This window comes from Hemitrygon akajei, chromosome 16 (assembly GCF_048418815.1).
Source record: "Hemitrygon akajei chromosome 16, sHemAka1.3, whole genome shotgun sequence".
NCBI classification, from domain to species: domain Eukaryota; kingdom Metazoa; phylum Chordata; class Chondrichthyes; order Myliobatiformes; family Dasyatidae; genus Hemitrygon; species Hemitrygon akajei.
In genome coordinates, this window is record NC_133139.1 from 31,750,875 (window position 1) to 31,822,963 (window position 72,089).

Below are 72,089 nucleotides of genomic sequence, written 5' to 3' on the forward strand. Positions count from 1 at the left end.
GACATGAAATGTTTGGATTTTTAGTGACTTAATATGAACTGTTTGGATTTTTAGTGACTGGACATGAAATGTTTGGACTTGTAGTGACTGGACATGAACAGTTTAGACTTGCAGTGACTGGACATCAACTGTTTGGATCTGTAGTGACTGGACATGAAATGTTTGGATTTGAAGTGACTGGACATAATCTGTTTGGATTTGTAGTGACTGGACATGAACTGTTTGGACTTGCAATGACTGGACATGAACTGACTGGGCTTGTCGTGACTAGACATGAACTGTTTGAGCTTGCAGTGACTGGACATGAACTGTTTGTACTTGTAGTGACTGGACATGAAATGTTTGGATTTGTAGTGACTGGACATGAAATGTTTGGACTTGTAGTGACTGGACATGAACTGTTTGGATTTTTAGTGACTGGACATCAAATGTTTGGACTTGTAGTGACTGGAACTGATCTGTTTGAACTTGTGGTGACTGGACATGAAATGTTTCGACTTGTAGTGACTGGACATGAACTGTTTGGACTTGTACTGACTGGACATGAACTGTTAGAGATTGTAGTGACTGGACATGAGCTGTTTGGCTTTTTAGTGACTGGAAATGAAATGTTTGGACTTGTCGTGACTGGACATGAAATGTTTGTAGAGACTGGACATGAACTGTTTGGACTTGCACTGACTGGGCATGAACTTTTTGGACTTGTAGTGACTGGGCATGAACTGTTTGGACTTGTAGTGACTGGACATGAACTGTTTCTACTTGCAGTGTCTGGACATGAACTGTTTGGACTTGCAATGACTGGACATGAACTGACTGGGCATGTCGTGACTGGACATGAACTGTTTGAGCTTGCAGTGACTGGACATGAAATGTTTTGAGTTCTACTGACTGGACATGAACTGTTTGAGCTTGTAGTGACTGGGCATGAAATGTTTTGTTTTGTACTGACTGGACATGAACTGTTTGAGCTTGTAGTGACTGGACATGAACTCACTGGACTTGTGGTTGACTGGACATGAACTGTTTGGATTTGTAGTGGCAGGACATGCACTGTTTGGATTTGTAGTGAATGGACATGAACTGTTTGAGCTTGTAGTGACTGTACATGAATTGTTTCAGCTTGTAGTGACGGGACATGAACTGTTTGGACCTGCAGTGTCTGGACATGAACTGTTTGGACTTACAATGACTGGACATGTACTGACTGGGCATGTCGTGACTGGACATGAACTGTTTGAGCTTGCAGTGACTGGACATGAACTGTTTCTACTTGTAGTGACTGGACATGAAATGTTTGGACTTGTAGTGACTGGACATGAGCTGTTTGGGCTTGTAGTGACTGGACATGAACTGTTTGGATTTTTAGTGACTGGACATGAAATGTTTGGATTTGTACTGACTGGACATGAACTGTTTGAGCATGTAGTGACTGGACATGAACTGTTTGTACTTGTAGTGACTGGACATGAACTGTTTGGTTTTTTAGTGACTGGGCATGAAATGTTTGGACTTGTAGTGACTGGACATTAACTGTTTGGACTTGTAGTGACTGGACATGAACTGTTTGGATTTGTATTGACTGGACATGAACTGTTTGAGCTTGTGGAGACTGGACATGAATTGTTTGAGCTTGTAGTGTCTGGACATGAAAGTTTGGACTTGCAGTGACTGGAAATAAACTGTTTGGGTTTGTAGTGACTGGGCATGAACTGTTTGGATTTTTAGTGACTGGACATCAAATGTTTGGACTTGTAGTGACTGGAACTGATCTGTTTGGACTTGCAGTGACTGGACATGAACTGTTTGTACTTGTGGTGACTTGACATGAACTGTTTGGATTTGTAGTGACTGGACATGAAATGCTTGGACTTGTAGTGACTGGATATGAACTGTTTGGATTTTTAGTGACTGGACATGAAATGTTTGGACTTGTCGTGACTGGGCATGAAATGTTTGGATTTGTACTGACTGGACATGAACTCTTTGAGCTTGTAGTGACTGGACATGAACTCACTGGACTTGTGGTTGACGGGACATGAACTGTTTGAGTTAGTAGTCACTGGACATGAACTGTTTGGATTTGTAGTGAATGGACATGAACTGCTTGAACTTGTAGTGACTGGACATGAACAGTTTGGGCTTGCTGTCCCTGGACCTGAACTGTTTGGATCTTTAGTGACTGGACATGAAATGTTTGGATTTGTACTGACTGGACATGAACTGTTTGAGCATGTAGTGACTGGACATGAACTGTTTGTACTTGTAGTGACTGGACATGAACTGTTTGGTTTTTTAGTGACTGGACATGAAATGTTTGGACTTGTCGTGACTGGACATGAAATGTTTGTAGAGACTGGACATGAACTGTTTGGACTTGCACTGACTGGGCATGAACTTTTTGGACTTGTAGTGACTGGGCATGAACTGTTTGGACTTGTAGTGACTGGACATGAACTGTTTCTACTTGCAGTGTCTGGACATGAACTGTTTGGACTTGCAATGACTGGACATGAACTGACTGGGCATGTCGTGACTGGACATGAACTGTTTGAGCTTGCAGTGACTGGACATGAAATGTTTTGAGTTCTACTGACTGGACATGAACTGTTTGAGCTTGTAGTGACTGGGCATGAAATGTTTTGTTTTGTACTGACTGGACATGAACTGTTTGAGCTTGTAGTGACTGGACATGAACTCACTGGACTTGTGGTTGACTGGACATGAACTGTTTGGATTTGTAGTGGCAGGACATGCACTGTTTGGATTTGTAGTGAATGGACATGAACTGTTTGAGCTTGTAGTGACTGTACATGAATTGTTTCAGCTTGTAGTGACTGGACATGAACTGTTTGGACCTGCAGTGTCTGGACATGAACTGTTTGGACTTACAATGACTGGACATGTACTGACTTTGCATGTCGTGACTGGACATGAACTGTTTGAGCTTGCAGTGACTGGACATGAACTGTTTCTACTTGTAGTGACTGGACATGAAATGTTTGGACTTGTAGTGACTGGACATGAGCTGTTTGGGCTTGTAGTGACTGGACATGAACTGTTTGGATTTTTAGTGACTGGACATGAAATGTTTGGATTTGTACTGACTGGACATGAACTGTTTGAGCATGTAGTGACTGGACATGAACTGTTTGTACTTGTAGTGACTGGACATGAACTGTTTGGTTTTTTAGTGACTGGGCATGAAATGTTTGGACTTGTAGTGACTGGACATTAACTGTTTGGACTTGTAGTGACTGGACATGAACTGTTTGGATTTGTATTGACTGGACATGAACTGTTTGAGCTTGTGGAGACTGGACATGAATTGTTTGAGCTTGTAGTGTCTGGACATGAAAGTTTGGACTTGCAGTGACTGGAAATAAACTGTTTGGGTTTGTAGTGACTGGGCATGAACTGTTTGGATTTTTAGTGACTGGACATCAAATGTTTGGACTTGTAGTGACTGGAACTGATCTGTTTGGACTTGCAGTGACTGGACATGAACTGTTTGTACTTGTGGTGACTTGACATGAACTGTTTGGATTTGTAGTGACTGGACATGAAATGCTTGGACTTGTAGTGACTGGATATGAACTGTTTGGATTTTTAGTGACTGGACATGAAATGTTTGGACTTGTCGTGACTGGGCATGAAATGTTTGGATTTGTACTGACTGGACATGAACTCTTTGAGCTTGTAGTGACTGGACATGAACTCACTGGACTTGTGGTTGACGGGACATGAACTGTTTGAGTTAGTAGTCACTGGACATGAACTGTTTGGATTTGTAGTGAATGGACATGAACTGCTTGAACTTGTAGTGACTGGACATGAACAGTTTGGGCTTGCTGTCCCTGGACCTGAACTGTTTGGATCTTTAGTGACTGGACATGAAATGTTTGGATTTGTACTGACTGGACATGAACTGTTTGAGCATGTAGTGACTGGACATGAACTGTTTGTACTTGTAGTGACTGGACATGAACTGTTTGGTTTTTTAGTGACTGGACATGAAATGTTTGGACTTGTCGTGACTGGACATGAAATGTTTGGATTTCTACTGACTGGACATGAACTGTTTGAGCTTGTAGTGACTGGACATGAACAGTTTGGGCTTGCTGTCCCTGGACCTGAACTGTTTGGATCTTTAGTGACTGGACATGAAATGTTTGGATGTTTAGTGACTGGACAGGAACTGTTTGGATTTTTAGTGACTGGACATGAAATGTTTGGATTTTTAGTGACTGGACATGAACTGTTTGGATTTTTAGTGACTGGATATGAAATGTTTGGACTTGTAGAGACTGGGCATGAACTGTTTGGACTTGTAGTGACTGGACATGAACTGTTTGGAATTGTAGTCACAGGACATGAACTGTTTGAGCTTGTTGAGACTGGACATGAATTGTTTGAGCTTGTAATGTCTGGACATGAATGTTTGGACTTGCAGTGACTGGACATGAACTGGTTGGATCTGTAGTGACTGGACATGAAATGTTTGGACTTGTAGTGACTGGACATGAACAGTTTAGACTTGCAGTGACTGGACATCAACTGTTTGGATCTGTAGTGACTGGACATGAAATGTTTGGATTTGAAGTGACTGGACATGAACTGTTTGGACTTGTACTGACTGGACATGAACTGTTAGAGATTGTAGTGACTGGACATGAGCTGTTTGGCTTTTTAGTGACTGGAAATGAAATGTTTGGACTTGTCGTGACTGGACATGAAATGTTTGTAGAGACTGGACATGAACTGTTTGGACTTCCACTGACTGGGCATGAACTTTTTGGACTTGTAGTGACTGGGCATGAACTGTTTGGACTTGTAGTGACTGGACATGAACTGTTTCTACTTGCAGTGTCTGGACATGAACTGTTTGGACTTGCAATGACTGGACATGAACTGACTGGGCATGTCGTGACTGGACATGAACTGTTTGAGCTTGCAGTAACTGGACATGAAATGTTTTGTTTTGTACTGACTGGACATGAACTGTTTGAGCTTGTAGTGACTGGACATGAACTCACTGGACTTGTGGTTGACTGGACATGAACTGTTTGGATTTGTAGTGGCAGGACATGCACTGTTTCGATTTGTAGTGAATGGACATGAACTGTTTGAGCTTGTAGTGACTGGACATGAATTGTTTCAGCTTGTAGTGACTGGACATGAACTGTTTGGACCTGCAGTGTCTGGACATGAACTGTTTGGACTTACAATGACTGGACATGTACTGACTGGGCATGTCGTGACTGGACATGAACTGTTTGAGCTTGCAGTGACTGGACATGAACTGTTTCTACTTGCAGTGTCTGGACATGAACTGTTTGGACTTGCAATGACTGGACATGAACTGACTGGGCATGTCGTGACTGGACATGAACTGTTTGAGCTTGCAGTAACTGGACATGAAATGTTTTGTTTTGTACTGACTGGACATGAACTGTTTGAGCTTGTAGTGACTGGACATGAACTCACTGGACTTGTGGTTGACTGGACATGAACTGTTTGGATTTGTAGTGGCAGGACATGCACTGTTTCGATTTGTAGTGAATGGACATGAACTGTTTGAGCTTGTAGTGACTGGACATGAATTGTTTCAGCTTGTAGTGACTGGACATGAACTGTTTGGACCTGCAGTGTCTGGACATGAACTGTTTGGACTTACAATGACTGGACATGTACTGACTGGGCATGTCGTGACTGGACATGAACTGTTTGAGCTTGCAGTGACTGGACATGAACTGTTTCTACTTGTAGTGACTGGACATGAAATGTTTGGACTTGTAGTGACTGGACATGAGCTGTTTGGGCTTGTAGTGACTGGACATGAACTGTTTGGATTTTTAGTGACTGGACATGAAATGTTTGGATTTGTACTGACTGGACATGAACTGTTTGAGCATGTAGTGACTGGACATGAACTGTTTGTACTTGTAGTGACTGGACATGAACTGTTTGGTTTTTTAGTGACTGGGCATGAAATGTTTGGACTTGTAGTGACTGGACATTAACTGTTTGGACTTGTAGTGACTGGACATGAACTGTTTGGATTTGTATTGACTGGACATGAACTGTTTGAGCTTGTGGAGACTGGACATGAATTGTTTGAGCTTGTAGTGTCTGGACATGAAAGTTTGGACTTGCAGTGACTGGAAATAAACTGTTTGGGTTTGTAGTGACTGGGCATGAACTGTTTGGATTTTTAGTGACTGGACATCAAATGTTTGGACTTGTAGTGACTGGAACTGATCTGTTTGGACTTGCAGTGACTGGACATGAACTGTTTGTACTTGTGGTGACTTGACATGAACTGTTTGGATTTGTAGTGACTGGACATGAAATGCTTGGACTTGATGTGACTGGATATGAACTGTTTGGATTTTTAGTGACTGGACATGAAATGTTTGGACTTGTCGTGACTGGGCATGAAATGTTTGGATTTGTACTGACTGGACATGAACTCTTTGAGCTTGTAGTGACTGGACATGAACTCACTGGACTTGTGGTTGACGGGACATGAACTGTTTGAGTTAGTAGTCACTGGACATGAACTGTTTGGATTTGTAGTGAATGGACATGAACTGCTTGAACTTGTAGTGACTGGACATGAACAGTTTGGGCTTGCTGTCCCTGGACCTGAACTGTTTGGATCTTTAGTGACTGGACATGAAATGTTTGGATTTGTACTGACTGGACATGAACTGTTTGAGCATGTAGTGACTGGACATGAACTGTTTGTACTTGTAGTGACTGGACATGAACTGTTTGGTTTTTTAGTGACTGGACATGAAATGTTTGGACTTGTCGTGACTGGACATGAAATGTTTGTAGAGACTGGACATGAACTGTTTGGACTTGCACTGACTGGGCATGAACTTTTTGGACTTGTAGTGACTGGGCATGAACTGTTTGGACTTGTAGTGACTGGACATGAACTGTTTCTACTTGCAGTGTCTGGACATGAACTGTTTGGACTTGCAATGACTGGACATGAACTGACTGGGCATGTCGTGACTGGACATGAACTGTTTGAGCTTGCAGTGACTGGACATGAAATGTTTTGAGTTCTACTGACTGGACATGAACTGTTTGAGCTTGTAGTGACTGGGCATGAAATGTTTTGTTTTGTACTGACTGGACATGAACTGTTTGAGCTTGTAGTGACTGGACATGAACTCACTGGACTTGTGGTTGACTGGACATGAACTGTTTGGATTTGTAGTGGCAGGACATGCACTGTTTGGATTTGTAGTGAATGGACATGAACTGTTTGAGCTTGTAGTGACTGTACATGAATTGTTTCAGCTTGTAGTGACTGGACATGAACTGTTTGGACCTGCAGTGTCTGGACATGAACTGTTTGGACTTACAATGACTGGACATGTACTGACTGGGCATGTCGTGACTGGACATGAACTGTTTGAGCTTGCAGTGACTGGACATGAACTGTTTCTACTTGTAGTGACTGGACATGAAATGTTTGGACTTGTAGTGACTGGACATGAGCTGTTTGGGCTTGTAGTGACTGGACATGAACTGTTTGGATTTTTAGTGACTGGACATGAAATGTTTGGATTTGTACTGACTGGACATGAACTGTTTGAGCATGTAGTGACTGGACATGAACTGTTTGTACTTGTAGTGACTGGACATGAACTGTTTGGTTTTTTAGTGACTGGGCATGAAATGTTTGGACTTGTAGTGACTGGACATTAACTGTTTGGACTTGTAGTGACTGGACATGAACTGTTTGGATTTGTATTGACTGGACATGAACTGTTTGAGCTTGTGGAGACTGGACATGAATTGTTTGAGCTTGTAGTGTCTGGACATGAAAGTTTGGACTTGCAGTGACTGGAAATAAACTGTTTGGATTTGTAGTGACTGGACATGAAATGTTTGGACTTGTAGTGACTGGACATGAACTGTTTGGATTTTTAGTGACTGGACATCAAATGTTTGGACTTGTAGTGACTGGAACTGATCTGTTTGAACTTGTGGTGACTGGACATGAAATGTTTCGACTTGTAGTGACTGGACATGAACTGTTTGGACTTGTACTGACTGGACATGAACTGTTAGAGATTGTAGTGACTGGACATGAGCTGTTTGGCTTTTTAGTGACTGGAAATGACATGTTTGGACTTGTCGTGACTGGACATGAAATGTTTGTAGAGACTGGACATGAACTGTTTGGACTTGCACTGACTGGGCATGAACTTTTTGGACTTGTAGTGACTGGGCATGAACTGTTTGGACTTGTAGTGACTGGACATGAACTGTTTCTACTTGCAGTGTCTGGACATGAACTGTTTGGACTTGCAATGACTGGACATGAACTGACTGGGCATGTCGTGACTGGACATGAACTGTTTGAGCTTGCAGTGACTGGACATGAAATGTTTTGAGTTCTACTGACTGGACATGAACTGTTTGAGCTTGTAGTGACTGGGCATGAAATGTTTTGTTTTGTACTGACTGGACATGAACTGTTTGAGCTTGTAGTGACTGGACATGAACTCACTGGACTTGTGGTTGACTGGACATGAACTGTTTGGATTTGTAGTGGCAGGACATGCACTGTTTGGATTTGTAGTGAATGGACATGAACTGTTTGAGCTTGTAGTGACTGTACATGAATTGTTTCAGCTTGTAGTGACGGGACATGAACTGTTTGGACCTGCAGTGTCTGGACATGAACTGTTTGGACTTACAATGACTGGACATGTACTGACTGGGCATGTCGTGACTGGACATGAACTGTTTGAGCTTGCAGTGACTGGACATGAACTGTTTCTACTTGTAGTGACTGGACATGAAATGTTTGGACTTGTAGTGACTGGACATGAGCTGTTTGGGCTTGTAGTGACTGGACATGAACTGTTTGGATTTTTAGTGACTGGACATGAAATGTTTGGATTTGTACTGACTGGACATGAACTGTTTGAGCATGTAGTGACTGGACATGAACTGTTTGTACTTGTAGTGACTGGACATGAACTGTTTGGTTTTTTAGTGACTGGGCATGAAATGTTTGGACTTGTAGTGACTGGACATTAACTGTTTGGACTTGTAGTGACTGGACATGAACTGTTTGGATTTGTATTGACTGGACATGAACTGTTTGAGCTTGTGGAGACTGGACATGAATTGTTTGAGCTTGTAGTGTCTGGACATGAAAGTTTGGACTTGCAGTGACTGGAAATAAACTGTTTGGGTTTGTAGTGACTGGGCATGAACTGTTTGGATTTTTAGTGACTGGACATCAAATGTTTGGACTTGTAGTGACTGGAACTGATCTGTTTGGACTTGCAGTGACTGGACATGAACTGTTTGTACTTGTGGTGACTTGACATGAACTGTTTGGATTTGTAGTGACTGGACATGAAATGCTTGGACTTGTAGTGACTGGATATGAACTGTTTGGATTTTTAGTGACTGGACATGAAATGTTTGGACTTGTCGTGACTGGGCATGAAATGTTTGGATTTGTACTGACTGGACATGAACTCTTTGAGCTTGTAGTGACTGGACATGAACTCACTGGACTTGTGGTTGACGGGACATGAACTGTTTGAGTTAGTAGTCACTGGACATGAACTGTTTGGATTTGTAGTGAATGGACATGAACTGCTTGAACTTGTAGTGACTGGACATGAACAGTTTGGGCTTGCTGTCCCTGGACCTGAACTGTTTGGATCTTTAGTGACTGGACATGAAATGTTTGGATTTGTACTGACTGGACATGAACTGTTTGAGCATGTAGTGACTGGACATGAACTGTTTGTACTTGTAGTGACTGGACATGAACTGTTTGGTTTTTTAGTGACTGGACATGAAATGTTTGGACTTGTCGTGACTGGACATGAAATGTTTGTAGAGACTGGACATGAACTGTTTGGACTTGCACTGACTGGGCATGAACTTTTTGGACTTGTAGTGACTGGGCATGAACTGTTTGGACTTGTAGTGACTGGACATGAACTGTTTCTACTTGCAGTGTCTGGACATGAACTGTTTGGACTTGCAATGACTGGACATGAACTGACTGGGCATGTCGTGACTGGACATGAACTGTTTGAGCTTGCAGTGACTGGACATGAAATGTTTTGAGTTCTACTGACTGGACATGAACTGTTTGAGCTTGTAGTGACTGGGCATGAAATGTTTTGTTTTGTACTGACTGGACATGAACTGTTTGAGCTTGTAGTGACTGGACATGAACTCACTGGACTTGTGGTTGACTGGACATGAACTGTTTGGATTTGTAGTGGCAGGACATGCACTGTTTGGATTTGTAGTGAATGGACATGAACTGTTTGAGCTTGTAGTGACTGTACATGAATTGTTTCAGCTTGTAGTGACTGGACATGAACTGTTTGGACCTGCAGTGTCTGGACATGAACTGTTTGGACTTACAATGACTGGACATGTACTGACTGGGCATGTCGTGACTGGACATGAACTGTTTGAGCTTGCAGTGACTGGACATGAACTGTTTCTACTTGTAGTGACTGGACATGAAATGTTTGGACTTGTAGTGACTGGACATGAGCTGTTTGGGCTTGTAGTGACTGGACATGAACTGTTTGGATTTTTAGTGACTGGACATGAAATGTTTGGATTTGTACTGACTGGACATGAACTGTTTGAGCATGTAGTGACTGGACATGAACTGTTTGTACTTGTAGTGACTGGACATGAACTGTTTGGTTTTTTAGTGACTGGGCATGAAATGTTTGGACTTGTAGTGACTGGACATTAACTGTTTGGACTTGTAGTGACTGGACATGAACTGTTTGGATTTGTATTGACTGGACATGAACTGTTTGAGCTTGTGGAGACTGGACATGAATTGTTTGAGCTTGTAGTGTCTGGACATGAAAGTTTGGACTTGCAGTGACTGGAAATAAACTGTTTGGGTTTGTAGTGACTGGGCATGAACTGTTTGGATTTTTAGTGACTGGACATCAAATGTTTGGACTTGTAGTGACTGGAACTGATCTGTTTGGACTTGCAGTGACTGGACATGAACTGTTTGTACTTGTGGTGACTTGACATGAACTGTTTGGATTTGTAGTGACTGGACATGAAATGCTTGGACTTGTAGTGACTGGATATGAACTGTTTGGATTTTTAGTGACTGGACATGAAATGTTTGGACTTGTCGTGACTGGGCATGAAATGTTTGGATTTGTACTGACTGGACATGAACTCTTTGAGCTTGTAGTGACTGGACATGAACTCACTGGACTTGTGGTTGACGGGACATGAACTGTTTGAGTTAGTAGTCACTGGACATGAACTGTTTGGATTTGTAGTGAATGGACATGAACTGCTTGAACTTGTAGTGACTGGACATGAACAGTTTGGGCTTGCTGTCCCTGGACCTGAACTGTTTGGATCTTTAGTGACTGGACATGAAATGTTTGGATTTGTACTGACTGGACATGAACTGTTTGAGCATGTAGTGACTGGACATGAACTGTTTGTACTTGTAGTGACTGGACATGAACTGTTTGGTTTTTTAGTGACTGGACATGAAATGTTTGGACTTGTCGTGACTGGACATGAAATGTTTGGATTTCTACTGACTGGACATGAACTGTTTGAGCTTGTAGTGACTGGACATGAACAGTTTGGGCTTGCTGTCCCTGGACCTGAACTGTTTGGATCTTTAGTGACTGGACATGAAATGTTTGGATGTTTAGTGACTGGACAGGAACTGTTTGGATTTTTAGTGACTGGACATGAAATGTTTGGATTTTTAGTGACTGGACATGAACTGTTTGGATTTTTAGTGACTGGATATGAAATGTTTGGACTTGTAGAGACTGGGCATGAACTGTTTGGACTTGTAGTGACTGGACATGAACTGTTTGGAATTGTAGTCACAGGACATGAACTGTTTGAGCTTGTTGAGACTGGACATGAATTGTTTGAGCTTGTAGTGTCTGGACATGAATGTTTGGACTTGCAGTGACTGGACATGAACTGGTTGGATCTGTAGTGACTGGACATGAAATGTTTGGACTTGTAGTGACTGGACATGAACAGTTTAGACTTGCAGTGACTGGACATCAACTGTTTGGATCTGTAGTGACTGGACATGAAATGTTTGGATTTGAAGTGACTGGACATGAACTGTTTGGACTTGTACTGACTGGACATGAACTGTTAGAGATTGTAGTGACTGGACATGAGCTGTTTGGCTTTTTAGTGACTGGAAATGAAATGTTTGGACTTGTCGTGACTGGACATGAAATGTTTGTAGAGACTGGACATGAACTGTTTGGACTTCCACTGACTGGGCATGAACTTTTTGGACTTGTAGTGACTGGGCATGAACTGTTTGGACTTGTAGTGACTGGACATGAACTGTTTCTACTTGCAGTGTCTGGACATGAACTGTTTGGACTTGCAATGACTGGACATGAACTGACTGGGCATGTCGTGACTGGACATGAACTGTTTGAGCTTGCAGTAACTGGACATGAAATGTTTTGTTTTGTACTGACTGGACATGAACTGTTTGAGCTTGTAGTGACTGGACATGAACTCACTGGACTTGTGGTTGACTGGACATGAACTGTTTGGATTTGTAGTGACTGGACATGAACAGTTTAGACTTGCAGTGACTGGACATGAACTGTTTGGTTTTTTAGTGACTGGGCATGAAATGTTTGGACTTGTAGTGACTGGACATTAACTGTTTGGACTTGTAGTGACTGGACATGAACTGTTTGGATTTGTATTGACTGGACATGAACTGTTTGAGCTTGTGGAGACTGGACATGAATTGTTTGAGCTTGTAGTGTCTGGACATGAAAGTTTGGACTTGCAGTGACTGGAAATAAACTGTTTGGGTTTGTAGTGACTGGGCATGAACTGTTTGGATTTTTAGTGACTGGACATCAAATGTTTGGACTTGTAGTGACTGGAACTGATCTGTTTGGACTTGCAGTGACTGGACATGAACTGTTTGTACTTGTGGTGACTTGACATGAACTGTTTGGATTTGTAGTGACTGGACATGAAATGCTTGGACTTGTAGTGACTGGATATGAACTGTTTGGATTTTTAGTGACTGGACATGAAATGTTTGGACTTGTCGTGACTGGGCATGAAATGTTTGGATTTGTACTGACTGGACATGAACTCTTTGAGCTTGTAGTGACTGGACATGAACTCACTGGACTTGTGGTTGACGGGACATGAACTGTTTGAGTTAGTAGTCACTGGACATGAACTGTTTGGATTTGTAGTGAATGGACATGAACTGCTTGAACTTGTAGTGACTGGACATGAACAGTTTGGGCTTGCTGTCCCTGGACCTGAACTGTTTGGATCTTTAGTGACTGGACATGAAATGTTTGGATTTGTACTGACTGGACATGAACTGTTTGAGCATGTAGTGACTGGACATGAACTGTTTGTACTTGTAGTGACTGGACATGAACTGTTTGGTTTTTTAGTGACTGGACATGAAATGTTTGGACTTGTCGTGACTGGACATGAAATGTTTGGATTTCTACTGACTGGACATGAACTGTTTGAGCTTGTAGTGACTGGACATGAACAGTTTGGGCTTGCTGTCCCTGGACCTGAACTGTTTGGATCTTTAGTGACTGGACATGAAATGTTTGGATGTTTAGTGACTGGACAGGAACTGTTTGGATTTTTAGTGACTGGACATGAAATGTTTGGATTTTTAGTGACTGGACATGAACTGTTTGGATTTTTAGTGACTGGATATGAAATGTTTGGACTTGTAGAGACTGGGCATGAACTGTTTGGACTTGTAGTGACTGGACATGAACTGTTTGGAATTGTAGTCACAGGACATGAACTGTTTGAGCTTGTTGAGACTGGACATGAATTGTTTGAGCTTGTAGTGTCTGGACATGAATGTTTGGACTTGCAGTGACTGGACATGAACTGGTTGGATCTGTAGTGACTGGACATGAAATGTTTGGACTTGTAGTGACTGGACATGAACAGTTTAGACTTGCAGTGACTGGACATCAACTGTTTGGATCTGTAGTGACTGGACATGAAATGTTTGGATTTGAAGTGACTGGACATGAACTGTTTGGACTTGTACTGACTGGACATGAACTGTTAGAGATTGTAGTGACTGGACATGAGCTGTTTGGCTTTTTAGTGACTGGAAATGAAATGTTTGGACTTGTCGTGACTGGACATGAAATGTTTGTAGAGACTGGACATGAACTGTTTGGACTTCCACTGACTGGGCATGAACTTTTTGGACTTGTAGTGACTGGGCATGAACTGTTTGGACTTGTAGTGACTGGACATGAACTGTTTCTACTTGCAGTGTCTGGACATGAACTGTTTGGACTTGCAATGACTGGACATGAACTGACTGGGCATGTCGTGACTGGACATGAACTGTTTGAGCTTGCAGTAACTGGACATGAAATGTTTTGTTTTGTACTGACTGGACATGAACTGTTTGAGCTTGTAGTGACTGGACATGAACTCACTGGACTTGTGGTTGACTGGACATGAACTGTTTGGATTTGTAGTGGCAGGACATGCACTGTTTCGATTTGTAGTGAATGGACATGAACTGTTTGAGCTTGTAGTGACTGGACATGAATTGTTTCAGCTTGTAGTGACTGGACATGAACTGTTTGGACCTGCAGTGTCTGGACATGAACTGTTTGGACTTACAATGACTGGACATGTACTGACTGGGCATGTCGTGACTGGACATGAACTGTTTGAGCTTGCAGTGACTGGACATGAACTGTTTCTACTTGTAGTGACTGGACATGAAATGTTTGGACTTGTAGTGACTGGACATGAGCTGTTTGGGCTTGTAGTGACTGGACATGAACTGTTTGGATTTTTAGTGACTGGACATGAAATGTTTGGATTTGTACTGACTGGACATGAACTGTTTGAGCATGTAGTGACTGGACATGAACTGTTTGTACTTGTAGTGACTGGACATGAACTGTTTGGTTTTTTAGTGACTGGGCATGAAATGTTTGGACTTGTAGTGACTGGACATTAACTGTTTGGACTTGTAGTGACTGGACATGAACTGTTTGGATTTGTATTGACTGGACATGAACTGTTTGAGCTTGTGGAGACTGGACATGAATTGTTTGAGCTTGTAGTGTCTGGACATGAAAGTTTGGACTTGCAGTGACTGGAAATAAACTGTTTGGGTTTGTAGTGACTGGGCATGAACTGTTTGGATTTTTAGTGACTGGACATCAAATGTTTGGACTTGTAGTGACTGGAACTGATCTGTTTGGACTTGCAGTGACTGGACATGAACTGTTTGTACTTGTGGTGACTTGACATGAACTGTTTGGATTTGTAGTGACTGGACATGAAATGCTTGGACTTGTAGTGACTGGATATGAACTGTTTGGATTTTTAGTGACTGGACATGAAATGTTTGGACTTGTCGTGACTGGGCATGAAATGTTTGGATTTGTACTGACTGGACATGAACTCTTTGAGCTTGTAGTGACTGGACATGAACTCACTGGACTTGTGGTTGACGGGACATGAACTGTTTGAGTTAGTAGTCACTGGACATGAACTGTTTGGATTTGTAGTGAATGGACATGAACTGCTTGAACTTGTAGTGACTGGACATGAACAGTTTGGGCTTGCTGTCCCTGGACCTGAACTGTTTGGATCTTTAGTGACTGGACATGAAATGTTTGGATTTGTACTGACTGGACATGAACTGTTTGAGCATGTAGTGACTGGACATGAACTGTTTGTACTTGTAGTGACTGGACATGAACTGTTTGGTTTTTTAGTGACTGGACATGAAATGTTTGGACTTGTCGTGACTGGACATGAAATGTTTGTAGAGACTGGACATGAACTGTTTGGACTTGCACTGACTGGGCATGAACTTTTTGGACTTGTAGTGACTGGGCATGAACTGTTTGGACTTGTAGTGACTGGACATGAACTGTTTCTACTTGCAGTGTCTGGACATGAACTGTTTGGACTTGCAATGACTGGACATGAACTGACTGGGCATGTCGTGACTGGACATGAACTGTTTGAGCTTGCAGTGACTGGACATGAAATGTTTTGAGTTCTACTGACTGGACATGAACTGTTTGAGCTTGTAGTGACTGGGCATGAAATGTTTTGTTTTGTACTGACTGGACATGAACTGTTTGAGCTTGTAGTGACTGGACATGAACTCACTGGACTTGTGGTTGACTGGACATGAACTGTTTGGATTTGTAGTGGCAGGACATGCACTGTTTGGATTTGTAGTGAATGGACATGAACTGTTTGAGCTTGTAGTGACTGTACATGAATTGTTTCAGCTTGTAGTGACTGGACATGAACTGTTTGGACCTGCAGTGTCTGGACATGAACTGTTTGGACTTACAATGACTGGACATGTACTGACTGGGCATGTCGTGACTGGACATGAACTGTTTGAGCTTGCAGTGACTGGACATGAACTGTTTCTACTTGTAGTGACTGGACATGAAATGTTTGGACTTGTAGTGACTGGACATGAGCTGTTTGGGCTTGTAGTGACTGGACATGAACTGTTTGGATTTTTAGTGACTGGACATGAAATGTTTGGATTTGTACTGACTGGACATGAACTGTTTGAGCATGTAGTGACTGGACATGAACTGTTTGTACTTGTAGTGACTGGACATGAACTGTTTGGTTTTTTAGTGACTGGGCATGAAATGTTTGGACTTGTAGTGACTGGACATTAACTGTTTGGACTTGTAGTGACTGGACATGAACTGTTTGGATTTGTATTGACTGGACATGAACTGTTTGAGCTTGTGGAGACTGGACATGAATTGTTTGAGCTTGTAGTGTCTGGACATGAAAGTTTGGACTTGCAGTGACTGGAAATAAACTGTTTGGGTTTGTAGTGACTGGGCATGAACTGTTTGGATTTTTAGTGACTGGACATCAAATGTTTGGACTTGTAGTGACTGGAACTGATCTGTTTGGACTTGCAGTGACTGGACATGAACTGTTTGTACTTGTGGTGACTTGACATGAACTGTTTGGATTTGTAGTGACTGGACATGAAATGCTTGGACTTGTAGTGACTGGATATGAACTGTTTGGATTTTTAGTGACTGGACATGAAATGTTTGGACTTGTCGTGACTGGGCATGAAATGTTTGGATTTGTACTGACTGGACATGAACTCTTTGAGCTTGTAGTGACTGGACATGAACTCACTGGACTTGTGGTTGACGGGACATGAACTGTTTGAGTTAGTAGTCACTGGACATGAACTGTTTGGATTTGTAGTGAATGGACATGAACTGCTTGAACTTGTAGTGACTGGACATGAACAGTTTGGGCTTGCTGTCCCTGGACCTGAACTGTTTGGATCTTTAGTGACTGGACATGAAATGTTTGGATTTGTACTGACTGGACATGAACTGTTTGAGCATGTAGTGACTGGACATGAACTGTTTGTACTTGTAGTGACTGGACATGAACTGTTTGGTTTTTTAGTGACTGGACATGAAATGTTTGGACTTGTCGTGACTGGACATGAAATGTTTGGATTTCTACTGACTGGACATGAACTGTTTGAGCTTGTAGTGACTGGACATGAACAGTTTGGGCTTGCTGTCCCTGGACCTGAACTGTTTGGATCTTTAGTGACTGGACATGAAATGTTTGGATGTTTAGTGACTGGACAGGAACTGTTTGGATTTTTAGTGACTGGACATGAAATGTTTGGATTTTTAGTGACTGGACATGAACTGTTTGGATTTTTAGTGACTGGATATGAAATGTTTGGACTTGTAGAGACTGGGCATGAACTGTTTGGACTTGTAGTGACTGGACATGAACTGTTTGGAATTGTAGTCACAGGACATGAACTGTTTGAGCTTGTTGAGACTGGACATGAATTGTTTGAGCTTGTAGTGTCTGGACATGAATGTTTGGACTTGCAGTGACTGGACATGAACTGGTTGGATCTGTAGTGACTGGACATGAAATGTTTGGACTTGTAGTGACTGGACATGAACAGTTTAGACTTGCAGTGACTGGACATCAACTGTTTGGATCTGTAGTGACTGGACATGAAATGTTTGGATTTGAAGTGACTGGACATGAACTGTTTGGACTTGTACTGACTGGACATGAACTGTTAGAGATTGTAGTGACTGGACATGAGCTGTTTGGCTTTTTAGTGACTGGAAATGAAATGTTTGGACTTGTCGTGACTGGACATGAAATGTTTGTAGAGACTGGACATGAACTGTTTGGACTTCCACTGACTGGGCATGAACTTTTTGGACTTGTAGTGACTGGGCATGAACTGTTTGGACTTGTAGTGACTGGACATGAACTGTTTCTACTTGCAGTGTCTGGACATGAACTGTTTGGACTTGCAATGACTGGACATGAACTGACTGGGCATGTCGTGACTGGACATGAACTGTTTGAGCTTGCAGTAACTGGACATGAAATGTTTTGTTTTGTACTGACTGGACATGAACTGTTTGAGCTTGTAGTGACTGGACATGAACTCACTGGACTTGTGGTTGACTGGACATGAACTGTTTGGATTTGTAGTGGCAGGACATGCACTGTTTCGATTTGTAGTGAATGGACATGAACTGTTTGAGCTTGTAGTGACTGGACATGAATTGTTTCAGCTTGTAGTGACTGGACATGAACTGTTTGGACCTGCAGTGTCTGGACATGAACTGTTTGGACTTACAATGACTGGACATGTACTGACTGGGCATGTCGTGACTGGACATGAACTGTTTGAGCTTGCAGTGACTGGACATGAACTGTTTCTACTTGTAGTGACTGGACATGAAATGTTTGGACTTGTAGTGACTGGACATGAGCTGTTTGGGCTTGTAGTGACTGGACATGAACTGTTTGGATTTTTAGTGACTGGACATGAAATGTTTGGATTTGTACTGACTGGACATGAACTGTTTGAGCATGTAGTGACTGGACATGAACTGTTTGTACTTGTAGTGACTGGACATGAACTGTTTGGTTTTTTAGTGACTGGGCATGAAATGTTTGGACTTGTAGTGACTGGACATTAACTGTTTGGACTTGTAGTGACTGGACATGAACTGTTTGGATTTGTATTGACTGGACATGAACTGTTTGAGCTTGTGGAGACTGGACATGAATTGTTTGAGCTTGTAGTGTCTGGACATGAAAGTTTGGACTTGCAGTGACTGGAAATAAACTGTTTGGGTTTGTAGTGACTGGGCATGAACTGTTTGGATTTGTAGTGACTGGACATGAAATGCTTGGACTTGTAGTGACTGGAACTGATCTGTTTGGACTTGCAGTGACTGGACATGAACTGTTTGTACTTGTAGTGACTTGACATGAACTGTTTGGACTTGTCGTGACTGGGCATGAAATGTTTGGATTTGTACTGACTGGACATGAACTCTTTGAGCTTGAAGTGACTGGACATGAACTCACTGGACTTGTGGTTGACGGGACATGAACTGTTTGAGTTAGTAGTCACTGGACATGAACTGTTTGGATTTGTAGTGAATGGACATGAACTGTTTGAACTTGTAGTTACTGGACATGAACAGTTTGGGTTTGCTGTCCCTGGACCTGAACTGTTTGGATCTTTAGTGACTGGACATGAAATGTTTGGATTTGTACTGACTGGACATGAACTGTTTGAGCATGTAGTGACTGGACATGAACTGTTTGTACTTGTAGTGACTGGACATGAACTGTTTGGTTTTTTAGTGACTGGACATGAAATGTTTGGACTTGTCGTGACTGGACATGAAATGTTTGGATTTCTACTGACTGGTCATGAACTGTTTGAGCTTGTAGTGACTGGACATGAAGTGTTTGGATTTTTAGTGACTGGGCATGAAATGTTTGGATTTGTACTGACTGGACATGAACTCTTTGAGCTTGTAGTGACTGGACATGAACTCACTGGACTTGTGGTTGACGGGACATGAACTGTTTGAGTTAGTAGTCACTGGACATGAACTGTTTGGATTTGTAGTGACTGGACATGAACAGTTTGGGCTTGCTGTCCCTGGACCTGAACTGTTTGGATCTTTAGTGACTGGACATGAAATGTTTGGATGTTTAGTGACTGGACATGAACTGTTTGGATTTTTAGTGACTGGACATGAAATGTTTGGATTTTTAGTGACTGGACATGAACTGTTTGGATTTTTAGTGACTGGATATGAAATGTTTGGACTTGTAGAGACTGGGCATGAACTGTTTGGACTTGTAGTGACTGGACATGAACTGTTTGGAATTGTAGTCACAGGACATGAACTGTTTGAGCTTGTTGAGACTGGACATGAATTGTTTGAGCTTGTAGTGTCTGGACATGAATGTTTGGACTTGCAGTGACTGGACATGAACTGGTTGGATCTGTAGTGACTGGACATGAAATGTTTGGATTTTTAGTGACTTAATATGAACTGTTTGGATTTTTAGTGACTGGACATGAAATGTTTGGACTTGTAGTGACTGGACATGAACAGTTTAGACTTGCAGTGACTGGACATCAACTGTTTGGATCTGTAGTGACTGGACATGAAATGTTTGGATTTGAAGTGACTGGACATAATCTGTTTGGATTTGTAGTGACTGGACATGAACTGTTTGAGCTTGTACTGACTGGACATGAATTGTTTGAGCTTGTAGTAACTGGACATGAACAGTTTGGACTTGCAGTGACTGGACATGAACTGTTTGGATCTGTAGTGACTGGACATGAAATGTTTGGATTTTTAGTGACTGGACATGAACTGTTTGGACTTGCAATGACTGGACATGAACTGACTGGGCTTGTCGTGACTAGACATGAACTGTTTGAACTTGCAGTGACTGGACATGAACTGTTTGTACTTGTAGTGACTGGACATGAACTGTTTGGATTTGTCGTGACTGGACATGAAATGTTTGGACTTGTAGTGACTGGACATGAACTGTTTGGATTTTTAGTGACTGGAAATCAAATGTTTGGACTTGTAGTGACTGGAACTGATCTGTTTGGACTTGTGGTGACTGGACATGAAATGTTTCGACTTGTAGTGACTGGACATGAACTGTTTGGACTTGTACTGACTGGACATGAACTGTTAGAGATTGTAGTGACTGGACATGAGCTGTTTGGCTTTTTAGTGACTGGAAATGAAATGTTTGGACTTGTCGTGACTGGACATGAAATGCTTGTAGAGACTGGACATGAACTGTTTGGACTTGCAGTGACTGGACATGAACTGTTTGGAATTGCAATGACTGGACATGAACTGACTGGCCTTGTCATGACTAGACATGAACTGTTTGTGGTTGCAGTGACTGGGCATGAAATGTTTGGATTTGTACTGACTGGACATGAACTGTTTGAGCTTGTAGTGACTGGACATGAACTCACTGGACTTGTGGTTGACTGGACATGAACTGTTTGAGTTAGTAGTGACTGGACATGAACTGTTTGGATTTGTAGTGAATGGACATGAATTGTTTGAGCTTGTAGTGACTGGACATGAACAGTTTGGACTTGCTGTGCCTGGACATGAACTGTTTGGATCTTTAGTGACTGGACATGAAATGTTTGGATTTTTACTGAATGGACATGAACTGTTTGGATTTTTAGTGACTGGACATGAAATGTTTGGACTTGTAGTGACTGGGCATGAACTTTTTGGACTTGTAGTGACTGGGCATGAACTGTTTGGACTTGTAGTGACTGGGCATGACCTGTTTCTACTTGCAGTGTCTGGACATGAACTGTTTGCACTTGCAATGACTGGACATGAACTGACTGGGCATGTTGTGACTGGACATGATCTGTTTGTGCTTGCAGTGACTGGACATGAAATGTTTGGACTTGTAGTGACTGGACATGAAATGTTTTGATTTGTACTGACTGGACATGAACTGTTTGAGCTTGTAGTGACTTGACATGAACTGTTTGGAATTGTAGTGACAGGACATGAACTGTTTGGATTTGTAGTGAATGCACATGAACTGTTTGAGCTTGTAGTCACTGGACATGAAATGTTTGGGTTTTTAGTGACTGTACATAAACTGTTTGGACTTGCAGTGTCTGCACATCAACTGTTTGGACTTGCAATGACTGGACATGAACTGACTGGGCATGTCGTGACTGGACATGAACTGTTTGAGCTTGCAGTGACTGGACATGAAATGTTTGGACTTGTAGTGACTGGACATGAACTGTTTGGACTTGCAGTGACTGGAGATGAACAGTTTGTACTTGCAGTGACTGTATATGAAATGTTTGGACTTGTAGTGACTGGACATGAACTGTTTGGACTTGTACTGACTGGACATGAACTGTTAGAGATTGTAGTGTCTGTACATGAACTGTTTGTCTTTTTAGTGACTGGACATGAAATGTTTGGACTTGTCGTGACTGGACATGAAATGTTTGGACTTGTAGAGACTGGACATGAACTGTTTGGACTTGCAGTGACTGGACATGAACTGTTTGGAATTGCAATGACTGGACATGAACTGACTGGTCTTGTCGTGACTAGAACTGAACTGAGCTTGCAGTGACTGGATATGAAATGTTTGGATTTTTAGTGACTGGACATGAACTGTTTGGATTTTTAGTGACTGGACATGAAATGTTTGGACTTGTAGAGACTGGACATGAACTGTTTGGACTTGCAGTGACTGGACATGAACTGTTTGGACATGCAGTGACTGGACATGAACTGTTTGGTTTTTTAGTGACTGGACATGAAATGTTTGGACTTGTCGTGACTGGACATGAAATGTTTGGATTTCTACTGACTGGACATGAACTGTTTGAGCTTGTAGTGACTGGACATGAACTGTTTGGATTTTTAGTGACTGGACATGAAATGTTTGGATTTGTACTGACTGGACATGAACTCTTTGAGCTTGTAGTCACTGGACATGAACTCACTGGACTTGTGGTTGACGGGACATGAACTGTTTGAGTTAGTAGTCACTGGACATGAACTGTTTGGATTTGTAGTGAATGGACATGAACTGTTTGAACTTGCTGTCCCTGGACCTGAACTGTTTGGATCTTTAGTGACTGGACATGAAATGTTTGGATGTTTAGTGACTGGACAGGAACTGTTTGGATTTTTAGTGACTGGACATGAAATGTTTGGATTTTTAGTGACTGGACATGAACTGTTTGGATTTTTAGTGACTGGATATGAAATGTTTGGACTTGTAGAGACTGGGCATGAACTGTTTGGACTTGTAGTGACTGGACATGAACTGTTTGGAATTGTAGTCACAGGACATGAACTGTTTGAGCTTGTTGAGACTGGACATGAATTGTTTGAGCTTGTAGTGTCTGGACATGAATGTTTGGACTTGCAGTGACTGGACATGAACTGGTTGGATCTGTAGTGACTGGACATGAAATGTTTGGACTTGTAGTGACTGGACATGAACAGTTTAGACTTGCAGTGACTGGACATCAACTGTTTGGATCTGTAGTGACTGGACATGAAATGTTTGGATTTGAAGTGACTGGACATGAACTGTTTGGACTTGTACTGACTGGACATGAACTGTTAGAGATTGTAGTGACTGGACATGAGCTGTTTGGCTTTTTAGTGACTGGAAATGAAATGTTTGGACTTGTCGTGACTGGACATGAAATGTTTGTAGAGACTGGACATGAACTGTTTGGACTTCCACTGACTGGGCATGAACTTTTTGGACTTGTAGTGACTGGGCATGAACTGTTTGGACTTGTAGTGACTGGACATGAACTGTTTCTACTTGCAGTGTCTGGACATGAACTGTTTGGACTTGCAATGACTGGACATGAACTGACTGGGCATGTCGTGACTGGACATGAACTGTTTGAGCTTGCAGTAACTGGACATGAAATGTTTTGTTTTGTACTGACTGGACATGAACTGTTTGAGCTTGTAGTGACTGGACATGAACTCACTGGACTTGTGGTTGACTGGACATGAACTGTTTGGATTTGTAGTGGCAGGACATGCACTGTTTCGATTTGTAGTGAATGGACATGAACTGTTTGAGCTTGTAGTGACTGGACATGAATTGTTTCAGCTTGTAGTGACTGGATATGAACTGTTTGGACCTGCAGTGTCTGGACATGAACTGTTTGGACTTACAATGACTGGACATGTACTGACTGGGCATGTCGTCACTGGACATGAACTGTTTGAGCTTGCAGTGACTGGACATGAACTGTTTCTACTTGTAGTGACTGGACATGAAATGTTTGGACTTGTAGTGACTGGACATGAGCTGTTTGGGCTTGTAGTGACTGGACATGAACTGTTTGGATTTTTAGTGACTGGACATGAAATGTTTGGATTTGTACTGACTGGACATGAACTGTTTGAGCATGTAGTGACTGGACATGAACTGTTTGTACTTGTAGTGACTGGACATGAACTGACTGGGCATGTCGTCACTGGACATGAACTGTTTGAGCTTGCAGTGACTGGACATGAACTGTTTCTACTTGTAGTGACTGGACATGAAATGTTTGGACTTGTAGTGACTGGACATGAGCTGTTTGGGCTTGTAGTGTCTGGACATGAACTGTTTGGATTTTTAGTGACTGGACATGAAATGTTTGGATTTTTAGTGACTGGGCATGAAATGTTTGGACTTGTAGTGACTGGACATTAACTGTTTGGACTTGTAGTGACTGGACATGAACTGTTTGGATTTGTATTGACTGGACATGAACTGTTTGAGCTTGTGGAGACTGGACATGAATTGTTTGAGCTTGTAGTGTCGGGACATGAAAGTTTGGACTTGCAGTGACTGGAAATAAACTGTTTGGGTTTGTAGTGACTGGGCATGAACTGTTTGGATTTTTAGTGACTGGACATCAAATGTTTGGACTTGTAGTGACTGGAACTGATCTGTTTGGACTTGCAGTGACTGGACATGAACTGTTTGTACTCGTAGTGACTTGACATGAACTGTTTGGATTTGTAGTGACTGGACATGAAATGCTTGGACTTGTAGTGACTGGATATGAACTGTTTGGATTTTTAGTGACTGGACATGAAATGTTTGGACTTGTCGTGACTGGGCATGAAATGTTTGGATTTGTACTGACTGGACATGAACTCTTTGAGCTTGAAGTGACTGGACATGAACTCACTGGACTTGTGGTTGACGGGACATGAACTGTTTGAGTTAGTAGTCACTGGACATGAACTGTTTGGATTTGTAGTGAATGGACATGAACTGTTTGAACTTGTAGTGACTGGACATGAACAGTTTTGGTTTGCTGTCCCTGGACCTGAACTGTTTGGATCTTTAGTGACTGGACATGAAATGTTTGGATTTGTACTGACTGGACATGAACTGTTTGAGCATGTAGTGACTGGACATGAACTGTTTGTACTTGTAGTGACTGGACATGAACTGTTTGGTTTTTTAGTGACTGGACATGAAATGGTTGGACTTGTCGTGACTGGACATGAAATGTTTGGATTTCTACTGACTGGACATGAACTGTTTGAGCTTGTAGTGACTGGACATGAACTGTTTGGATTTTTAGTGACTGGGCATGAAATGTTTGGATTTGTACTGACTGGACATGAACTCTTTGAGCTTGTAGTGACTGGACATGAACTCACTGGACTTGTGGTTGACGGGACATGAACTGTTTGAGTTAGTAGTCACTGGACATGAACTGTTTGGATTTGTAGTGACTGGACATGAACAGTTTGGGCTTGCTGTCCCTGGACCTGAACTGTTTGGATCTTTAGTGACTGGACATGAAATGTTTGGATGTTTAGTGACTGGACATGAACTGTTTGGATTTTTAGTGACTGGACATGAAATGTTTGGATTTTTAGTGACTGGACATGAACTGTTTGGATTTTTAGTGACTGGATATGAAATGTTTGGACTTGTAGAGACTGGGCATGAACTGTTTGGACTTGTAGTGACTGGACATGAACTGTTTGGAATTGTAGTCACAGGACATGAACTGTTTGAGCTTGTTGAGACTGGACATGAATTGTTTGAGCTTGTAGTGTCTGGACATGAATGTTTGGACTTGCAGTGACTGGACATGAACTGGTTGGATCTGTAGTGACTGGACATGAAATGTTTGGATTTTTAGTGACTTAATATGAACTGTTTGGATTTTTAGTGACTGGACATGAAATGTTTGGACTTGTAGTGACTGGACATGAACAGTTTAGACTTGCAGTGACTGGACATCAACTGTTTGGATCTGTAGTGACTGGACATGAAATGTTTGGATTTGTAGTGACTGGACATGAACTGTTTGAGCTTGTACTGACTGGACATGAATTGTTTGAGCTTGTAGTAACTGGACATGAACAGTTTGGACTTGCAGTGACTGGACATGAACTGTTTGGATCTGTAGTGACTGGACATGAAATGTTTGGATTTTTAGTGACTGGACATGAACTGTTTGGACTTGCAATGACTGGACATGAACTGACTGGGCTTGTCGTGACTAGACATGAACTGTTTGAGCTTGCAGTGACTGGACATGAACTGTTTGTACTTGTAGTGACTGGACATGAACTGTTTGGATTTGTCGTGACTGGACATGAAATGTTTGGACTTGTAGTGACTGGACATGAACTGTTTGGATTTTTAGTGACTGGAAATCAAATGTTTGGACTTGTAGTGACTGGAACTGATCTGTTTGGACTTGTGGTGACTGGACATGAAATGTTTCGACTTGTAGTGACTGGACATGAACTGTTTGGACTTGTACTGACTGGACATGAACTGTTAGAGATTGTAGTGACTGGACATGAGCTGTTTGGCTTTTTAGTGACTGGAAATGAAATGTTTGGACTTGTCGTGACTGGACATGAAATGTTTGTAGAGACTGGACATGAACTGTTTGGACTTGCAGTGACTGGACATGAACTGTTTGGAATTGCAATGACTGGACATGAACTGACTGGCCTTGTCATGACTAGACATGAACTGTTTGTGGTTGCAGTGACTGGGCATGAAATGTTTGGATTTGTACTGACTGGACATGAACTGTTTGAGCTTGTAGTGACTGGACATGAACTCACTGGACTTGTGGTTGACTGGACATGAACTGTTTGAGTTAGTAGTGACTGGACATGAACTGTTTGGATTTGTAGTGAATGGACATGAATTGTTTGAGCTTGTAGTGACTGGACATGAACAGTTTGGACTTGTGGTGACTGGACATGAAATGTTTCGACTTGTAGTGACTGGACATGAACTGTTTGGACTTGTACTGACTGGACATGAACTGTTAGAGATTGTAGTGACTGGACATGAGCTGTTTGGCTTTTTAGTGACTGGAAATGAAATGTTTGGACTTGTCGTGACTGGACATGAAATGCTTGTAGAGACTGGACATGAACTGTTTGGACTTGCAGTGACTGGACATGAACTGTTTGGAATTGCAATGACTGGACATGAACTGACTGGCCTTGTCATGACTAGACATGAACTGTTTGTGGTTGCAGTGACTGGGCATGAAATGTTTGGATTTGTACTGACTGGACATGAACTGTTTGAGCTTGTAGTGACTGGACATGAACTCACTGGACTTGTGGTTGACTGGACATGAACTGTTTGAGTTAGTAGTGACTGGACATGAACTGTTTGGATTTGTAGTGAATGGACATGAATTGTTTGAGCTTGTAGTGACTGGACATGAACAGTTTGGACTTGCTGTGCCTGGACATGAACTGTTTGGATCTTTAGTGACTGGACATGAAATGTTTGGATTTTTACTGAATGGACATGAACTGTTTGGATTTTTAGTGACTGGACATGAAATGTTTGGACTTGTAGTGACTGGGCATGAACTTTTTGGACTTGTAGTGACTGGGCATGAACTGTTTGGACTTGTAGTGACTGGGCATGACCTGTTTCTACTTGCAGTGTCTGGACATGAACTGTTTGCACTTGCAATGACTGGACATGAACTGACTGGGCATGTTGTGACTGGACATGATCTGTTTGTGCTTGCAGTGACTGGACATGAAATGTTTGGACTTGTAGTGACTGGACATGAAATGTTTTGATTTGTACTGACTGGACATGAACTGTTTGAGCTTGTAGTGACTTGACATGAACTGTTTGGAATTGTAGTGACAGGACATGAACTGTTTGGATTTGTAGTGAATGCACATGAACTGTTTGAGCTTGTAGTCACTGGACATGAAATGTTTGGGTTTTTAGTGACTGTACATAAACTGTTTGGACTTGCAGTGTCTGCACATCAACTGTTTGGACTTGCAATGACTGGACATGAACTGACTGGGCATGTCGTGACTGGACATGAACTGTTTGAGCTTGCAGTGACTGGACATGAAATGTTTGGACTTGTAGTGACTGGACATGAACTGTTTGGACTTGCAGTGACTGGAGATGAACAGTTTGTACTTGCAGTGACTGTATATGAAATGTTTGGACTTGTAGTGACTGGACATGAACTGTTTGGACTTGTACTGACTGGACATGAACTGTTAGAGATTGTAGTGTCTGTACATGAACTGTTTGTCTTTTTAGTGACTGGACATGAAATGTTTGGACTTGTCGTGACTGGACATGAAATGTTTGGACTTGTAGAGACTGGACATGAACTGTTTGGACTTGCAGTGACTGGACATGAACTGTTTGGAATTGCAATGACTGGACATGAACTGACTGGTCTTGTCGTGACTAGAACTGAACTGAGCTTGCAGTGACTGGATATGAAATGTTTGGATTTTTAGTGACTGGACATGAACTGTTTGGATTTTTAGTGACTGGACATGAAATGTTTGGACTTGTAGAGACTGGACATGAACTGTTTGGACTTGCAGTGACTGGACATGAACTGTTTGGACATGCAGTGACTGGACATGAACTGTTTGGTTTTTTAGTGACTGGACATGAAATGTTTGGACTTGTCGTGACTGGACATGAAATGTTTGGATTTCTACTGACTGGACATGAACTGTTTGAGCTTGTAGTGACTGGACATGAACTGTTTGGATTTTTAGTGACTGGACATGAAATGTTTGGATTTGTACTGACTGGACATGAACTCTTTGAGCTTGTAGTCACTGGACATGAACTCACTGGACTTGTGGTTGACGGGACATGAACTGTTTGAGTTAGTAGTCACTGGACATGAACTGTTTGGATTTGTAGTGAATGGACATGAACTGTTTGAACTTGCTGTCCCTGGACCTGAACTGTTTGGATCTTTAGTGACTGGACATGAAATGTTTGGATGTTTAGTGACTGGACAGGAACTGTTTGGATTTTTAGTGACTGGACATGAAATGTTTGGATTTTTAGTGACTGGACATGAACTGTTTGGATTTTTAGTGACTGGATATGAAATGTTTGGACTTGTAGAGACTGGGCATGAACTGTTTGGACTTGTAGTGACTGGACATGAACTGTTTGGAATTGTAGTCACAGGACATGAACTGTTTGAGCTTGTTGAGACTGGACATGAATTGTTTGAGCTTGTAGTGTCTGGACATGAATGTTTGGACTTGCAGTGACTGGACATGAACTGGTTGGATCTGTAGTGACTGGACATGAAATGTTTGGACTTGTAGTGACTGGACATGAACAGTTTAGACTTGCAGTGACTGGACATCAACTGTTTGGATCTGTAGTGACTGGACATGAAATGTTTGGATTTGAAGTGACTGGACATGAACTGTTTGGACTTGTACTGACTGGACATGAACTGTTAGAGATTGTAGTGACTGGACATGAGCTGTTTGGCTTTTTAGTGACTGGAAATGAAATGTTTGGACTTGTCGTGACTGGACATGAAATGTTTGTAGAGACTGGACATGAACTGTTTGGACTTCCACTGACTGGGCATGAACTTTTTGGACTTGTAGTGACTGGGCATGAACTGTTTGGACTTGTAGTGACTGGACATGAACTGTTTCTACTTGCAGTGTCTGGACATGAACTGTTTGGACTTGCAATGACTGGACATGAACTGACTGGGCATGTCGTGACTGGACATGAACTGTTTGAGCTTGCAGTAACTGGACATGAAATGTTTTGTTTTGTACTGACTGGACATGAACTGTTTGAGCTTGTAGTGACTGGACATGAACTCACTGGACTTGTGGTTGACTGGACATGAACTGTTTGGATTTGTAGTGGCAGGACATGCACTGTTTCGATTTGTAGTGAATGGACATGAACTGTTTGAGCTTGTAGTGACTGGACATGAATTGTTTCAGCTTGTAGTGACTGGATATGAACTGTTTGGACCTGCAGTGTCTGGACATGAACTGTTTGGACTTACAATGACTGGACATGTACTGACTGGGCATGTCGTCACTGGACATGAACTGTTTGAGCTTGCAGTGACTGGACATGAACTGTTTCTACTTGTAGTGACTGGACATGAAATGTTTGGACTTGTAGTGACTGGACATGAGCTGTTTGGGCTTGTAGTGACTGGACATGAACTGTTTGGATTTTTAGTGACTGGACATGAAATGTTTGGATTTGTACTGACTGGACATGAACTGTTTGAGCATGTAGTGACTGGACATGAACTGTTTGTACTTGTAGTGACTGGACATGAACTGACTGGGCATGTCGTCACTGGACATGAACTGTTTGAGCTTGCAGTGACTGGACATGAACTGTTTCTACTTGTAGTGACTGGACATGAAATGTTTGGACTTGTAGTGACTGGACATGAGCTGTTTGGGCTTGTAGTGTCTGGACATGAACTGTTTGGATTTTTAGTGACTGGACATGAAATGTTTGGATTTTTAGTGACTGGGCATGAAATGTTTGGACTTGTAGTGACTGGACATTAACTGTTTGGACTTGTAGTGACTGGACATGAACTGTTTGGATTTGTATTGACTGGACATGAACTGTTTGAGCTTGTGGAGACTGGACATGAATTGTTTGAGCTTGTAGTGTCGGGACATGAAAGTTTGGACTTGCAGTGACTGGAAATAAACTGTTTGGGTTTGTAGTGACTGGGCATGAACTGTTTGGATTTTTAGTGACTGGACATCAAATGTTTGGACTTGTAGTGACTGGAACTGATCTGTTTGGACTTGCAGTGACTGGACATGAACTGTTTGTACTCGTAGTGACTTGACATGAACTGTTTGGATTTGTAGTGACTGGACATGAAATGCTTGGACTTGTAGTGACTGGATATGAACTGTTTGGATTTTTAGTGACTGGACATGAAATGTTTGGACTTGTCGTGACTGGGCATGAAATGTTTGGATTTGTACTGACTGGACATGAACTCTTTGAGCTTGAAGTGACTGGACATGAACTCACTGGACTTGTGGTTGACGGGACATGAACTGTTTGAGTTAGTAGTCACTGGACATGAACTGTTTGGATTTGTAGTGAATGGACATGAACTGTTTGAACTTGTAGTGACTGGACATGAACAGTTTTGGTTTGCTGTCCCTGGACCTGAACTGTTTGGATCTTTAGTGACTGGACATGAAATGTTTGGATTTGTACTGACTGGACATGAACTGTTTGAGCATGTAGTGACTGGACATGAACTGTTTGTACTTGTAGTGACTGGACATGAACTGTTTGGTTTTTTAGTGACTGGACATGAAATGGTTGGACTTGTCGTGACTGGACATGAAATGTTTGGATTTCTACTGACTGGACATGAACTGTTTGAGCTTGTAGTGACTGGACATGAACTGTTTGGATTTTTAGTGACTGGGCATGAAATGTTTGGATTTGTACTGACTGGACATGAACTCTTTGAGCTTGTAGTGACTGGACATGAACTCACTGGACTTGTGGTTGACGGGACATGAACTGTTTGAGTTAGTAGTCACTGGACATGAACTGTTTGGATTTGTAGTGACTGGACATGAACAGTTTGGGCTTGCTGTCCCTGGACCTGAACTGTTTGGATCTTTAGTGACTGGACATGAAATGTTTGGATGTTTAGTGACTGGACATGAACTGTTTGGATTTTTAGTGACTGGACATGAAATGTTTGGATTTTTAGTGACTGGACATGAACTGTTTGGATTTTTAGTGACTGGATATGAAATGTTTGGACTTGTAGAGACTGGGCATGAACTGTTTGGACTTGTAGTGACTGGACATGAACTGTTTGGAATTGTAGTCACAGGACATGAACTGTTTGAGCTTGTTGAGACTGGACATGAATTGTTTGAGCTTGTAGTGTCTGGACATGAATGTTTGGACTTGCAGTGACTGGACATGAACTGGTTGGATCTGTAGTGACTGGACATGAAATGTTTGGATTTTTAGTGACTTAATATGAACTGTTTGGATTTTTAGTGACTGGACATGAAATGTTTGGACTTGTAGTGACTGGACATGAACAGTTTAGACTTGCAGTGACTGGACATCAACTGTTTGGATCTGTAGTGACTGGACATGAAATGTTTGGATTTGTAGTGACTGGACATGAACTGTTTGAGCTTGTACTGACTGGACATGAATTGTTTGAGCTTGTAGTAACTGGACATGAACAGTTTGGACTTGCAGTGACTGGACATGAACTGTTTGGATCTGTAGTGACTGGACATGAAATGTTTGGATTTTTAGTGACTGGACATGAACTGTTTGGACTTGCAATGACTGGACATGAACTGACTGGGCTTGTCGTGACTAGACATGAACTGTTTGAGCTTGCAGTGACTGGACATGAACTGTTTGTACTTGTAGTGACTGGACATGAACTGTTTGGATTTGTCGTGACTGGACATGAAATGTTTGGACTTGTAGTGACTGGACATGAACTGTTTGGATTTTTAGTGACTGGAAATCAAATGTTTGGACTTGTAGTGACTGGAACTGATCTGTTTGGACTTGTGGTGACTGGACATGAAATGTTTCGACTTGTAGTGACTGGACATGAACTGTTTGGACTTGTACTGACTGGACATGAACTGTTAGAGATTGTAGTGACTGGACATGAGCTGTTTGGCTTTTTAGTGACTGGAAATGAAATGTTTGGACTTGTCGTGACTGGACATGAAATGTTTGTAGAGACTGGACATGAACTGTTTGGACTTGCAGTGACTGGACATGAACTGTTTGGAATTGCAATGACTGGACATGAACTGACTGGCCTTGTCATGACTAGACATGAACTGTTTGTGGTTGCAGTGACTGGGCATGAAATGTTTGGATTTGTACTGACTGGACATGAACTGTTTGAGCTTGTAGTGACTGGACATGAACTCACTGGACTTGTGGTTGACTGGACATGAACTGTTTGAGTTAGTAGTGACTGGACATGAACTGTTTGGATTTGTAGTGAATGGACATGAATTGTTTGAGCTTGTAGTGACTGGACATGAACAGTTTGGACTTGCTGTGCCTGGACATGAACTGTTTGGATCTTTAGTGACTGGACATGAAATGTTTGGATTTTTACTGAATGGACATGAACTGTTTGGATTTTTAGTGACTGGACATGAAATGTTTGGACTTGTAGTGACTGGGCATGAACTTTTTGGACTTGTAGTGACTGGGCATGAACTGTTTGGACTTGTAGTGACTGGGCATGACCTGTTTCTACTTGCAGTGTCTGGACATGAACTGTTTGCACTTGCAATGACTGGACATGAACTGACTGGGCATGTTGTGACTGGATATGATCTGTTTGTGCTTGCAGTGACTGGACATGAAATGTTTGGACTTGTAGTGACTGGACATGAAATGTTTTGATTTGTACTGACTGGACATGAACTGTTTGAGCTTGTAGTGACTGGACATGAACAGTTTGGGCTTGCAGTGACTGGACATGAACTGTTTGGAATTGCAATGACTGGACATGAACTGACTGGGCATGTCGTGACTGGACATGAACTGTTTGAGCTTGCAGTAACTGGACATGAAATGTTTTGTTTTGTACTGACTGGACATGAACTGTTTGAGCTTGTAGTGACTGGACATGAACTCACTGGACTTGTGGTTGACTGGACATGAACTGTTTGGATTTGTAGTGGCAGGACATGCACTGTTTCGATTTGTAGTGAATGGACATGAACTGTTTGAGCTTGTAGTGACTGGACATGAATTGTTTCAGCTTGTAGTGACTGGACATGAACTGTTTGGACCTGCAGTGTCTGGACATGAACTGTTTGGACTTACAATGACTGGACATGTACTGACTGGGCATGTCGTCACTGGACATGAACTGTTTGAGCTTGCAGTGACTGGACATGAACTGTTTCTACTTGTAGTGACTGGACATGAAATGTTTGGACTTGTAGTGACTGGACATGAGCTGTTTGGGCTTGTAGTGACTGGACATGAACTGTTTGGATTTTTAGTGACTGGACATGAAATGTTTGGATTTGTACTGACTGGACATGAACTGTTTGAGCATGTAGTGACTGGACATGAACTGTTTGTACTTGTAGTGACTGGACATGAAATGTTTGGACTTGTAGTGACTGGACATTAACTGTTTGGACTTGTAGTGACTGGACATGAACTGTTTGGATTTGTATTGACTGGACATGAACTGTTTGGACTTGCAGTGACTGGAAATGAACTGTTTGCGTTTGTAGTGACTGGGCATGAACTGTTTGGACTAGTAGTGACTGGATTTGAACTGTTTGGACTTGTAGTGACTGGACATGAACTGTTTGGACTTGCAATGACTGGACATGAACTGACTGGGCATGTCGTGACTGGAACTGATCTGTTTGGACTTGCAGTGACTGGACATGAACTGTTTGTACTTGTAGTGACTTGACATGAACTGTTTGGATTTGTACTGACTGGACATGAACTGTTAGAGATTGTAGTGTCTGGACATGAACTGTGTGTCTTTTTCGTGACTGGACATGAAATGTTTGGACTTGTCGTGACTGGACATGAAATGTTTGGACTTGTAGAGACTGGACATGAACTGTTTGGACTTGCAGTGACTGGACATGAACTGTTTGGAATTGCAATGACTGGACATGAACTGGCTGGGCTTGTCGTGACTAGACATGAACTGTTTGAGCTTGCAGTGACTGGACATGAACTGTTTGTACTTGTAGTAACTGGACATGAACTGTTTGTATTTGTAGTGACTGGACATGAAATGTTTGGACTTGTAGTGACTGTACATGAACTGTTTGGATCTGTAGTGACTGGACATGAAATGTTTGGATTTTTAGTGACTGAATATGAACTGTTTGGATTTTTAGTGACTAGACATGAAATGTTTGGACTTGTAGTGACTGGAACTGATCTGTTTGGACTTGTGGTGACTGGACATGAAATGTTTCGACTTGTAGTGACTGGACATGAACTGTTTGGACTTGTACTGACTGGACATGAACTGTTAGAGATTGTAGTGACTGGACATGAACTGTTTGGCTTTTTAGTGACTGGAAATGAAATGTTTGGACATGTCGTGACTGGACATGAAATGTTTGGATTTTTAGTGACTGGACATGAACTGTTTGGATTTTTAGTGACTGGACATGAAATGTATGGACTTGTAGTGACTGGGCATGAACTATTTGGACTTGTAGTGACTGGGCATGAATGTTTGGACTTGCAGTTACTGGACATGAACTTTTTGGATCTGTAGTGACTAGACATGAAATGTTTGGATTTTTAGTGACTGGACATGAACTGTTTGGACTTGCAATGACTGGACATGAACTGACTGGGCTTGTCGTGACTAGACATGAACTGTTTGACATTGCAGTGACTGGACATGAACTGTTTAGACTTGCAGTGACTGGACATAATCTTTTTGGATTTGTAGTGACTGGACATGAACTGTTTGGATCTGTAGTGACTGAACATAAAATGTTTGGATTTTTAGTGACTGGACATGAACTGTTTGGACTTGCAATGACTGGACATGAACTGACTGGGCTTGTTGTGACTAGACATGAACTGTTTGAGCTTGCAGTGACTGGACATGAACTGTTTGGATTTGTAGTGACTGGACATGAAATGTTTGGACTTGTAGCGACTGGACATGAACTGTTTGGATTTGTAGTGACTGGACATGAACTGTTTGGATTTGTAGTGACTGGACATGAACTGTTTGAGCTTGTGGAGACTGGACATGAATTGTTTGAGCTTGTAGTGTCTGGACATGAACGTTTGGACTTGCAGTGACTGGAAATGAACTGTTTGGGTTTGTAGTGACTGGGCATGAACTGTTTGGACTTGTAGTGACTGGATTTGAACTGTTTGGACTTGTAGTGACTGGACATGAACTGTTTGGACTTGCAGTGTCTGGACATGAACTGTTTGGACATGCAATGACTGGACATGTACTGACTGGGCATGTCGTGACTGGACATGAACTGTTTGAGCTTGCAGTGACTGGACATGAAATGTTTGGACTTGTAGTGACTGGACATGAACTGTTTGGACTTGTACTGACTGGACATGAACTGTTAGAGATTGTAGTGTCTGGACATGAACTGTTTGTCTTTTTCGTGACTGGACATGAAATGTTTGGACTTGTCGTGACTGGACATGAAATGTTTGGACTTGTAGAGACTGGACATCAACTGTTTGGACTTGCAGTGACTGAACATCAACTGTTTGGAATTGCAATGACTGGACATGAACTGGCTGGGCTTGTCGTGACTAGACATGAACTGTTTGAGCTTGCAGTGACTGGACATGAACTGTTTGTACTTGTAGTAACTGGACATGAACTGTTTGTATTTGTAGTGACTGGACATGAAATGTTTGGACTTGTAGTGACTGGACATAATCTGTTTGGATTTGTAGTGACTGGACATGAACTGTTTGGATCTGTAGTGACTGGACATAAAATGTTTGGATTTTTAGTGACTGGACATGAACTGTTTGGACTTGCAATGACTGGACATGAACTGACTGGGCTTGTTGTGACTAGACATGAACTGTTTCAGCTTGCAGTGACTGGACATGAACTGTTTGGATTTGTAGTGACTGGACATGAAATGTTTGGACTTGTAGTGACTGGACATGAACTGTTTGGATTTGTAGTGACTGGACATGAACTGTTTGAGCTTGTGGAGACTGGACATGAATTGTTTGAGCTTGTAGTGTCTGGACATGAACGTTTGGACTTGCAGTGACTGGAAATGAACTGTTTGGGTTTGTAGTGACTGGGCATGAACTGTTTGGACTTGTAGTGACTGGATTTGAACTGTTTGGACTTGTAGTGACTGGACATGAACTGTTTGGACTTGCAGTGTCTGGACATGAACTGTTTGGACATGCAATGACTGGACATGAACTGACTGGGCATGTCGTGACTGGACATGAACTGTTTGAGCTTGCAGTGACTGGACATGAACTGTTTGGACATGTACTGACTGGACATGAACTGTTAGAGATTGTAGTGTCTGGACATGAACTGTTTGTCTTTTTCGTGACTGGACATGAAATGTTTGGACTTGTCGTGACTGGACATGAAATGTTTGGACTTGTAGAGACTGGACATCAACTGTTTGGACTTGCAGTGACTGGACATGAACTGTTTGGAATTGCAATGACTGGACATGAACTGGCTGGGCTTGTCGTGACTAGACATGAACTGTTTGAGCTTGCAGTGACTGGACATGAACTGTTTGTACTTGTAGTAACTGGACATGAACTGTTTGTATTTGTAGTGACTGGACATGAAATATTTGGACGTGTAGTAACTGGACATGAACTGTTTGGATCTGTAGTGACTGGACATGAAATGTTTGGATTTTTAGTGACTGAATATGAACTGTTTGGATTTTTAGTGACTGAATATGAACTGTTTGGATTTTTAGTGACTGGACATGAACTGTTTGGATTTGTAGTGACTGGACATGAACTGTTTGGATCTGTAGTGACTGGACATGAAATGTTTGGATTTTTAGTGACTGGACATGAACTGTTTGGACTTGCAATGACTGGACATGAACTGACTGGGCTTGTCGTGACTAGACATGAACTGTTTGAGCTTGCAGTGACTGGACATGAACTGTTTAGACTTGCAGTGACTGGACATTATCTGTTTGGATTGGTAGTGACTGGACATGAACTGTTTGGATCTGTAGTGACTGGACATGAAATGTTTGGATTTTTAGTGACTGGACATGAACTGTTTGGACTTGCAATGACTGGACATGAACTGACTGGGCTTGTTGTGACTAGACATAAACTCTTTGAGCTTGCAGTGACTGGACATGAACTGTTTGGATTTGTAGTGACTGGACATGAAATGTTTGGACTTGTAGTGACTGGACATGAACTGTTTGGTTTTTTAGTGACTGGACATCAAATGTTTGGACTTGTAGTGACTGGAACTGATCTGTTTGGACTTGTGGTGACTGGACATGAAATGTTTCGACTTGTAGTGACTGGACATTAACTGTTTGGACTTGTACTGACTGGACATGAACTGTTAGAGATTGTAGTGACTGGACATGAACTGTTTGGCTTTTTAGTGACTGGAAATGAAATGTTTGGACTTGTAGTGACTGGAACTGATCTGTTTGGACTTGTGGTGACTGGACATGAAATGTTTCGACTTGTAGTGACTGGACATGAACTGTTTGGACTTGTACTGACTGGACATGAACTGTTAGAGATTGTAGTGACTGGACATGAACTGTTTGGCTTTTTAGTGACTGGAAATGAAATGTTTGGACATGTCGTGACTGGACATGAAATGTTTGGATTTTTAGTGACTGGACATGAACTGTTTGGATTTTTAGTGACTGGACATGAAATGTATGGACTTGTAGTGACTGGGCATGAACTATTTGGACTTGTAGTGACTGGGCATGAATGTTTGGACTTGCAGTTACTGGACATGAACTTTTTGGATCTGTAGTGACTAGACATGAAATGTTTGGATTTTTAGTGACTAAATATGAACTGTTTGGATTTTTAGTGACTGGACATGAAATGTTTGGACTTGTAGTGACTGGACATGAACAGTTTAGACGTGCAGTGACTGGACATAATCTGTTTGGATTTGTAGTGACTGGACATGAAATGTTTGGATTTTTAGTGACTGGACATGAACTGTTTGGACTTGCAATGACTGGACATGAACTGACTGGGCTTGTCGTGACTAGACATGAACTGTTTGACATTGCAGTGACTGGACATGAACTGTTTAGACTTGCAGTGACTGGACATAATCTTTTTGGATTTGTAGTGACTGGACATGAACTGTTTGGATCTGTAGTGACTGAACATAAAATGTTTGGATTTTTAGTGACTGGACATGAACTGTTTGGACTTGCAATGACTGGACATGAACTGACTGGGCTTGTTGTGACTAGACATGAACTGTTTGAGCTTGCAGTGACTGGACATGAACTGTTTGGATTTGTAGTGACTGGACATGAAATGTTTGGACTTGTAGCGACTGGACATGAACTGTTTGGATTTGTAGTGACTGGACATGAACTGTTTGGATTTGTAGTGACTGGACATGAACTGTTTGAGCTTGTGGAGACTGGACATGAATTGTTTGAGCTTGTAGTGTCTGGACATGAACGTTTGGACTTGCAGTGACTGGAAATGAACTGTTTGGGTTTGTAGTGACTGGGCATGAACTGTTTGGACTTGTAGTGACTGGATTTGAACTGTTTGGACTTGTAGTGACTGGACATGAACTGTTTGGACTTGCAGTGTCTGGACATGAACTGTTTGGACATGCAATGACTGGACATGAACTGACTGGGCATGTCGTGACTGGACATGAACTGTTTGAGCTTGCAGTGACTGGACATGAAATGTTTGGACTTGTAGTGACTGGACATGAACTGTTTGGACTTGTACTGACTGGACATGAACTGTTAGAGATTGTAGTGTCTGGACATGAACTGTTTGTCTTTTTCGTGACTGGACATGAAATGTTTGGACTTGTCGTGACTGGACATGAAATGTTTGGACTTGTAGAGACTGGACATCAACTGTTTGGACTTGCAGTGACTGGACATCAACTGTTTGGAATTGCAATGACTGGACATGAACTGGCTGGGCTTGTCGTGACTAGACATGAACTGTTTGAGCTTGCAGTGACTGGACATGAACTGTTTGTACTTGTAGTAACTGGACATGAACTGTTTGTATTTGTAGTGACTGGACATGAAATGTTTGGACTTGTAGTGACTGGACATAATCTGTTTGGATTTGTAGTGACTGGACATGAACTGTTTGGATCTGTAGTGACTGGACATAAAATGTTTGGATTTTTAGTGACTGGACATGAACTGTTTGGACTTGCAATGACTGGACATGAACTGACTGGGCTTGTTGTGACTAGACATGAACTGTTTCAGCTTGCAGTGACTGGACATGAACTGTTTGGATTTGTAGTGACTGGACATGAAATGTTTGGACTTGTAGTGACTGGACATGAACTGTTTGGATTTGTAGTGACTGGACATGAACTGTTTGAGCTTGTGGAGACTGGACATGAATTGTTTGAGCTTGTAGTGTCTGGACATGAACGTTTGGACTTGCAGTGACTGGAAATGAACTGTTTGGGTTTGTAGTGACTGGGCATGAACTGTTTGGACTTGTAGTGACTGGATTTGAACTGTTTGGACTTGTAGTGACTGGACATGAACTGTTTGGACTTGCAGTGTCTGGACATGAACTGTTTGGACATGCAATGACTGGACATGAACTGACTGGGCATGTCGTGACTGGACATGAACTGTTTGAGCTTGCAGTGACTGGACATGAACTGTTTGGACATGTACTGACTGGACATGAACTGTTAGAGATTGTAGTGTCTGGACATGAACTGTTTGTCTTTTTCGTGACTGGACATGAAATGTTTGGACTTGTCGTGACTGGACATGAAATGTTTGGACTTGTAGAGACTGGACATCAACTGTTTGGACTTGCAGTGACTGGACATGAACTGTTTGGAATTGCAATGACTGGACATGAACTGGCTGGGCTTGTCGTGACTAGACATGAACTGTTTGAGCTTGCAGTGACTGGACATGAACTGTTTGTACTTGTAGTAACTGGACATGAACTGTTTGTATTTGTAGTGACTGGACATGAAATATTTGGACTTGTAGTAACTGGACATGAACTGTTTGGATCTGTAGTGACTGGACATGAAATGTTTGGATTTTTAGTGACTGAATATGAACTGTTTGGATTTTTAGTGACTGAATATGAACTGTTTGGATTTTTAGTGACTGGACATGAACTGTTTGGATTTGTAGTGACTGGACATGAACTGTTTGGATCTGTAGTGACTGGACATGAAATGTTTGGATTTTTAGTGACTGGACATGAACTGTTTGGACTTGCAATGACTGGACATGAACTGACTGGGCTTGTCGTGACTAGACATGAACTGTTTGAGCTTGCAGTGACTGGACATGAACTGTTTAGACTTGCAGTGACTGGACATTATCTGTTTGGATTGGTAGTGACTGGACATGAACTGTTTGGATCTGTAGTGACTGGACATGAAATGTTTGGATTTTTAGTGACTGGACATGAACTGTTTGGACTTGCAATGACTGGACATGAACTGACTGGGCTTGTTGTGACTAGACATAAACTCTTTGAGCTTGCAGTGACTGGACATGAACTGTTTGGATTTGTAGTGACTGGACATGAAATGTTTGGACTTGTAGTGACTGGACATGAACTGTTTGGTTTTTTAGTGACTGGACATCAAATGTTTGGACTTGTAGTGACTGGAACTGATCTGTTTGGACTTGTGGTGACTGGACATGAAATGTTTCGACTTGTAGTGACTGGACATTAACTGTTTGGACTTGTACTGACTGGACATGAACTGTTAGAGATTGTAGTGACTGGACATGAACTGTTTGGATTTTTAGTAACTGGACATGAAATGTATGGACTTGTAGTGACTGGGCATGAACTGTTTGGACTTGTAGTGACTGGGCATGAACTGTTTGGACTTGTAGTGACTGGACATGAACTGTTTCTACTTGCAGTGTCTGGACATGAACTGTTTGGACTTGCAATGACAGGACATGAACTGACTGGGCATGTCGTGACTGGACATGAACTGTTTGAGCTTGCAGTGACTGGACATGAACTGTTTGGACTTGTAGTGACTGGACATGAACTGTTTGGATTTGTAGTGACTGGACATGAACTGTTTGAGCTTGTGGAGACTGGACATGAATTGTTTGAGCTTGTAGTGTCTGGACATGAACGTTTGGACTTGTAGTAACTGGACATGAACTGTTTGTATTTGTAGTGACTGGACATGAAATATTTGGACTTGTAGTGACTGGACATGAACTGTTTGGATCTGTAGTGACTGGACATGAAATGTTTGGATTTTTAGTGACTGAATATGAACTGTTTGGATTTTTAGTGACTGGACATGAACTGTTTGGATTTTTAGTGACTGGACATGAAATGTATGGACTTGTAGTGACTGGGCATGAACTATTTGGACTTGTAGTGACTGGGCATGAATGTTTGGACTTGCAGTTACTGGACATGAACTTTTTGGATCTGTAGTGACTAGACATGAAATGTTTGGATTTTTAGTGACTAAATATGAACTGTTTGGATTTTTAGTGACTGGACATGAAATGTTTGGACTTGTAGTGACTGGACATGAACAGTTTAGACTTGCAGTGACTGGACATAATCTGTTTGGATTTGTAGTGACTGGACATGAACTGTTTGGATCTGTAGTGACTGGACATGAAATGTTTGGATTTTTAGTGACTGGACATGAACTGTTTGGACTTGCAATGACTGGACATGAACTGACTGGGCTTGTCGTGACTAGACATGAACTGTTTGAGATTGCAGTGACTGGACATGAACTGTTTAGACTTGCAGTGACTGGACATAATCTGTTTGGATTTGTAGTGACTGGACATGAACTGTTTGGATCTGTAGTGACTGGACATAAAATGTTTGGATTTTTAGTGACTGGACATGAACTGTTTGGACTTGCAATGACTGGACATGAACTGACTGGGCTTGTTGTGACTAGACATGAACTGTTTGAGCTTGCAGTGACTGGACATGAACTGTTTGGATTTGTAGTAACTGGACATGAAATGTTTGGACTTGTAGTGACTGGACATGAACTGTTTGGATTTGTAGTGACTGGACATGAACTGTTTAAGCTTGTGGAGACTGGACATGAATTGTTTGAGCTTGTAGAGTCTGGACATGAACGTTTGGACTTGCAGTGACTGGAAATGAACTGTTTGGGTTTGTAGTGACTGGGCATGAACTGTTTGGACTTGTAGTGACTGGATTTGAACTGTTTGGACTTGTAGTGACTGGACATGAACTGTTTGGACTTGCAGTGTCTGGACATGAACTGTTTGGACATGCAATGACTGGACATGAACTGACTGGGCATGTCGTGACTGGACATGAACTGTTTGAGCTTGCAGTGACTGGTCATGAAATGTTTGGACTTGTAGTGACTTGACATGAACTGTTTGGACTTGTACTGACTGGACATGAACTGTTAGAGATTGTAGTGTCTGGACATGAACTGTTTGTCTTTTTCGTGACTGGACATGAAATGTTTGGACTTGTCGTGACTGGACATGAAATGTTTGGTCTTGTAGAGACTGGACATCAACTGTTTGGACTTGCAGTGACTGGACATGAACTGTTTGGAATTGCAATGACTGGACATGAACTGGCTGGGCTTGTCGTGACTAGACATGAACTGTTTGAGCTTGCAGTGACTGGACATGAACTGTTTGTACTTGTAGTAACTGGACATGAACTGTTTGTATTTGTAGTGACTGGACATGAAATGTTTGGACTTGTAGTGACTGGACATAATCTGTTTGGATTTGTAGTGACTGGACATGAACTGTTTGGATCTGTAGTGACTGGACATAAAATGTTTGGATTTTTAGTGACTGGACATGAACTGTTTGGACTTGCGCTGACTGGACATGAACTGACTGGGCTTGTTGTGACTAGACATGAACTGTTTCAGCTTGCAGTGACTGGACATGAAATGTTTGGATTTTTAGTGACTGAATATGAACTGTTTGGATTTTTAGTGACTGGACATGAAATGTTTGGACTTGTAGTGACTGGACATGAACAGTTTAGACTTGCAGTGACTGGACATAATCTGTTTGGATTTGTAGTGACTGGACATGAACTGTTTGGATCTGTAGTGACTGGACATGAAATGTTTGGATTTTTAGTGACTGGACATGAACTGTTTGGACTTGCAATGACTGGACATGAACTGACTGGGCTTGTCGTGACTAGACATGAACTGTTTGAGCTTGCAGTGACTGGACATGAACTGTTTAGACTTGCAGTGACTGGACATAATCTGTTTGGATTTGTAGTGACTGGACATGAACTGTTTGGATCTGTAGTGACTGGACATGAAATGTTTGGATTTTTAGTGACTGGACATGAACTGTTTGGACTTGCAATGACTGGACAGGAACTGACTGGGCTTGTTGTGACTAGACATGAACTGTTTGAGCTTGCAGTGACTGGACATGAACTGTTTGGATTTGTAGTGACTGGACATGAAATGTTTGGACTTGTAGTGACTGGACATGAACTGTTTGGTTTTTTAGTGACTGGACATCAAATGTTTGGACTTGTAGTGACTGGAACTGATCTGTTTGGACTTGTGGTGTCTGGACATGAAATGTTTCGACTTGTACTGACTGGACATGAACTGTTTGGACTTGTACTGACTGGACATGCACTGTTAGAGATTGTAGTGACTGGACATGAACTGTTTGGCTTTTTAGTGACTGGAAATGAAATGTTTGGACTTGTCGTGACTGGACATGAAATGTTTGGATTTTTAGTGACTGGACATGAACTGTTTGGATTTTTAGTAACTGGACATGAAATGTATGGACTTGTAGTGGCTGGACATGAATTGTTTGAGCTTGTAGTGACTGGACATGAACATTTTGGACTTGCTGTGCCTGGACATGAACTGTTTGGATCTTTAGTGACTGGACATGAAATGTTTGGTTTTTTAGTGACTGGGCATGAAATGTTTGGACTTGTAGTGACTGGACATGAACTGTTTGGACTTGTAGTGACTGGACATGAACTGTTTGGATCTGTAGTGACTGGACATAAAATGTTTGGATTTTTAGTGACTGGACATGAACTGTTTGGACTTGCAATGACTGGACATGAACTGACTGGGCTTGTTGTGACCAGACATGAACTGTTTGAGCTTGCAGTGACTGGACATGAACTGTTTGGATTTGTAGTGACTGGACATGAAATGTTTGGACTTGTAGTGGCTGGACATGAACTGTTTGGATTTGTAGTGACTGGACATGAACTGTTTGAGCTTGTGGAGACTGGACATGAATTGTTTGAGCTTGTAGTGTCTGGACATGAACGTTTGGACTTGCAGTGACTGGAAATGAACTGTTTGGGTTTGTAGTGACTGGGCATGAACTGTTTGGACTTGCAATGACTGGACATGAACTGTTTGAGCTTGTGGAGACTGGACATGAATTGTTTGAGCTTGTAGTGTCTGGACATGAACGTTTGGACTTGCAGTGACTGGAAATGAATTGTTTGGGTTTGTAGTGACTGGGCATGAACTGTTTGGCTTTTTAGTGACTGGAAATGAAATGTTTGGACTTGTCGTGACTGGACATGAAATGTTTGGATTTTTAGTGACTGGACATGAACTGTTTGGATTTTTAGTAACTGGACATGAAATGTATGGACTTGTAGTGACTGGACATGAATTGTTTGAGCTTGTAGTGACTGGACATGAACATTTTGGACTTGCTGTGCCTGGACATGAACTGTTTGGATCTTTAGTGACTGGACATGAAATGTTTGGTTTTTTAGTGACTGGGCATGAAATGTTTGGACTTGTAGTGACTGGACATGAACTGTTTGGACTTGTAGTGACTGGACATGAACTGTTTGGATTTGTAGTGACTGGACATGAACTGTTTGAGCTTGTGGAGACTGGACATGAATTGTTTGAGCTTGTAGTGTCTGGACATGAACGTTTGGACTTGCAGTGACTGGAAATGAACTGTTTGGGTTTGTAGTGACTGGGCATGAACTGTTTGGACTTGCAATGAATGGACATGAACTGACTGGGCTTGTTGTGACCAGACATGAACTGTTTGAGCTTGCAGTGACTGGACATGAACTGTTTGGATTTGTAGTGACTGGACATGAAATGTTTGGACTTGTAGTGACTGGACATGAACTGTTTGGATTTGTAGTGACTGGACATGAACTGTTTGAGCTTGTGGAGACTGGACATGAATTGTTTGAGCTTGTAGTGACTGGGCATGAACTGTTTGGACTTGTAGTGACTGGATTTGAACTGTTTGGACTTGTAGTGACTGGACATGAACTGTTTGGACTTGCAGTGTCTGGACATGAACTGTTTGGACATGCAATGACTGGACATGAACTGACTGGGCATGTCGTGACTGGACATGAACTGTTTGAGCTTGCAGTGACTGGACATGAAATGTTTGGACTTGTAGTGACTGGACATGAACTGTTTGGTCTTGTACTGACTGGACATGAACTGTTAGAGATTGTAGTGTCTGGACATGAACTGTTTGTCTTTTTCGTGACTGGACATGAAATGTTTGGACTTGTCGTGACTGGACATGAAATGTTTGGACTTGTAGAGACTGGACATGAACTGTTTGGACTTGCAGTGACTGGACATGAACTGTTTGGAATTGCAATGACTGGACATGAACTGGCTGGGCTTGTCGTGAATAGACATGAACTGTTTGAGCTTGCAGTGACTGGACATGAACTGTTTGTACTTGTAGTAACTGGACATGAACTGTTTGGATTTGTAGTGACTGGACATGAAATGTTTGGACTTGTAGTGACTGGACATGAACTGTTTGGATCTGTAGTGACTGGACATGAAATGTTTGGATTTTTAGTGACTGAATATGAACTGTTTAGATTTTTAGTGACTGGACATGAAATGTTTGGACTTGTAGTGACTGGAACTGATCTGTTTGGACTTGTGGTGACTGGACATGAAATGTTTCGACTTGTAGTGACTGGACATGAACTGTTTGTACTTGTACTGACTGGACATGAACTGTTGAGATTGTAGTGACTGGACATGAAATGTTTGGCTTTTTAGTGACTGGAAATGAAATGTTTGGACTTGTCGTGACTGGACATGAAATGTTTGGATTTTTAGTGACTCGACATGAAATGTATGGACTTGTAGTGACTGGACATGAACTGTTTCTACTTGCAGTGTCTGGACATGAACTGTTTGGACTTGCAATGACAGGACATGAACTGACTGGGCATGTCGTGACTGGACATGAACTGTTTGAGCTTGCAGTGACTGGACATGAACTGTTTGGACTTGTAGTGTCTGGACATGAAATGTTTTGATTTGTACTGACTGGACATGAACTGTTTGAGCTTGAAGTGACTGGACATGAACTCACTGGACTTGTGGTTGACTGGACATGAACTGTTTGAGTTTGTAGTGACTGGACATGAACTGTTTGGATTTGTAGTGACAGGACATGAACTCTTTGGATTTGTAGTGAATGGACATGAACTGTTTGAGCTTGTAGTGACTGGGCATGAAATGTTTGGACTTGTAGTGACTGGACATGAACTGTTTGGGTTTGTAGTGACTGGGCATGAACTGTTTGGACTTGTAGTGACTGGATTTGAACTGTTTGGACTTGTAGTGACTGGACATGAACTTTTTGGACTTGCAGTGTCTGGACATGAACTGTTTGGACATGCAATGAATGGACATGAACTGACTGGTCATGTCGTGACTGGACATGAACTGTTTGAGCTTGCAGTAACTGGACATGAAATGTTTGGACTTGTAGTGACTGGACATGAACTGTTTGGACTTGTACTGACTGGATATGAACTGTTAGAGATTGTAGTGTCTGGACATGAACTGTTTGGATCTGTAGTGACTGGACATGAAATGTTTGGATTTTTAGTGACTGAATATGAACTGTTTGGATTTTTAGTGACTGAATATGAACTGTTTGGATTTTTAGTGACTGGACATGAAATGTTTGGACTTGTAGTGACTGGAACTGATCTGTTTGGACTTGTGGTGACTGGACATGAAATGTTTCGACTTGTAGTGACTGGACATGAACTGTTTGGACTTGTACTGACTGGACATGAACTGTTAGAGATTGTAGTGACTGGACATGAACTGTTTGGCTTTTTAGTGACTGGAAATGAAATGTTTGGATTGTCGTGACTGGACATGAACTATTTAGACTTGTAGTGACTGGGCATGAATGTTTGGACTTGCAGTGACTGGACATGAACTGTTTGGATCTGTAGTGACTGGACATGAAATGTTTGGATTTTTAGTGACTGGACATGAAATGTTTGGACTTGTAGTGACTGGACATGAACAGTTTAGACTTGCAGTGACTGGACATAATCTGTTTGGATTTGTAGTGACTGGACATGAACTGTTTGGATCTGTAGTGACTGGACATGAAATGTTTGGATTTTTAGTGACTGGACATGAACTGTTTGGACTTGCAATGACTGGACATGAACTGACTGGGCTTGTCGTGACTAGACATGAACTGTTTGAGCTTGCAGTGACTGGACATGAACTGTTTAGACTTGCAGTGACTGGACATAATCTGTTTGGATTTGTAGTGACTGGACATGAACTGTTTGGATCTGTAGTGACTGGAGATGAACTGTTTGGACTTGCAATGACTGGACATGAACTGACTGGGCTTGTTGTGACTAGACATGAACTGTTTGAGCTTGCAGTGACTGGACATGAACTGTTTGGCTTTTTAGTGACTGGACATGAAATGTTTGGATTTTTAGTGACTGGACATGAAATGTTTGGACTTGTAGTGACTGGACATGAACAGTTTAGACTTGCAGTGACTGGACATAATCTGTTTGGATTTGTAGTGACTGGACATGAACTGTTTGGATCTGTAGTGACTGGACATGAACTGTTTGGTTTTTTAGTGACTGGACATCAAATGTTTGGACTTGTAGTGACTGGAACTGATCTGTTTGGACTTGTGGTGTCTGGACATGAAATGTTTCGACTTGTAGTGACTGGACATGAACTGTTTGGACTTGTACTGACTGGACATGAACTGTTAGAGATTGTAGTGACTGGACATGAACTGTTTGGCTTTTTAGTGACTGGAAATGAAATGTTTGGACTTGTCGTGACTGGACATGAAATGTTTGCATTTTTAGTGACTGGACATGAACTGTTTGGATTTTTAGTAACTGGACATGAAATGTATGGACTTGTAGTGACTGGACATGAATTGTTTGAGCTTGTAGTGACTGGACATGAACATTTTGGACTTGCTGTGCCTGGACATGAACTGTTTGGATCTTTAGTGACTGGAGATGAATTGTTTGGTTTTTTAGTGACTGGGCATGAAATGTTTGGACTTGTAGTGACTGGACATGAACTGTTTGGACTTGTAGTGACTGGACATGAACTGTTTGGATCTGTAGTGACTGGACATAAAATGTTTGGATTTTTAGTGACTGGACATGAACTGTTTGGACTTGCAATGACTGGACATGAACTGACTGGGCTTGTTGTGACCAGACATGAACTGTTTGAGCTTGCAGTGACTGGACATGAACTGCTTGGATTTGTAGTGACTGGACATGAAATGTTTGGACTTGTAGTGACTGGACATGAACTGTTTGGATTTGTAGTGACTGGACATGAACTGTTTGAGCTTGTGGAGACTGGACATGAATTGTTTGAGCTTGTAGTGTCTGGACATGAACGTTTGGACTTGCAGTGACTGGAAAAGAAATGTTTGGGTTTGTAGTGACTGGGCATGAACTGTTTGGACTTGCAATGACTGGACATGAACTATTTGAGCTTGTGGAGACTGGACATGAATTGTTTGAGCTTGTAGTGTCTGGACATGAACGTTTGGACTTGCAGTGACTGGAAATGAACTGTTTGGGTTTGTAGTGACTGGGCATGAACTGTTTGGCTTTTTAGTGACTGGAAATGAAATGTTTGGACTTGTCGTGACTGGACGTGAAATGTTTGGATTTTTAGTGACTGGTCATGAACTGTTTGAGCTTGTAGTGACTGGACATGAACATTTTGGACTTGCTGTGCCTGGACATGAACTGTTTGGATCTTTAGTGACTGGACATGAAATGTTTGGTTTTTTAGTGACTGGGCATGAAATGTTTGGACTTGTAGTGACTGGACATGAACTGTTTGGACTTGTAGTGACTGGACATGAACTGTTTGGATTTGTAGTGACTGGACATGAACTGTTTGAGCTTGTGGAGACTGGACATGAATTGTTTGAGCTTGTAGTGTCTGGACATGAACGTTTGGAGTTGCAGTGACTGGAAATGAACTGTTTGGGTTTGTAGTGACTGGGCATGAACTGTTTGGACTTGCAATGACTGGACATGAACTGACTGGGCTTGTTGTGACCAGACATGAACTGTTTGAGCTTGCAGTGACTGGACATGAACTGTTTGGATTTGTAGTGACTGGACATGAAATGTTTGGACTTGTAGTGACTGGACATGAACTGTTTGGATTTGTAGTGACTGGACATGAACTGTTTGAGCTTGTGGAGACTGGACATGAATTGTTTGAGCTTGTAGTGTCTGGACATGAACGTTTGGACTTGCAGTGACTGGAAATGAACTGTTTGGGTTTGTAGTGACTGGGCATGAACTGTTTGGACTTGTAGTGACTGGATTTGAACTGTTTGGACTTGTAGTGACTGGACATGAACTGTTTAGACTTGCAGTGTCTGGACATGAACTGTTTGGACATGCAATGACTGGACATGAACTGACTGGGCATGTCGTGACTGGACATGAACTGTTTGAGCTTGCAGTGACTGGACATGAAATGTTTGGACTTGTAGTGACTGGACATGAACTGTTTGGTCTTGTACTGACTGGACATGAACTGTTAGAGATTGTAGTGTCTGGACATGAACTGTTTGTCTTTTTCGTGACTGGACATGAAATGTTTGGACTTGTCGTGACTGGACATGAAATGTTTGGACTTGTAGAGACTGGACATGAACTGTTTGGACTTGCAGTGACTGGACATGAACTGTTTGGAATTGCAATGACTGGACATGAACTGGCTGGGCTTGTCGTGACTAGTCATGAACTGTTTGAGCTTGCAGTGACTGGACATGAACTGTTTGTACTTGTAGTAACTGGACATGAACTGTTTGGATTTGTAGTGACTGGACATGAAATGTTTGGACTTGTAGTGACTGGACATGAACTGTTTGGATCTGTAGTGACTGGACATGAAATGTTTGGATTTTTAGTGACTGAATATGAACTGTTTGGATTTTTAGTGACTGGACATGAAATGTTTGGACTTGTAGTGACTGGAACTGATCTGTTTGGACTTGTGGTGACTGGACATGAAATGTTTCGACTTGTAGTGACTGGACATGAACTGTTTGTACTTGTAGTAACTGGACATGAACTGTTTGGATTTGTAGTGACTGGACATGAAATGTTTGGACTTGTAGTGACTGGACATGAACTGTTTGGATCTGTAGTGACTGGACATGAAATGTTTGGATTTTTAGTGACTGAATATGAACTGTTTGGATTTTTAGTGACTCGACATGAAATGTTTGGACTTGTAGTGACTGGACATGAACTGTTTGGATTTGTAGTGACTGGACATGAACTGTTTGAGCTTGTGGAGTCTGGACATGAATTGTTTGAGCTTGTAGTGTCTGGACATGAACGTTTGGACTTGCAGTGACTGGAAATGAACTGTTTGGGTTTGTAGTGACTGGGCATGAACTGTTTGGACTTGTAGTGACTGGATTTGAACTGTTTGGACTTGTAGTGACTGGACATGAACTGTTTGGACTTGCAGTGTCTGGACATGAACTGTTTGGACATGCAATGACTGGACATGAACTGACTGGGCATGTCGTGACTGGACATGAACTGTTTGAGCTTGCAGTGACTGGACATGAAATGTTTGGACTTGTAGTGACTGGACATGAACTGTTTGGTCTTGTACTGACTGGACATGAACTGTTAGAGATTGTAGTGTCTGGACATGAACTGTTTGTCTTTTTCGTGACTGGACATGAAATGTTTGGATCTGTAGTGACTGGACATGAAATGTTTGGATTTTTAGTGACTGAATATGAACTGTTTGGATTTTTAGTGACTGGACATGAAATGTTTGGACTTGTAGTGACTGGAACTGATCTGTTTGGACTTGTGGTGACTGGACATGAAATGTTTCGACTTGTAGTCACTGGACATGAACTGTTTGTACTTGTAGTAACTGGACATGAACTGTTTGGATTTGTAGTGACTGGACATGAAATGTTTGGACTTGTAGTGACTGGACATGAACTGTTTGGATCTGTAGTGACTGGACATGAAATGTTTGGATTTTTAGTGACTGAATATGAACTGTTTGGATTTGTAGTGACTGGATATGAAATGTTTGGATCTGTAGTGACTGGACATGAAATGTTTGGATTTTTAGTGACTGAATATGAACTGTTTGGATTTTTAGTGACTGGACATGAAATGTTTGGACTTGTAGTAACTGGACATGAACTGTTTGGATTTGTAGTGACTGGACATGAAATGTTTGGACTTGTAGTGACTGGACATGAACTGTTTGGATCTGTAGTGACTGGACATGAAATGTTTGGATTTTTAGTGACTGAATATGAACTGTTTGGATTGGTAGTGACTGGACATGAAATGTTTGGACTTGTAGTGACTGGACATGAACTGTTTGGATTTGTAGTGACTGGACATGAACTGTTTGAGCTTGTGGAGACTGGACATGAATTGTTTGAGCTTGTAGTGTCTGGACATGAACGTTTGGACTTGCAGTGACTGGAAATGAACTGTTTGGGTTTGTAGTGACTGGGCATGAACTGTTTGGACTTGTAGTGACTGGATTTGAACTGTTTGGACTTGTAGTGACTGGACATGAACTGTTTGGACTTGCAGTGTCTGGACATGAACTGTTTGGACATGCAATGACTGGACATGAACTGACTGGGCATGTCGTGACTGGACATGAACTGTTTGAGCTTGCAGTGACTGGACATGAAATGTTTGGACTTGTAGTGACTGGACATGAACTGTTTGGTCTTGTACTGTCTGGACATGAACTGTTAGAGATTGTAGTGTCTGGACATGAACTGTTTGTCTTTTTCTTGACTGGACATGAAATGTTTGGACTTGTCGTGACTGGACATGAAATGTTTGGACTTGTAGAGACTGGACATGAACTGTTTGGACTTGCAGTGACTGGACATGAACTGTTTGGAATTGCAATGACTGGACATGAACTGGCTGGGCTTGTCGTGACTAGACATGAACTGTTTGAGCTTGCAGTGACTGGACATGAACTGTTTGTACTTGTAGTAACTGGACATGAACTGTTTGGATTTGTAGTGACTGGACATGAAATGTTTGGACTTGTAGTGACTGGACATGAACTGTTTGGATCTGTAGTGACTGGACATGAAATGTTTGGATTTTTAGTGACTGAATATGAACTGTTTGGATTTGTAGTGACTGGACATGAAATGTTTGGATCTGTAGTGACTGGACATGAAATGTTTGGATTTTTAGTGACTGAATATGAACTGTTTGGATTTTTAGTGACTGGACATGAAATGTTTGGACTTGTAGTAACTGGACATGAACTGTTTGGATTTGTAGTGACTGGACATGAAATGTTTGGACTTGTAGTGACTGGACATGAACTGTTTGGATCTGTAGTGACTGGACATGAAATGTTTGGATTTTTAGTGACTGAATATGAACTGTTTGGATTGGTAGTGACTGGACATGAAATGTTTGGACTTGTAGTGACTGGATTTGAACTGTTTGGACTTGTAGTGACTGGACATGAACTGTTTGGACTTGCAGTGTCTGGACATGAACTGTTTGGACATGCAATGACTGGACATGAACTGACTGGGCATGTCGTGACTGGACATGAACTGTTTGAGCTTGCAGTGACTGGACATGAAATGTTTGGACTTGTAGTGACTGGACATGAACTGTTTGGTCTTGTACTGACTGGACATGAACTGTTAGAGATTGTAGTGTCTGGACATGAACTGTTTGTCTTTTTCGTGACTGGACATGAAATGTTTGGATCTGTAGTGACTGGACATGAAATGTTTGGATTTTTAGTGACTGAATATGAACTGTTTGGATTTTTAGTGACTGGACATGAAATGTTTGGACTTGTAGTGACTGGAACTGATCTGTTTGGACTTGTGGTGACTGGACATGAAATGTTTCGACTTGTAGTCACTGGACATGAACTGTTTGTACTTGTAGTAACTGGACATGAACTGTTTGGATTTGTAGTGACTGGACATGAAATGTTTGGACTTGTAGTGACTGGACATGAACTGTTTGGATCTGTAGTGACTGGACATGAAATGTTTGGATTTTTAGTGACTGAATATGAACTGTTTGGATTTGTAGTGACTGGACATGAAATGTTTGGATCTGTAGTGACTGGACATGAAATGTTTGGATTTTTAGTGACTGAATATGAACTGTTTGGATTTTTAGTGACTGGACATGAAATGTTTGGACTTGTAGTAACTGGACATGAACTGTTTGGATTTGTAGTGACTGGACATGAAATGTTTGGACTTGTAGTGACTGGACATGAACTGTTTGGATCTGTAGTGACTGGACATGAAATGTTTGGATTTTTAGTGACTGAATATGAACTGTTTGGATTGGTAGTGACTGGACATGAAATGTTTGGACTTGTAGTGACTGGACATGAACTGTTTGGATTTGTAGTGACTGGACATGAACTGTTTGAGCTTGTGGAGACTGGACATGAATTGTTTGAGCTTGTAGTGTCTGGACATGAACGTTTGGACTTGCAGTGACTGGAAATGAACTGTTTGGGTTTGTAGTGACTGGGCATGAACTGTTTGGACTTGTAGTGACTGGATTTGAACTGTTTGGACTTGTAGTGACTGGACATGAACTGTTTGGACTTGCAGTGTCTGGACATGAACTGTTTGGACATGCAATGACTGGACATGAACTGACTGGGCATGTCGTGACTGGACATGAACTGTTTGAGCTTGCAGTGACTGGACATGAAATGTTTGGACTTGTAGTGACTGGACATGAACTGTTTGGTCTTGTACTGACTGGACATGAACTGTTAGAGATTGTAGTGTCTGGACATGAACTGTTTGTCTTTTTCTTGACTGGACATGAAATGTTTGGACTTGTCGTGACTGGACATGAAATGTTTGGACTTGTAGAGACTGGACATGAACTGTTTGGACTTGCAGTGACTGGACATGAACTGTTTGGAATTGCAATGACTGGACATGAACTGGCTGGGCTTGTCGTGACTAGACATGAACTGTTTGAGCTTGCAGTGACTGGACATGAACTGTTTGTACTTGTAGTAACTGGACATGAACTGTTTGGATTTGTAGTGACTGGACATGAAATGTTTGGACTTGTAGTGACTGGACATGAACTGTTTGGATCTGTAGTGACTGGACATGAAATGTTTGGATTTTTAGTGACTGAATATGAACTGTTTGGATTTGTAGTGACTGGACATGAAATGTTTGGATCTGTAGTGACTGGACATGAAATGTTTGGATTTTTAGTGACTGAATATGAACTGTTTGGATTTTTAGTGACTGGACATGAAATGTTTGGACTTGTAGTAACTGGACATGAACTGTTTGGATTTGTAGTGACTGGACATGAAATGTTTGGACTTGTAGTGACTGGACATGAACTGTTTGGATCTGTAGTGACTGGACATGAAATGTTTGGATTTTTAGTGACTGAATATGAACTGTTTGGATTGGTAGTGACTGGACATGAAATGTTTGGACTTGTAGTGACTGGACATGAACTGTTTGGATTTGTAGTGACTGGACATGAACTGTTTGAGCTTGTGGAGACTGGACATGAATTGTTTGAGCTTGTAGTGTCTGGACATGAACGTTTGGACTTGCAGTGACTGGAAATGAACTGTTTGGGTTTGTAGTGACTGGGCATGAACTGTTTGGACTTGTAGTGACTGGATTTGAACTGTTTGGACTTGTAGTGACTGGACATGAACTGTTTGGACTTGCAGTGTCTGGACATGAACTGTTTGGACATGCAATGACTGGACATGAACTGACTGGGCATGTCGTGACTGGACATGAACTGTTTGAGCTTGCAGTGACTGGACATGAAATGTTTGGACTTGTAGTGACTGGACATGAACTGTTTGGTCTTGTACTGACTGGACATGAACTGTTAGAGATTGTAGTGTCTGGACATGAACTGTTTGTCTTTTTCTTGACTGGACATGAAATGTTTGGACTTGTCGTGACTGGACATGAAATGTTTGGACTTGTAGAGACTGGACATGAACTGTTTGGACTTGCAGTGACTGGACATGAACTGTTTGGAATTGCAATGACTGGACATGAACTGGCTGGGCTTGTCGTGACTAGACATGAACTGTTTGAGCTTGCAGTGACTGGACATGAACTGTTTGTACTTGTAGTAACTGGACATGAACTGTTTGGATTTGTAGTGACTGGACATGAAATGTTTGGACTTGTAGTGACTGGACATGAACTGTTTGGATCTGTAGTGACTGGACATGAAATGTTTGGATTTTTAGTGACTGAATATGAACTGTTTGGATTTGTAGTGACTGGACATGAAATGTTTGGATCTGTAGTGACTGGACATGAAATGTTTGGATTTTTAGTGACTGAATATGAACTGTTTGGATTTTTAGTGACTGGACATGAAATGTTTGGACTTGTAGTAACTGGACATGAACTGTTTGGATTTGTAGTGACTGGACATGAAATGTTTGGACTTGTAGTGACTGGACATGAACTGTTTGGATCTGTAGTGACTGGACATGAAATGTTTGGATTTTTAGTGACTGAATATGAACTGTTTGGATTGGTAGTGACTGGACATGAAATGTTTGGACTTGTAGTGACTGGACATGAACTGTTTGGATTTGTAGTGACTGGACATGAACTGTTTGAGCTTGTGGAGACTGGACATGAATTGTTTGAGCTTGTAGTGTCTGGACATGAACGTTTGGACTTGCAGTGACTGGAAATGAACTGTTTGGGTTTGTAGTGACTGGGCATGAACTGTTTGGACTTGTAGTGACTGGATTTGAACTGTTTGGACTTGTAGTGACTGGACATGAACTGTTTGGACTTGCAGTGTCTGGACATGAACTGTTTGGACATGCAATGACTGGACATGAACTGACTGGGCATGTCGTGACTGGACATGAACTGCTTGAGCTTGCAGTGACTGGACATGAAATGTTTGGACTTGTAGTGACTGGACATGAACTGTTTGGTCTTGTACTGACTGGACATGAACTGTTAGAGATTGTAGTGTCTGGACATGAACTGTTTGTCTTTTTCGTGACTGGACATGAAATGTTTGGATCTGTAGTGACTGGACATGAAATGTTTGGATTTTTAGTGACTGAATATGAACTGTTTGGATTTTTAGTGACTGGACATGAAATGTTTGGACTTGTAGTGACTGGAACTGATCTGTTTGGACTTGTGGTGACTGGACATGAAATGTTTCGACTTGTAGTCACTGGACATGAACTGTTTGTACTTGTAGTAACTGGACATGAACTGTTTGGATTTGTAGTGACTGGACATGAAATGTTTGGACTTGTAGTGACTGGACATGAACTGTTTGGATCTGTAGTGACTGGACATGAAATGTTTGGATTTTTAGTGACTGAATATGAACTGTTTGGATTTGTAGTGACTGGACATGAAATGTTTGGATCTGTAGTGACTGGACATGAAATGTTTGGATTTTTAGTGACTGAATATGAACTGTTTGGATTTTTAGTGACTGGACATGAAATGTTTGGACTTGTAGTAACTGGACATGAACTGTTTGGATTTGTAGTGACTGGACATGAAATGTTTGGACTTGTAGTGACTGGACATGAACTGTTTGAGCTTGTGGAGACTGGACATGAATTGTTTGAGCTTGTAGTGTCTGGACATGAACGTTTGGACTTGCAGTGACTGGAAATGAACTGTTTGGGTTTGTAGTGACTGGGCATGAACTGTTTGGACTTGTAGTGACTGGATTTGAACTGTTTGGACTTGTAGTGACTGGACATGAACTGTTTGGACTTGCAGTGTCTGGACATGAACTGTTTGGACATGCAATGACTGGACATGAACTGACTGGGCATGTCGTGACTGGACATGAACTGTTTGAGCTTGCAGTGACTGGACATGAAATGTTTGGACTTGTAGTGACTGGACATGAACTGTTTGGTCTTGTACTGACTGGACATGAACTGTTAGAGATTGTAGTGTCTGGACATGAACTGTTTGTCTTTTTCTTGACTGGACATGAAATGTTTGGACTTGTCGTGACTGGACATGAAATGTTTGGACTTGTAGAGACTGGACATGAACTGTTTGGACTTGCAGTGACTGGACATGAACTGTTTGGAATTGCAATGACTGGACATGAACTGGCTGGGCTTGTCGTGACTAGACATGAACTGTTTGAGCTTGCAGTGACTGGACATGAACTGTTTGTACTTGTAGTAACTGGACATGAACTGTTTGGATTTGTAGTGACTGGACATGAAATGTTTGGACTTGTAGTGACTGGACATGAACTGTTTGGATCTGTAGTGACTGGACATGAAATGTTTGGATTTTTAGTGACTGAATATGAACTGTTTGGATTTGTAGTGACTGGACATGAAATGTTTGGATCTGTAGTGACTGGACATGAAATGTTTGGATTTTTAGTGACTGAATATGAACTGTTTGGATTTTTAGTGACTGGACATGAAATGTTTGGACTTGTAGTAACTGGACATGAACTGTTTGGATTTGTAGTGACTGGACATGAAATGTTTGGACTTGTAGTGACTGGACATGAACTGTTTGGATCTGTAGTGACTGGACATGAAATGTTTGGATTTTTAGTGACTGAATATGAACTGTTTGGATTGGTAGTGACTGGACATGAAATGTTTGGACTTGTAGTGACTGGACATGAACTGTTTGGATTTGTAGTGACTGGACATGAACTGTTTGAGCTTGTGGAGACTGGACATGAATTGTTTGAGCTTGTAGTGTCTGGACATGAACGTTTGGACTTGCAGTGACTGGAAATGAACTGTTTGGGTTTGTAGTGACTGGGCATGAACTGTTTGGACTTGTAGTGACTGGACATGAACTGTTTGGACTTGCAGTGTCTGGACATGAACTGTTTGGACATGCAATGACTGGACATGAACTGACTGGGCATGTCGTGACTGGACATGAACTGTTTGAGCTTGCAGTGACTGGACATGAAATGTTTGGACTTGTAGTGACTGGACATGAACTGTTTGGTCTTGTACTGACTGGACATGAACTGTTAGAGATTGTAGTGTCTGGACATGAAATGTTTGGACTTGTAGTGACTGGACATGAACTGTTTGGATCTGTAGTGACTGGACATGAAATGTTTGGATTTTTAGTGACTGAATATGAACTGTTTGGATTGGTAGTGACTGGACATGAAATGTTTGGACTTGTAGTGACTGGACATGAACTGTTTGGATTTGTAGTGACTGGACATGAACTGTTTGAGCTTGTGGAGACTGGACATGAATTGTTTGAGCTTGTAGTGTCTGGACATGAACGTTTGGACTTGCAGTGACTGGAAATGAACTGTTTGGGTTTGTAGTGACTGGGCATGAACTGTTTGGACTTGTAGTGACTGGATTTGAACTGTTTGGACTTGTAGTGACTGGACATGAACTGTTTGGACTTGCAGTGTCTGGACATGAACTGTTTGGACATGCAATGACTGGACATGAACTGACTGGGCATGTCGTGACTGGACATGAACTGTTTGAGCTTGCAGTGACTGGACATGAAATGTTTGGACTTGTAGTGACTGGACATGAACTGTTTGGTCTTGTACTGACTGGACATGAACTGTTAGAGATTGTAGTGTCTGGACATGAACTGTTTGTCTTTTTCTTGACTGGACATGAAATGTTTGGACTTGTCGTGACTGGACATGAAATGTTTGGACTTGTAGAGACTGGACATGAACTGTTTGGACTTGCAGTGACTGGACATGAACTGTTTGGAATTGCAATGACTGGACATGAACTGGCTGGGCTTGTCGTGACTAGACATGAACTGTTTGAGCTTGCAGTGACTGGACATGAACTGTTTGTACTTGTAGTAACTGGACATGAACTGTTTGGATTTGTAGTGACTGGACATGAAATGTTTGGACTTGTAGTGACTGGACATGAACTGTTTGGATCTGTAGTGACTGGACATGAAATGTTTGGATTTTTAGTGACTGAATATGAACTGTTTGGATTTGTAGTGACTGGACATGAAATGTTTGGATCTGTAGTGACTGGACATGAAATGTTTGGATTTTTAGTGACTGAATATGAACTGTTTGGATTTTTAGTGACTGGACATGAAATGTTTGGACTTGTAGTAACTGGACATGAACTGTTTGGATTTGTAGTGACTGGACATGAAATGTTTGGACTTGTAGTGACTGGACATGAACTGTTTGGATCTGTAGTGACTGGACATGAAATGTTTGGATTTTTAGTGACTGAATATGAACTGTTTGGATTGGTAGTGACTGGACATGAAATGTTTGGACTTGTAGTGACTGGACATGAACTGTTTGGATTTGTAGTGACTGGACATGAACTGTTTGAGCTTGTGGAGACTGGACATGAATTGTTTGAGCTTGTAGTGTCTGGACATGAACGTTTGGACTTGCAGTGACTGGAAATGAACTGTTTGGGTTTGTAGTGACTGGGCATGAACTGTTTGGACTTGTAGTGACTGGATTTGAACTGTTTGGACTTGTAGTGACTGGACATGAACTGTTTGGACTTGCAGTGTCTGGACATGAACTGTTTGGACATGCAATGACTGGACATGAACTGACTGGGCATGTCGTGACTGGACATGAACTGCTTGAGCTTGCAGTGACTGGACATGAAATGTTTGGACTTGTAGTGACTGGACATGAACTGTTTGGTCTTGTACTGACTGGACATGAACTGTTAGAGATTGTAGTGTCTGGACATGAACTGTTTGTCTTTTTCGTGACTGGACATGAAATGTTTGGATCTGTAGTGACTGGACATGAAATGTTTGGATTTTTAGTGACTGAATATGAACTGTTTGGATTTTTAGTGACTGGACATGAAATGTTTGGACTTGTAGTGACTGGAACTGATCTGTTTGGACTTGTGGTGACTGGACATGAAATGTTTCGACTTGTAGTCACTGGACATGAACTGTTTGTACTTGTAGTAACTGGACATGAACTGTTTGGATTTGTAGTGACTGGACATGAAATGTTTGGACTTGTAGTGACTGGACATGAACTGTTTGGATCTGTAGTGACTGGACATGAAATGTTTGGATTTTTAGTGACTGAATATGAACTGTTTGGATTTGTAGTGACTGGACATGAAATGTTTGGATCTGTAGTGACTGGACATGAAATGTTTGGATTTTTAGTGACTGAATATGAACTGTTTGGATTTTTAGTGACTGGACATGAAATGTTTGGACTTGTAGTAACTGGACATGAACTGTTTGGATTTGTAGTGACTGGACATGAAATGTTTGGACTTGTAGTGACTGGACATGAACTGTTTGAGCTTGTGGAGACTGGACATGAATTGTTTGAGCTTGTAGTGTCTGGACATGAACGTTTGGACTTGCAGTGACTGGAAATGAACTGTTTGGGTTTGTAGTGACTGGGCATGAACTGTTTGGACTTGTAGTGACTGGATTTGAACTGTTTGGACTTGTAGTGACTGGACATGAACTGTTTGGACTTGCAGTGTCTGGACATGAACTGTTTGGACATGCAATGACTGGACATGAACTGACTGGGCATGTCGTGACTGGACATGAACTGTTTGAGCTTGCAGTGACTGGACATGAAATGTTTGGACTTGTAGTGACTGGACATGAACTGTTTGGTCTTGTACTGACTGGACATGAACTGTTAGAGATTGTAGTGTCTGGACATGAACTGTTTGTCTTTTTCTTGACTGGACATGAAATGTTTGGACTTGTCGTGACTGGACATGAAATGTTTGGACTTGTAGAGACTGGACATGAACTGTTTGGACTTGCAGTGACTGGACATGAACTGTTTGGAATTGCAATGACTGGACATGAACTGGCTGGGCTTGTCGTGACTAGACATGAACTGTTTGAGCTTGCAGTGACTGGACATGAACTGTTTGTACTTGTAGTAACTGGACATGAACTGTTTGGATTTGTAGTGACTGGACATGAAATGTTTGGACTTGTAGTGACTGGACATGAACTGTTTGGATCTGTAGTGACTGGACATGAAATGTTTGGATTTTTAGTGACTGAATATGAACTGTTTGGATTTGTAGTGACTGGACATGAAATGTTTGGATCTGTAGTGACTGGACATGAAATGTTTGGATTTTTAGTGACTGAATATGAACTGTTTGGATTTTTAGTGACTGGACATGAAATGTTTGGACTTGTAGTAACTGGACATGAACTGTTTGGATTTGTAGTGACTGGACATGAAATGTTTGGACTTGTAGTGACTGGACATGAACTGTTTGGATCTGTAGTGACTGGACATGAAATGTTTGGATTTTTAGTGACTGAATATGAACTGTTTGGATTGGTAGTGACTGGACATGAAATGTTTGGACTTGTAGTGACTGGACATGAACTGTTTGGATTTGTAGTGACTGGACATGAACTGTTTGAGCTTGTGGAGACTGGACATGAATTGTTTGAGCTTGTAGTGTCTGGACATGAACGTTTGGACTTGCAGTGACTGGAAATGAACTGTTTGGGTTTGTAGTGACTGGGCATGAACTGTTTGGACTTGTAGTGACTGGACATGAACTGTTTGGACTTGCAGTGTCTGGACATGAACTGTTTGGACATGCAATGACTGGACATGAACTGACTGGGCATGTCGTGACTGGACATGAACTGTTTGAGCTTGCAGTGACTGGACATGAAATGTTTGGACTTGTAGTGACTGGACATGAACTGTTTGGTCTTGTACTGACTGGACATGAACTGTTAGAGATTGTAGTGTCTGGACATGAACTGTTTGTCTTTTTCTTGACTGGACATGAAATGTTTGGACTTGTCGTGACTGGACATGAAATGTTTGGACTTGTAGAGACTGGACATGAACTGTTTGGACTTGCAGTGACTGGACATGAACTGTTTGGAATTGCAATGACTGGACATGAACTGGCTGGCCTTGTCGTGACTAGACATGAACTGTTTGAGCTTGCAGTGTCTGGACATGAACTGTTTGTACTTGTAGTAACTGGACATGAACTGTTTGGATTTGTAGTGACTGGACATGAAATGTTTGGACTTGTAGTGACTGGACATGAACTGTTTGGATCTGTAGTGACAGGACATGAAATGTTTGGATTTTTAGTGACTGTATATGAACTGTTTGGATTTTTAGTGACTGGACATGAAATGTTTGGACTTGTAGTGACTGGAACTGATCTGTTTGGACTTGTGGTGACTGGACATGAAATGTTTCGACTTGTAGTCACTGGACATGAACTGTTTGTACTTGTAGTAACTGGACATGAACTGTTTGGATTTGTAGTGACTGGACATGAAATGTTTGGACTTGTAGTGACTGGACATGAACATTTTGGACTTGCTGTGCCTGGACATGAACTGTTTCGATCTTTAGTTACTGGACATGAAATGTTTGGTTTTTTAGTGACTGTGCATGAACTGTTTGGACTTGTAGTGACTGGATATGAACTGTTTGGATTTGTAGTGACTGGACTTGAACTGTTTGAGCTTGTGGAGACTGGACATGAATTGTTTGAGCTTGTAGTGTCTGGACATGAACGTTTGGACTTGCAGTGACTGGAAATGAACTGTTTGGGTTTGTAGTGACTGGGCATGAACTGTTTGGACTTGCAATGACTGGACATGAACTGACTGGGCTAGTTGTGACCAGACATGAACTGTTTGAGCTTGCAGTGACTGGACATGAACTGTTTGGATTTGTAGTGACTGGACATGAAATGTTTGGACTTGTAGTGACTGGACATGAACTGTTTGGATTTGTAGTGACTGGACATGAACTGTTTGGGTTTGTAGTGACTGGGCATGAACTGTTTCGACTTGTAGTGACTGGATTTGAACTGTTTGGACTTGTAGTGACTGGACATGAACTGTTTGGACTTGCAGTGTCTGGACATGAACTGTTTGGACATGCAATGACTGGACATGAACTGACTGGGCTTGTTGTGACCAGACATGAACTGTTTGAGCTTGCAGTGACTGGACATGAACTGTTTGGATTTGTAGTGACTGGACATGAAATGTTTGGACTTGTAGTGACTGGACATGAACTGTTTGGATTTGTAGTGACTGGACATGAACTGTTTGGGTTTGTAGTGACTGGACATGAATTGTTTGAGCTTGTAGTGTCTGGACATGAACGTTTGGACTTGCAATGACTGGAAATGAACTGTTTGGGTTTGTAGTGACTGGGCATGAACTGTTTGGACTTGTAGTGACTGGATTTGAACTGTTTGGACTTGTAGTGACTGGACATGAACTGTTTGGACTTGCAGTGTCTGGACATGAACTGTTTGGACATGCAATGACTGGACATGAACTGACTGGGCATGTCGTGACTGGACATGAACTGTTTGAGCTTGCAGTGACTGGACATGAAATGTTTGGACTTGTAGTGACTGGACATGAACTGTTTGGTCTTGTACTGACTGGACATGAACTGTTAGAGATTGTAGTGTCTGGACATGAACTGTTTGTCTTTTTCGTGACTGGACATGAAATGTTTGGACTTGTCTTGACTGGACATGAAATGTTTGGACTTGTAGAGACTGGACATGAACTGTTTGGACTTGCAGTGACTGGACATGAACTGTTTGGAATTGCAATGACTGGACATGAACTGGCTGGGCTTGTCGTGACTAGACATGAACTGTTTGAGCTTGCAGTGACTGGACATGAACTATTTGTACTTGTAGTAACTGGACATGAACTGTTTGGATTTGTAGTGACTGGACATGAAATTTTTGGACTTGTAGTGACTGGACATGAACTGTTTGGATCTGTAGTGACTGGACATGAAATGTTTGGATTTTTAGTGACTGAATATGAACTGTTTGGATTTTTAGTGACTGGACATGAAATGTTTGGACTTGTAGTGACTGGAACTGATCTGTTTGGACTTGTGGTGACTGGACATGAAATGTTTCGACTTGTAGTGACTGGACATGAACTGTTTGTACTTGTAGTAACTGGACATGAACTGTTTGGATTTGTAGTGACTGGACATGAAATGTTTGGATTTGTAGTGACTGGACATGAACTGTTTGGATCTGTAGTGACTGGACATGAAATGTTTGGATTTTTAGTGACTGAATATGAACTGTTTGGACTTGTAGTGACTGGAACTGATCTGTTTGGACTTGTGGTGACTGGACATGAAATGTTTCGACTTGTAGTCACTGGACATGAACTGTTTGGACTTGTACTGACTGGACATGAACTGTTAGAGATTGTAGTGACTGGACATGAACTGTTTGGCTTTTTAGTGACTGGACATGAAATGTTTGGATTTTTAGTGACTGGACATGAACTTTTTGGATTTTTAGTGACTCGACATGAAATGTATGGACTTGTAGTGACTGGACATGAACTGTTTGGTCTTGTACTGACTGGACATGAACTGTTAGAGATTGTAGTGTCTGGACATGAACTGTTTGTCTTTTTCGTGACTGGACATGAAATGTTTGGATCTGTAGTGACTGGACATGAAATGTTTGGATTTTTAGTGACTGAATATGAACTGTTTGGATTTTTAGTGACTGGACATGAAATGTTTGGACTTGTAGTGACTGGAACTGATCTGTTTGGACTTGTGGTGACTGGACATGAAATGTTTCGTCTTGTAGTCACTGGACATGAACTGTTTGTACTTGTAGTAACTGGACATGAACTGTTTGGATTTGTAGTGACTGGACATGAAATGTTTGGACTTGTAGTGACTGGACATGAACTGTTTGGATCTGTAGTGACTGGACATGAAATGTTTGGATTTTTAGTGACTGAATATGAACTGTTTGGATTTGTAGTGACTGGACATGAAATGTTTGGATCTGTAGTGACTGGACATGAAATGTTTGGATTTTTAGTGACTGAATATGAACTGTTTGGATTTTTAGTGACTGGACATGAAATGTTTGGACTTGTAGTAACTGGACATGAACTGTTTGGATTTGTAGTGACTGGACATGAAATGTTTGGACTTGTAGTGACTGGACATGAACTGTTTGGATCTGTAGTGACTGGACATGAAATGTTTGGATTTTTAGTGACTGAATATGAACTGTTTGGATTGGTAGTGACTGGACATGAAATGTTTGGACTTGTAGTGACTGGACATGAACTGTTTGGATTTGTAGTGACTGGACATGAACTGTTTGAGCTTGTGGAGACTGGACATGAATTCTTTGAGCTTGTAGTGTCTGGACATGAACGTTTGGACTTGCAGTGACTGGAAATGAACTGTTTGGGTTTGTAGTGACTGGGCATGAACTGTTTGGACTTGTAGTGACTGGATTTGAACTGTTTGGACTGGTAGTGACTGGACATGAACTGTTTGGACTTGCAGTGTCTGGACATGAACTGTTTGGACATGCAATGACTGGACATGAACTGACTGGGCATGTCGTGACTGGACATGAACTGTTTGAGCTTGCAGTGACTGGACATGAAATGTTTGGACTTGTAGTGACTGGACATGAACTGTTTGGTCTTGTACTGACTGGACATGAACTGTTAGAGATTGTAGTGTCTGGACATGAACTGTTTGTCTTTTTCTTGACTGGACATGAAATGTTTGGACTTGTCGTGACTGGACATGAAATGTTTGGACTTGTAGAGACTGGACATGAACTGTTTGGACTTGCAGTGACTGGACATGAACTGTTTGGAATTGCAATGACTGGACATGAACTGGCTGGCCTTGTCGTGACTAGACATGAACTGTTTGAGCTTGCAGTGACTGGACATGAACTGTTTGTACTTGTAGTAACTGGACATGAACTGTTTGGATTTGTAGTGACTGGACATGAAATGTTTGGACTTGTAGTGACTGGACATGAACTGTTTGGATCTGTAGTGACAGGACATGAAATGTTTGGATTTTTAGTGACTGTATATGAACTGTTTGGATTTTTAGTGACTGGACATGAAATGTTTGGACTTGTAGTGACTGGAACTGATCTGTTTGGACTTGTGGTGACTGGACATGAAATGTTTCGACTTGTAGTCACTGGACATGAACTGTTTGTACTTGTAGTAACTGGACATGAACTGTTTGGATTTGTAGTGACTGGACATGAAATGTTTGGACTTGTAGTGACTGGACATGAACATTTTGGACTTGCTGTGCCTGGACATGAACTGTTTCGATCTTTAGTGACTGGACATGAAATGTTTGGTTTTTTAGTGACTGTGCATGAACTGTTTGGACTTGTAGTGACTGGATATGAACTGTTTGGATTTGTAGTGACTGGACATGAACTGTTTGAGCTTGTGGAGACTGGACATGAATTGTTTGAGCTTGTAGTGTCTGGACATGAACGTTTGGACTTGCAGTGACTGGAAATGAACTGTTTGGGTTTGTAGTGACTGGGCATGAACTGTTTGGACTTGCAATGACTGGACATGAACTGACTGGGCTTGTTGTGACCAGACATGAACTGTTTGAGCTTGCAGTGACTGGACATGAACTGTTTGGATTTGTAGTGACTGGACATGAAATGTTTGGACTTGTAGTGACTGGACATGAACTGTTTGGATTTGTAGTGACTGGACATGAACTGTTTGGGTTTGTAGTGACTGGGCATGAACTGTTTGGACTTGTAGTGACTGGATTTGAACTGTTTGGACTTGTAGTGACTGGACATGAACTGTTTGGACTTGCAGTGTCTGGACATGAACTGTTTGGACATGCAATGACTGGACATGAACTGACTGGGCTTGTTGTGACCAGACATGAACTGTTTGAGCTTGCAGTGACTGGACATGAACTGTTTGGATTTGTAGTGACTGGACATGAAATGTTTGGACTTGTAGTGACTGGTCATGAACTGTTTGGATTTGTAGTGACTGGACATGAACTGTTTGGGTTTGTAGTGACTGGACATGAATTGTTTGAGCTTGTAGTGTCTGGACATGAACGTTTGGACTTGCAATGACTGGAAATGAACTGTTTGGGTTTGTAGTGACTGGGCATGAACTGTTTGGACTTGTAGTTACTGGATTTGAACTGTTTGGACTTGTAGTGACTGGACATGAACTGTTTGGACTTGCAGTGTCTGGACATGAACTGTTTGGACATGCAATGACTGGACATGAACTGACTGGGCATGTCGTGACTGGACATGAACTGTTTGAGCTTGCAGTGACTGGACATGAATTGTTTGGACTTGTAGTGACTGGACATGAACTGTTTGGTCTTGTACTGACTGGACATGAACTGTTAGAGATTGTAGTGTCTGGACATGAACTGTTTGTCTTTTTCGTGACTGGACATGAAATGTTTGGACTTGTTTTGACTGGACATGAAATGTTTGGACTTGTAGAGACTGGACATGAACTGTTTGGACTTGCAGTGACTGGACATGAACTGTTTGGAATTGCAATGACTGGACATGAACTGGCTGGGCTTGTCGTGACTAGACATGAACTGTTTGAGCTTGCAGTGACTGGACATGAACTGTTTGTACTTGTAGTAACTGGACATGAACTGTTTGGATTTGTAGTGACTGGACATGAAATTTTTGGACTTGTAGTGACTGGACATGAACTGTTTGGATCTGTAGTGACTGGACATGAAATGTTTGGATTTTTAGTGACTGAATATGAACTGTTTGGATTTTTAGTGACTGGACATGAAATGTTTGGACTTGTAGTGACTGGAACTGATCTGTTTGGACTTGTGGTGACTGGACATGAAATGTTTCGACTTGTAGTGACTGGACATGAACTGTTTGTACTTGTAGTAACTGGACATGAACTGTTTGGATTTGTAGTGACTGGACATGAAATGTTTGGATTTGTAGTGACTGGACATGAACTGTTTGGATCTGTAGTGACTGGACATGAAATGTTTGGATTTTTAGTGACTGAATATGAACTGTTTGGATTTTTAGTGACTGGACATGAAATGTTTGGACTTGTAGTGACTGGAACTGATCTGTTTGGACTTGTGGTGACTGGACATGAAATGTTTCGACTTGTAGTCACTGGACATGAACTGTTTGGACTTGTACTGACTGGACATGAACTGTTAGAGATTGTAGTGACTGGACATGAACTGTTTGGCTTTTTAGTGACTGGACATGAAATGTTTGGATTTTTAGTGACTGGACATGAACTGTTTGGATTTTTAGTGACTCGACATGAAATGTATGGACTTGTAGTGACTGGACATGAACTGTTTGGTCTTGTACTGACTGGACATGAACTGTTAGAGATTGTAGTGTCTGGACATGAACTGTTTGTCTTTTTCGTGACTGGACATGAAATGTTTGGATCTGTAGTGACTGGACATGAAATGTTTGGATTTTTAGTGACTGAATATGAACTGTTTGGATTTTTAGTGACTGGACATGAAATGTTTGGACTTGTAGTGACTGGAACTGATCTGTTTGGACTTGTGGTGACTGGACATGAAATGTTTCGACTTGTAGTCACTGGACATGAACTGTTTGTACTTGTAGTAACTGGACATGAACTGTTTGGATTTGTAGTGACTGGACATGAAATGTTTGGACTTGTAGTGACTGGACATGAACTGTTTGGATCTGTAGTGACTGGACATGAAATGTTTGGATTTTTAGTGACTGAATATGAACTGTTTGGATTTGTAGTGACTGGACATGAAATGTTTGGATCTGTAGTGACTGGACATGAAATGTTTGGATTTTTAGTGACTGAATATGAACTGTTTGGATTTTTAGTGACTGGACATGAAATGTTTGGACTTGTAGTGACTGGACATGAAATGTTTGGACTTGTAGTGACTGGACATGAACTGTTTGAGCTTGCAGTGACTGGACATGAAATGTTTGGACTTGTAGTGACTGGACATGAACTGTTTGGATTTGTAGTGACTGGACATGAAATGTTTGGACTTGTAGTGACTGGACATGAACTGTTTGGATCTGTAGTGACTGGACATGAAATGTTTGGATTTTTAGTGACTGAATATGAACTGTTTGGATTTGTAGTGACTGGACATGAAATGTTTGGATCTGTAGTGACTGGACATGAAATGTTTGGATTTTTAGTGACTGAATATGAACTGTTTGGATTTTTAGTGACTGGACATGAAATGTTTGGACTTGTAGTAACTGGACATGAACTGTTTGGATTTGTAGTGACTGGACATGAAATGTTTGGACTTGTAGTGACTGGACATGAACTGTTTGGATCTGTAGTGACTGGACATGAAATGTTTGGATTTTTAGTGACTGAATATGAACTGTTTGGATTGGTAGTGACTGGACATGAAATGTTTGGACTTGTAGTGACTGGACATGAACTGTTTGGATTTGTAGTGACTGGACATGAACTGTTTGAGCTTGTGGAGACTGGACATGAATTGTTTGAGCTTGTAGTGTCTGGACATGAACGTTTGGACTTGCAGTGACTGGAAATGAACTGTTTGGGTTTGTAGTGACTGGGCATGAACTGTTTGGACTTGTAGTGACTGGATTTGAACTGTTTGGACTTGTAGTGACTGGACATGAACTGTTTGGACTTGCAGTGTCTGGACATGAACTGTTTGGACATGCAATGACTGGACATGAACTGACTGGGCATGTCGTGACTGGACATGAACTGTTTGAGCTTGCAGTGACTGGACATGAAATGTTTGGACTTGTAGTGACTGGACATGAACTGTTTGGTCTTGTACTGACTGGACATGAACTGTTAGAGATTGTAGTGTCTGGACATGAACTGTTTGTCTTTTTCTTGACTGGACATGAAATGTTTGGACTTGTCGTGACTGGACATGAAATGTTTGGACTTGTAGAGACTGGACATGAACTGTTTGTACTTGCAGTGACTGGACATGAACTGTTTGGATTTGTAGTGACTGGACATGAACTGTTTGGATCTGTAGTGACAGGACATGAAATGTTTGGATTTTTAGTGACTGTATATGAACTGTTTGGATTTTTAGTGACTGGACATGAAATGTTTGGACTTGTAGTGACTGGAACTGATCTGTTTGGACTTGTGGTGACTGGACATGAAATGTTTCGACTTGTAGTCACTGGACATGAACTGTTTGTACTTGTAGTAACTGGACATGAACTGTTTGGATTTGTAGTGACTGGACATGAAATGTTTGGACTTGTAGTGACTGGACATGAACATTTTGGACTTGCTGTGCCTGGACATGAACTGTTTCGATCTTTAGTGACTGGACATGAAATGTTTGGTTTTTTAGTGACTGTGCATGAACTGTTTGGACTTGTAGTGACTGGATATGAACTGTTTGGATTTGTAGTGACTGGACATGAACTGTTTGAGCTTGTGGAGACTGGACATGAATTGTTTGAGCTTGTAGTGTCTGGACATGAACGTTTGGACTTGCAGTGACTGGAAATGAACTGTTTGGGTTTGTAGTGACTGGGCATGAACTGACTGGGCTTGTTGTGACCAGACATGAACTGTTTGAGCTTGCAGTGACTGGACATGAACTGTTTGGATTTGTAGTGACTGGACATGAAATGTTTGGACTTGTAGTGACTGGACATGAACTGTTTGGATTTGTAGTGACTGGACATGAACTGTTTGGGTTTGTAGTGACTGGGCATGAACTGTTTGGACTTGTAGTGACTGGATTTGAACTGTTTGGACTTGTAGTGACTGGAAATGAACTGTTTGGACTTGCAGTGTCTGGACATG